The sequence below is a fragment of the Acanthochromis polyacanthus genome, chromosome 5 (genome assembly GCF_021347895.1).
Source record: "Acanthochromis polyacanthus isolate Apoly-LR-REF ecotype Palm Island chromosome 5, KAUST_Apoly_ChrSc, whole genome shotgun sequence".
Lineage (NCBI taxonomy): Eukaryota > Metazoa > Chordata > Actinopteri > Pomacentridae > Acanthochromis > Acanthochromis polyacanthus.
In genome coordinates this window covers 35,083,366-35,153,099 of record NC_067117.1, presented here as the reverse complement: position 1 = coordinate 35,153,099, position 69,734 = coordinate 35,083,366, and the positions used below count along the sequence as shown (strand labels likewise).

Genomic DNA, 69,734 nt, shown 5'->3' with positions numbered 1-69,734 from the left:
TTAGTCATCCTGCCGCATCTACGCAACATGTCTGGCAGTCTTATGTAAAAGATCTGATTGTGATTTAAATACAGATAACCTCTCAGCTCTTTAATGATTAACAACAGGAAATCTAGACTGTATTCATGATCAATTTAACATTATTTTCTTCGAAAAAACTGTTTTCCTTTTGAAAATAAGGACATTTCTGAGTTCAAATTTTTGAACGGTGGTGTAGGTACTGTATTTAAGTACTATTTTTAGGTAATTCTACATTACTTGAGCATTTCCACTTTCTTCTGTTCCACTACAATTCAGAGGCACTACTCCAAATAACACAAAACGTATTAATCACTAAGAGGAAATTCACAAGCTCCCCATAACCATATGAAGTAGATAAATCACTCTGTCCAGCATTAAAGTGATGACCACATGAATATGCCAGTACTGTTAGTCCAATAATAACTCTTCGTTGTTCTAAAATAAATCATTCTGTATAATAAGCACATCTCAAACTAATAATGTTATGCTATATTAGCTGTAGCACAAGTTAGCTAGCTTGAATTCTTTGCTACTCTGCATGAAGCTTATTTATTGATTTTGGCTTGAGTTAAAGCTTTACTGATAATAAAGTATATTTACAACTTTTATTCAATAGTCTCCTCAACTGTAAATGAATTGGCAATAATCACACCATTTAAAAAGACAAATCAAAAACGACTTCTTACATGAGTTATCTAACATTCTAAACTTGAAAATATACTTTATGTTGTGTATAAGCAACAGGTTCAGGCCCCAATTCAAAAACAATGTCAATTAGTTGTACTTACTACTGTTATTAGCTTTGATATATGATTGAAAGTGCAAGTATCAAATTTACTTTAAAAAGGAGTTTTTATGTGTTACATGTAATTAATTCACCTACAGTCTTTTCAGTAGGTGAAATTTCAGGGGGAAGAAAAACTTTTCCCCTAAATAATTTTCAGTATGTAACACAAAATTCAGTTTAATTCATCCATCGATCCATTCTCTCTACACCGCTTTATCCTCACTAGGGTCACGGGGGGTGCTGGAGCCTATCTCAGCTGACTCGGGGGAAGGCAGGGGACACCCTGGACAGGTCGCCAGTCTGTCACAGGGCTACATATACTGTACAGACAAACAATCACACTCACATTCACACCTACGGGCATTTTAGAGTAAACAAATTAACCTCAGCATGTTTTTGGACTGTCGGAGGAAGCCCACGCATGCACAGGGAGAACATGCAAACTCCATGCAGAAAGATCCCAGGCCCTGGCCAGGATTTGAACCAGGGATCTTCTTGCTGCAAGGCGAAAGTGCTAACCAGTACACCAGTGTGCAGCCCCAGTTTAATTCAATTCAATTTTATTTATATAGTGCCAATTGCAATTGTCTCAAGACGCTTTACAGAACCCGTATGTCTGAACCCCCAGAGCAAGCCCTAAGGCGACAGTGGCAAGGAAAACACCCTTTTAACAGGGAAGAAACCTTGAGCAGAACGCGGCTCTTCATGTGGGGGGAGAGATAGAGAGGTAGAAGGGTAGAGGTAGAGGAGTGGAGAGGGAGAAAGAGGGAGGGATGGGAGAAGAGGAGGATGGGTAACAAGAAACATATAACACACAATTGGATACACGTATGATAAGACAGATGATATATAAAAACTAAAAGCTAACATTGAACTTGATTCATAGTTTACTGTTATGGTGTATGGCTTTGGCAATAAATATACTACATATATAGCTGGTTGTAAAATTCAAACAGTATGTAGATGAAAATATCAAGTATAGTGAAGGTGATGCAGAGTAGACTGGTGGAAATGGGCAGCTGGAAGAGTGGGCTGGAGGAAGGTCAGCAGCAGCATCCCACAGTGGACATGATGGAGACTAGACCAGTTGGTGGGACAGCAACCACAGATCTGAAGCATCCAGCTCTGGGACCAGGAACACTTGGAGAAAGGACAGAGTGAGTGTAATGCAGTAGCGGTATATGTTTACAATATAAAGGTAGATAGAGAAGGGCTCAGTGCATCAAGACAGTTCCCCCAGCAGCCTAAGCCTATAGCAGCACAGCTAGGGGCAGAACTAAGTGATGTTGAAAGGGGAAGTCAGTTGTGCAAATGAATACTCCAGCTGACTCCCTCAGAGTCACCCAGTTAACCCTAACTATAAGATTTGTCAAAAAGGAAGGTTTTAAGCCTGGTCTAAAAAATAGAGAGGATGTCCGCCTCCGGAACATAAACTGGAAGCAGGTTCCACAGGAGAGGAGCTTGATATAGAAACACCAGGCAGACTACTTTTGAATTCCTTATTTTTTTCTAAACTTTTTTTTTTTTTTTACTCTGGCAAGAGTAGCTATGTAAATTGTAATGTAACTCTTTATTTCCTCATTTTCACAGAGTAAAACAACAATCTATGGCACCATCTTTAGATAAGTAGGACATCAAGACACCTAAAGTTTGTTTTGCTCATGGGATAAAATTAACATCTTTATTAGAGTTCACATTTTGTTTTTTAAGACAAAAAAACTGTACTCTTTTGCCCTACAATTTTATTCACTTAAGCATTTTTAACCAATAGTACGTTCATATTACATTGACACATTACATTACGTATGACTCATACATTATTCGTATACGATCCCTAATAAGGAGGCGTCTTATTCGCTCTATGGTCGACCCCGACTATAAATACATGAGTTTTACTGTAACGCAGTATTTCTACTTTTTGGTGTGGGTACTTTTGCTGAAGTCCTGGCAGTTCTCTGCAGGTAATGGAGACAGATGGACACAGATTACACCTGTGACGACGGAGGTGCCCGAAGGAGGATGCTGCTCTCTGATTGGCTGACAGCTTAGAGCAAAGTCCCTAGCGCAGGTGTCACACAGGCGCGAGCCCACTGCTTCTTCATTTGCGTTCAGAGCAGAGGATGAGGACAAGCTGCTGTCCAGAGTCTCACACTGTCGACTAATGCTAGTTTCTGCGGAAAACTTCAACTTTCTCGACAGGTAAAATCTGTTTTGACATGGTTTAATGACTGTAAAACTTAGATAGACTTCATTCTTAATGACATAATCTGCTGTTCACGCCAAGGAAATATCAGGTGTGGTGATTCTGTTCTGTTTTTGCTGCTACTCGACGACTTACAGTTATTGATTAATTTTTTCATCTTAAATGTCACATTTCCATTGTTCGGTCAGCTTATTTTTTGCAGACTATTTTCTGACTAGAGTAAAACTAATGTACTTTAACACGATTTGATTTTTGATGGATGTATTTGGGGGAGATAATCTTCATTACAACGTTATTTTATCTACAGTCTATAGATACGTACATAGGGTCCATGTGCTGTTTAAAGGAGTGTTAAATAAAGATGCATTGTTCAAAACAACATGTCGCCCCCACATGTGTAATGTTAATATCGGTAAGAGTGGCGGAACTACTGTTCCTAGTTGACAGTAATCAGTCTGGAATAATCATTTTATATTGCCGTTTAAAAGAATCAGAGTTGTTATAGATCACTTTGAGTACCCAGTGCTGGAAAGTACCCAAATACATTTAGTTGAGTACTGCACTGAAGTACCATTTACAGTTATTTCTGCTTTATTAGATTGACATAGTTTGTAAATGTTAACATGGTTTGATTTTATGGATATATTTTGGCAAATAATCCTTATTACTAAAGACATAGCGCCCAAATTAACTTTCTAAAGACGGAGGGTGAATGTTAGGTAACTGGGTTCGAAACAAACAGTTATGATTTCACATGTTACATAATCCTCCTGAAACAGCGCATTAAAGATAATAAAAGCTTGGTGAATTGCGCTTTTACAGTCACAGTCAAAACAAAACTGCAACTGTGTCACCGGACCAAATGGCGGTTGAAATGGCAGTTAAATTTATTGTTCTGACCTCTACATCAGATTTTTGTGATAGATAAGCTCGTACAGGAGTTTTGTGGCTGTTGCAACTGTGTTTCAAGGCGTGTCTACAAGGAGATAACGTTTTGATTAGTTTTCATCAGTGTTTTTAGACGTTCTTTTCCTCGAAATGGTCAGCAGAGGTTAATCACCATCTATGGTCTTAGTCTGAGTTTTTATCCTGGTAAGAGTAAACCCCAAACTCAGCTCATAACTAGCAGCATGGTAACTATAGGTATATTACCTAAAAATAGGAAAGACCAGTATGATTAAGAAGTCATTGGTAAGTCTGAAATACTAAATCAGAGTTCTGCTAAGTGTTGTCAGTTGAATCCAGGCTACAGGAGCTGTGTAATATTTGCATATCATCAACCCAAACTGTGTCAGGTTATATCACAGTGAACGTTATCACTGTGGTTCCACTGTTCAGATTCATATCCTGACCTGCATGCAGCAGGACAGATGGGGACAATTACATGTTGGCCAGGCAATAGGGGCTTTAAATTTTTACAGGCATGGGATGACAGGGCAAAGCAGGAACAGGAGTGCTTTTGTACCGACTTTGGCCCGTCTAGCAGCCCTAGCTTCTCAGATGTTGAAACTTACCCAAAAGTGAATTTTGTTTCAGCAGGATCAGACAGTGTTTCCTTTATATTAAAATTCCAGTTTCATTTCTACAATACAGGTATAAATGAAAGATTTTATCTTCTATAATTAATTTGTTCTCGTAAAACGTACATGCTTACAAAGTTTCTAAACAATCATTGCTTGACTTTCCAGTGGCTATTTACAGTGAAGGAAAAGCTGCCCTGTCTTTGTGTTTTCTTGCTAAAACTAAAGTTCTCATTATCTGTGAAATAATGTACACCTTTAACAAACACCCTAAATGCCCAAATACACGACTGTTACAGTAAGACCGTATGGTCAAAATGGATATCATATAGCTTTCAGGAGATCACTGCTGTTGCCTTCCACTCCCTCTGAAACTGATCCGGGAAAAGAAGATTAGGAGTGGCATGTGTGGTGTAATCCAAGTCACATGCAGTAAGAAGACTAGTTAGATATATGTTAGAGGCACACTAAGCTACGATAACCTCCCATTCTTTGCCAGTGAGGCTGTCCAATCATCACAAAGCCACTGTGCATGTGAGACATGCCACAGGGTTATATTGCATATCAGTAAGCTGAAAACAGACTCACTGTTCAGACTTTACCAAATACAGGCAGCTTCTAAAGGAGTGCTAAAGAGACTTTAGCAAATTAACTATTCGCTTAAGTACATAGTGTCACATTTACTTTACTGCAAACCATTAGTTAAGTATATGCTTTTTTTGGATGGATTTTAAAGCAGCAGCAGGTTAATTAAGTGTTTAAAGGTAATTAACATGTGTGTTAATTTACTTCCTAAGATGATTATCTAGCACAGTTAAGATTTAGTCGGTTTATATATTATTTTTATTTACGTTATAATCCAGTAGTAAGCATGCATTTATTATTTTGAAAACTAGTTCCAAGCTTTGCTGCCTTAGGGTTGTTGCGTGAAAAAAACTGTTATGCCTCTTCCAATATTAAATAATACAAGAAACACTTTCCTGGTTGTTGGTAAATGAAACCTATATCTCCTATATGGAGAAAGGCAAAATTTGCCCAGCATCTCTTCAAAGAGAAGCACAAAAGTGACAGCTTATTTGTTGCTCGTAAGTGAACACAAAACTGTTTTCCATCGGTTCGTTTTGAGTAGTTGAGTAGAAGTACATGTGTAACCAATGGAATTTGATTTATAAATGGATTATTAATATATAAATATATGACAACCTATGTGTTTTTTTCCAGACGGTCAAACGCCGTAATAAGTTATATTATCAGTAATGAGACCTACAATATTACTTGTCTGGTAGTGTAATGCAACAACTGATTTTTATGTCTTAAGGGAGTTTGCCAACAAAGTTTTTACAACTGTTCCTGTGAGCAAAAACATTTAAACATATAGACAATATTTTTCTTGCAATGTATTCTATATCTAAAGGAGGTTTAGAGAGATGATTGTTCAAAGGCTCTAAAAATTTTTACACAATGTTGTTGCATCATTCCTTTTCTAAATTTGCAAAGCAAATCCCAAAGCCTACAAAGCCCACCTGGTAGCCCAGTTTTAACCCTTCATTGATGTAACTGTGTTATTTTTACATGCATTATCTATACATTCGGCTGTACAGTGGTGTACTGGTTAGCACTTTCGTCTTGCAGCAGGAAGATCCCTGGTTCGAATCCTGGGGTGGGCCCGGGATCTTTCTGCATGGAGTTTGCATGTTCTCCCTGTGCATGTGTGGGTTTTCTCCAGGCACTCCGGCTTCCTCCCACAGTCCAAAAAGAAAATATGCTGAGGTTAATTTGTTTACTCTAAAATGCCCGTAGGTGTGAATGTGAGTGTGATTGTGTGTCTGTATATGTAGCCCTGTGACAGACTGGCGACCTGTCCTGGGTGTCCCCTGCCTTCGCCCGAGTCAGCTGAGATGGACTCCAGCTGACTCGGGACCCTAATGGGGATTAAGCAGTGTATAGATGATTGATGGATCAATATATTCTATTTTCAGGTATTTTAGACGTTTAGGGACTCCAGAGGATCATACAGAATAAACAACATGGCTAGAAAATACAAACAAACAAAAAACATTATGGTCCTAGAAACACGAGGCAGACTTTATTTTTGAATGCTTTGTCTTTTTCTCAACAATATTTTTTTTTACCCTGGAAAGAGTAACAATGTATATTGTAATTTAGCTCTTCATTTTCACCCTTTTCACAGAGTAGAACAACAATCTGTGCCACCATCTTTGGATAAGTAGGGCGTTAAGATGCCTAAAAGCGATACCTGGCCAGGTGGGATTGGACTGGAGACGATGAACGGCATGGACAGTGCTGGCAGCTGTGACAGCGTTGTCAGTGCCAGTTCTGTCTTTGTAAGTAACCGAGCTTAGCTTTTCTTAATCCAAGACACTGTATAGTTCTACTGCAGTTACTTACGCAAAACTTACGTTGATTGTTATATTTGGAGAATTTGTCCATTTTGGGATATTGTATTGTGCAGTTCATTTAAAAAGGAGAGCTCTATGTTTCTAAATTTCAGAGTGATGATAGTCTGGACTATCTGTCTGCTGAAGAGAAGGCCTGTCTCATGTTTTTGGAGGAGACTATTGAGTCTTTGGATACTGAGGAGGATAGTGGACTGTCCAATGACGAACCTGAACAACTGCCCAGCCATGGCAACCTTGCTACCAAATTGGCTGACCTGTCGGCCTCCATGAGCAAGAGCAAGCTCAACGGTGATTTAATCTTGAAGACAGATCCAACATCAGTGATATAATAGTCAGTGAAATACTAGATATTTTTTAAAGTTAGATATTTTGTATATTTAGTGACAAATATATATTGGTTGTCTTTCAGGTTCTGAGAGCCATGATTCTAAGGAACTCATCAAAGAAAACGTTGACATCAAACCCGTGCAAAGCTTCCTAGTTCCTACACCTTTTGTTCTTGCAAGCAGTAAAACCCTCTATTCTAAACCTCAGTTCACATTCCAAAACGACAAACCCGATCACAAACACAACCAGAAACCTGCTGCTCTCCCAGTTCCCTTAGAGGTTAATGTTGTAATACCTCCTTCTGCGAAACCAAGGGACTACTTAGGTAGAACAGCTGAGGGTCCTTTACCAAGAGGACCTCTGTCCTATGAGGCTCTAGTTCATTTGCGGAGGAGTGCCTCTGCAAAGAAGACGCCTTTATGTCCCAGAATCGATCACACTATAGACTTGGAAAAGCCTGCCCCAGTGGATGGCCCAAACTTTGGAAATCCACCAAGAGCTGACAGATCCCACTTAGAAGTTTCCTCCTCTAAAATAGCCCCTCCAGTTGTGGCCCCCAAACCCAAAAAGATTACAGCCAACATTACTGTGAAAACACAAAGTGAAGGATCCAAAATCTCAAGCACTTCATACGGTGTCAAGCATGCAACAGATCCACAGGTGGTGAGACTGGAAGCTTTGCAGAAGCTGGGCCTCCTGAAAGACCAAGAGCCAGAAAATGAGGCGGTGGCCCCACTGCCTCCACCGAGCTCCCACACCTCTTTGAACCCAACACCAAACAGATTTACAAAGGCTCCATCTAACTGTAATCCATCAAGGAGCCCATCGTTTTGTTACTCTAAAGAGCCCACAGAGCCCAAGAGCAGGCCTCTACAGAGCAGTGCCAGTTTCCATCACTATTCCAGACATGATGAGCAACCAGTGTCAGTAATGCATCCTGATCAGTCCAATGGATTGAAGACAGCTGGTCTGAAGCACAAACAAAGAAAGTACCCTGAACAGCAACACACGTCATCAGCCAAACCAGTGAAAACCACCACTACAGCTCAGCCTGTACCGCACCAACCCTCAAACTCAGTTGGATATACTGTGATGGTGGTTCCTGGTATGGGAGCTGATAGAAAAGAGGCTCTCAGAAAGCTTGGACTGCTCAAAGACTGAAACCAGCAAACAGCAGAAGTCTGGCAATGTAAATGCAATACTCAGAAGGAGTTTAAGAGTACCATCAGCTTAAAGAGAATTATAGTATTAAGTTGGAATTGGTCACTTTGGCAAACCAAGGCAGAAGACGAGGATTGCTTTAAAGGCAACACCGGCACTTATAATGTAGATCATGTTTATTCACAGATTAAATTACTTTGTTTTTATCCAAAACCATTTTTGCAGTAGGTTTCAAGAGTAACTGGAAATACAACTGAAATATTTCAAATCCCTGAAGCTCTGCATTTGTGATAAACAATGTTATGTTAAGGTCATCTAGCCAGAATTTCTTATTGTGTTTGCTTTAATGGATTTCAGTTAGACATGAACTGAGAAGGCGCAACAGTACACCAATCAGTCTAAGAGTGTATAAGGATGTGCCCAAATCAGCAGAATTTGTACATTACAGATTGTTTCATAATTCACATATGTGCCTGTAAATGCATTGTTGAGCACATTTTTTGGAGCAAAGCCTCAAAGAAGCAAATTAATTCATGCACCTAGTAAAGATTTCAAAACAAAATTTTGAAAATGTTTTGATGTGATTTTTCAGTGTTTTATAAACTGCAGAAGCTGTTTCCATTAAATGATTATCAAGATCCTATGTATCATCTGTTCCTTTCTCCTACTGTTTTTGATTATAAATATGGTCTAAATGTGTCCATGCATTTGCCTACTAGAGATGTTTCCCCAAATTGAAAAATGATTCTGTATTATTTCCTTCTATTCTACTACTGAAAATAAAGTCTACATGTAATAGACTGCATGTTGACGTTTTCTGAAGCCTTTACGTTGGTTTTAGACAGTTTTCCTTGTGATTCAGTTACCTTAAGTTAACCCACAGACCCTTTTGAGTCACCGATTCATCTCTGTAAACCTGCAGTCTTTACTTCTGTGCCTCGTTCAGAACTCCTGTTACAGAATGACTATCAGTCATGCTACTCATCTTACCAACCACTTGGATGATGAGAAAGCCTGCTCAGCTCTTCTTCCATTATCCGATTATCCTGAGCCCCACCTCCCTGTGAACTTAGCAGACCAATGCTTTCCTTTCTGTGTTTTCTTGATATCTGTCGCATGTAGCACTTCTAATTTCTTCCCACTGACTCATTTGAATAGTTCGGTATTTGTTATGTAAAAGTATTGAAACTACTAGATTACCCTGTGGTTAATTATTGCAAGAGACTTTTACAGTGGCATTCTGTAGCGTTATCTCTCAGCAATACAAGGGGCGAGGCTAATGGGCCAGTATCTGTGTCTAGTATGTCTGCGCACAGGCAAAAAAATGGTGTCAAATTTTGAAACTGACACGGCTCTCTGCCGGTCAAGTAATATTAAACAATGGATGAAGAAATCAGGCCATAGCCAAAATGAGAAATATGACACTCCCACAGAAAAGTGAGCTGCAGAAAGGACTGGGATTATCAGTTGGGAAACAAATGAAACTGCAGTGTTTGACATGTTACTGTAATGGAAAGAAGATAGTATTTTGTGCATCTTCTGCAACAATTACAGCAGTAGTGGCACATATTACTACTTAAATAATAGATTTAAAATAATTACTGCTTAAAACAGATCAGTGTGATATTATGATATTGCATCCAAATCAAGTTTTATGATTTACACCTTTGTATTTGGCTCAAGCATAAATTAAATGTTTTATAGCTTATCTTTACAAGGGAAGATGAAAATCTGCAGTGCTGACCCTAGAGGTCATGTGTAACAGGAGATAAGACCTCTGCCTTGATAGCAGCTCCCCTGACCCCTTTGGATCACAGTACACACTGGTCTGACATATTGACTGGGATCTTACTTATTATCACTGTTTCGAACACTCTGAAGTCAAGTTTAAATAGCTTTATGTAAAGGAAATGAAATGAACCACAATGTAGACAAATTCATTTATTTTATCCTTTCAGCGGCAAGTGTAGAATTTTAAATATTTGGTCAAGAACAGTTATAATAGTACAATACGAGAAGCTAAAAATGATAGAATCAAACTCATGAAGTACAGTGCAAAAAAACACAGAATAGAATCATAATACAGGTAGCATTTGGTTTAAAGTTAACAATCATGCTGTACACAAAAAAGCTCCTATGTACATTTGTAGTTAGCAGTAGTTACCAAATATTCTATATTTGATTCTTCACTATATACTGTGTGGTAAATCACAGTGTATAAAATCATTTAAGTGAAAAACAAGATTAAGCTGTGTTAAAGAGGATGGGAACTCACAGTCCTTTCAGATTCCCTCAGTATGGATGTGAGATTTGCTTTTTTTGCGCTTCACCTTACCATTGGACACTGGGACACCAAGCGACTCCAGGCGGAAAGGCCGAGGTAGGACGGATTCTGAGCTGATGGGTGGATTCACGTTGGACCCACTAACAGAAAGGTGGGCTGCCATGGTAACCAGGGGAGGAGAGTGGATGGCTGCAGGAGAAGAGCCCCGTCAGATGGGGAAATGGTTAAATGGAAGTTGGTTTGCCACCGTTACTGCTTACTGTCTTAGTTGTAGTCTCTAAGGTTTTTATTTTGAGAATTAAAATAGTATTTTTGGAGAACATGTGATTACATTTCTCACTCACATTTTTGAAAGTAGAAAAGCACTCAGAGCGTAGTACTCAGCCAAGGTTTTTCATTCCCTCATATGGCATTGTCAGAAATGCTGCATTTTATTTAGAAATGCAGCATTTGCTTATTAGTTACTGATGATCAGAAATCACGGCACCATAGAATGTGGTCATTTAATATAGATGTAGCCACAAACAAAATGACTTGCTGAGCCCACACTATGCATGTGTCCATTATGTACAGATACCGAATCACATGACCGAAACGTGTAGCAGGCGGCGAGAATGAATGGGACTCGGAAACACACCCAAAATTTAATCAATTGTTCTATATATAATTTCCGACGGATAAGTCCCAATAAGTCCACAGCGGTCGATTTGTGGTAGGATCGCAATCATGTGATCATCAGCAGGCAGCTGACGTAATGTTCACTTGTAGCCATCGTTACTGTGACGCTATCTCACAATGATACAGACATCTTTAACATTCTGTGGAACCAGACTATGAACCGCATCACTGCCAAAATCTAATCACTTGGTCCTTGTGCCATTACTGACCTTCACTGAAACTTTCATCCAAATCTGCTATTCCGTTTTTGAGTAATGTTGCTAACAGACAGACAGACATATGGACAAACATATGCCGATCATCACATTCTTAGCTGTGTTTCTTGGTGGAGTAACAATGGAAGAGAACAAACTGAATATTTTTAAATTATCAATTCAATGAGAAAAGTAATTTAACTTTGAAATGTATCTCCAATCTAAATAAGATTAGTTTTATTTACATTTTGATCATCTTGACTAATTGTTCTCCCCCCAAGAATGAGTGCTGTACATAAATAAAGACCAAAATCTTGAAAATGTACTACACTGAGAATCACATGATATTCTGCAACAGCACCTATTTTCTAATTAAATTAGTTATATGTGGTTTTAATGATATGTCTGTGGTTCGTTGTCTCACCGTGTCCCTTGGAAACATCACCTCCCAGCAGCTGGCTCGCTCTCTTTGGCTTGAAGTAGCTACTGGCGATGTTCTCACTGTCACTGCGGTCCAGCATCTCCTTGTACCTGTCCTCTTCTACCTGCTGAAATAGACAGCAGTAGGCATCAATGTTTCAGCACAAGTAGAAATGATGCATGAAAGAAAAACACGCACCGTATGTGGTTCTCCAACATCAGGACCGGCGCTTCTACAGACAGACGGTTTCGGAGCCACTGCTACGAGGAAGAAAGGAAGTGTGAGACAAAACTGAAGATAAAGAACCGGCAAAACATTTCTAAGACTTACAGTCTGGTCAGCTGCATTGTTACTAAAAGTCTTCACTATGTCCAGATATTTTCTGTATGCCCCTATAAATGCCTCACCTGAAGGCAGTGTTGTTTTCTGCACCATCACATCTGGCAGCCTCCAGGTGGCGCTGTCCTCGTCCCAAACGGCTTCTTTCTTCAAGCGGTCCAGGTTGCTGTAGTTGCAGTCACGGCGCACCAGGGGCACCATGCGCTCCAGCAGGCTGTGCAGTAGCTGGCCTTCCTTCTCCAGACGACGGATGGTTGCCAGGTAGTCATTCCTCTCCACCTCAAACTCTGCCTGCAGGTCACGGATCTCCAGTTTGGCTGCTTTCAGCTGTCACAGCAAGGCATTATAGTTTCAAGGGTGAAAAACAAAGTGTTTGATGCTGCACAAAAAGTTTAAAGACTCTACTGTTTGGATTTCTCACTGTCCAATATCAGTTACCTTTGAATTTAAGAGAGCGTTAATTTCAGTGGTATTTTGGGCTGTATGCCCCAGAACCCTAGGCTGGCTACCACCAGCCTGAATCTCAAGTGAGATACAGGCTGGGTACCTGCTATTCATTTTCTTGTAGGGGTGGAGCAGTTTAAAATTTTCCACAGCCGTTGATTGGGCGCTGCATATGTCAGTCAGTCTGGGGCAGTTGAAGCTCACAGCCAATCGTGTCACTGCTAGCCGCTGACGTAAATGCAGAGCGACGGCAGCACCACGAAAAAGAATCATTGCTGTGTTTGCTCATGTGTTTGCTTCTTTCGCCATGTCGCCGGACGATTCTTGCCGTTTATGTAAAGTAAACATGAGGGAAAGTGGACCCCGTGTTTATGCACACTCCACAGATATGTTTGTGTCAAAAACAACGCCGACCATATCAGATAGGTTAGCGATGATGGACCTGATAGTCACCCCGGAGCCGGAGCAGTCAAACAGATGCTGCCAGCGCTGCACCTCCACACTCGGTCGGCTTGAAAAAGACTTTCCTTTATTCAGGCAATGGGAAGAGAACGTCCGGTTAAGCAGCGTATCGAAAAGACAACGTGAACCCACCCCGTCCAAGACACCGAGGACTTTGAAAAAGACCTGCCCAAACCCACCGAGTCCACTAGCTTGTTCCTTCGGAAACACGACAACAAAGGTAACGCTTCTTCTCAAACAACCCATCATGCATTGCGCGTAGTCGCTTAGTGTGCGTCATCGTCTAACTGTCCCTCCCCGTCCTGTGATTGGATCCCTGACTCAGGGACAAATTCAACCCCAGGTCGCCAGACTGCCTAGTAAACGAAATGACAATGAGTGCACAGGCAGTCTGGGTATTCCCAGACTACCAGAACCCAATTGTACTAGGTTCTTAAGTAAATCCCAGAAGAGACAGGAGTTGCCTAGTTTTCTCAGGTAAAGAAAGTTAATAAAATACTTTTCAAGCGTAATAGTACAATATATGTGTCACTCTGACTGATGGCCAGTTTGCACTGATTCCCAACTCTGATATACACCCCCTGTCAAAACTTTTGAGACGGGTTCTAATTTATTTGAATGAGAAAGTGTCTCAAAACTTTTGACAAGGGGTGTACTTGACCATGGGCATAAAAAAAATCTAGAAGTTGTTTTAAACTGAAGGCTGGTCAACTATAAATTGGTCATCAAATCAAGAACCAGATAGCTATTTCTGTACTATCAGATCATTGTCTTTAGTTCGGATGGCAATAATCAACAATAATATACATATGTATTCTCATTGCAAGATGAACTTTTTTAACCTATTGAAAGCCCCACAGATATGTTTGCATTTGTCCTACAGCTACAGTCACCCACCTTGCTTTGAACTTTGACCAGCATCTGGTTTTTGGCATGGACCTCTTCTTGGATGGAATTGTAGACGTTCAGCAGCACATTTTCACTCTCCTCACTGTTCTCTGTCAAAGCATGGATGAGCTGGACTTTTCTCAGGTCAGCCAGGTTCTTCCTCTGCCGATGCCTCTGTTGTAACTCTTTGTTCCTGGCCTGCTCACCTCCAACTACCTCCTGCTCCAGCCGCTGCAGTCTGAGATAGAGAGAGATCGATGAATCACCATACCATAAAAACATTCCATCTATATAACAAGGGGCCCTGGAGGTGCTTGCTATCCTGGTATACTGATAATTAAACAATATGTTAAACATGACCTGTTCTGTTGAATAGACTGTTATAAAAATAAAATGAATTAATGCTATCATATGTAATATATCTGACATACAACTGGAAAATGATTATTCATTGCATCTGTAACTAGTGATGTATACTACTGGTCAAAAATTTTAGAACACCCCAATTTTTCCAGTCTTTTTATTGGTAATGATGCATGTTAATGTCTCATTGTACTCTGAAATGAAAGCAGAGAACAAATAAACAAGTGAAGTTTAAAAAAATATTTAGAAATCAAAATGTATTCTATACTTTTGACTCAAAGTAGCCAGCTCTGGTGGATATAACAGCTGAACACACTGGTGGCATTCTTTCCACAATGGAAATCAAATATTCTTCAGAAAGTTCTTCCCAACTCTGTTGCAGAAGTTTCCATAAATGTGTGGCACTTGAAGGTTGTTTTGCTTTCACTCTTCTGTCGAGTTCATCCCAGACCAGCTCCATGAGGTTTAAGTCTGAAGCCTCAGACCATCATGCTTCCTCCTCGATGTTTGACAGTTGATATCACACACTGAGTAACCATCCTTTCTCCTACTCAACAGCGTACAAAGATCCTGTATGATGAACTAAAGATTTCAAATTTTGATTCAGTCTATAATACCTTCTTCCAGTCCTCAGCAGTCCATTGGTGGTGTTTCATGGCCCAGGCAAGCCTCTTTTTCTTATTCTGACATCTAAGCAACGGTATTCTTGCTGCAACGTCTTCTCTTCATAGTTGAACCTGAGACTTGCTTAATACGACCACTATTAGGCTGTAATGTCATTACACTTTTTGAAGGTAGTCACCTTTAACAACTAACATTTCAAAAAGAACAAAACATACATAATACTACCATTGGAATGACTACTAATACTTGTATCCCAATTTAAAGTACTGAAAAGCAAAAAAGTGTAATGCCCTTTTTGTGTCACAAGGTCTAGTTTAGAGCCATACCTGTAGATATCATGACATGTTGACACCCATTTGCAATGCATCCATGTAATTATAACATACACATACAAATTACATGTACTAACTTGAATTCAGGGAGCTCTGTAGTAGTTTATGGTTGATTAATTTAAAAATACAACAATAATGTTGAATTTTACAGTATCAGTGCAGTGGGATTAAACATGTTAATTTTAATTGTACAATGTCATGTTACAAGCAAAAGAATCTATACCTAAGTTATAACTTAGATATACCTAAGTTATACCATTACACTTTTTGAAGGTAGTCACCTTTAACAACTAACATTTCAAAAAGAACAAAACATACATAATACTACCATTGGAATGACTACTAATACTTGTATCCCAATTTAAAGTACTGAAAAGCAAAAAACGATTTTGACATTACCTATGCCATTTTGAGTAAGAATATCTCAGTAACTACAAATATAACCCTGCTGCTTTTTTGTACAGTGATAGATGACAGATGGAACTGTCTTGTAGAAAAATTTGGGGTCTCTGGTACCTGTCCCACACTGAGATTTTTGCCCCCCAAAATAGCCAATTTAAAATCTCGTCCAACTTTGGGAGCTCATATTTTCCAAACTGAGGTACCTAGAAAGCTCCAGTTTGTTAAGTTATCACACAAGTTTGTGTAGAATGGAACCCAGGGGTGTTAGAACACTTCTGTGCAGTATTTCTAGTACTTTTAAGGTCCCAAACCCCACTCGTGAGTAGGTGTCTCTAAATTTTTAGCATTTTTAGCAAGCCCCCACGGCCTGCAGAGTGTAGGGAAACACCTGGGGATGTTTGTGGGGCACTAGCTACATGCAGAGGCCTTGTTTACCAACTCACAGCTCTCTGGTATGTCTAGAAGCTGAGAAATAACCACTTAAAGATGCAAAAAACGCTGGCGAGGCTTTTTATAGCCCAAATTCTGAAAATTTCAGACCCCCACAACTCAGAAACTATTTGAGCTACAGGCCTACAATTTTGCATAGAAAGTACTTTTGTGACTATCTAATGGCATGCAAATTTAGGACTAATTTGAAGATGGTGCGGCAACCACCATCTGGTGAAACCACACGGAATGACCCCTTTGTACCATTTCAAGCTATTCATTGGACTTGAATTACTTGAATTTCAATAAAAAACTGGATAGAATGGGGCATTCTAATACTTTTGAGCGGCAGTGTGTATGTACGACGTATGTATCATGTACTGCCATAAGAGCATGTAAGATACCATATAACATATTCCAATATCATGCACTGTGTTCAAAAAAACACAACTAAGACATAATGTATTACACATTCAGAGAAGAATTACAACGAGTTTTCATGGTAAGGACAACATGTTATGTCCCTGAAATTGACAGCCTTAAAAGGTGTCAGTAATGCGTGCGTGCGTGCGTGCGTGCGTGCGTGCGTGCGTGCGTGCGTGCGTGCGTGCGTGCGTGCGTGCGTGCGTGCGTACCATACAGGCCCACAAACCTTTCCAGGGCGTGTTTCTGGTCCAGAGATCCAGCTGTGCTGTCATCAGTTGCCTCTATGGCTCCACCTCTATCTGAACCTTTTTGGACACCAGCTGGCGTACAGGGCACAACAGGCTGGCTCATCAGCAGCAGGAATTAAAAAGCAATAAGTAGGATCCATAACTGTGTTTTAGTCCTCATTTCAGAATTTTAATCTGGTCTGAATGACTAGTGATTGTGGTGGATGATGGTGGTGGATAGTACCTTGACAGAGGAAGTTTCTCCAGTTGTACTGTGGAAAATGGGATCTGAGTTCAGGCAGAGCTCTTCCTCTGCAGCCTGGGTCGTACAGCTGGAGCTCACTGATGCAGGGAAGCAGTACATGTATACACAGAATGGAACAAATAAGAAACATTGTTAAGGACTTTGTCAGTACTGTTGATTCAAATACCTTTTGACAATATGACGAGCAACAACACCAATTTATGAAGTAGTTACATGGTTCTTTGTTTTGACCAGGTGGTTTTGTGTCACCATTTTTAGGGACAGAGCTCCCCCTGCTGGCTCGAGCCTTTTCCAGATTAGACAGCTTTGATTCATAGGAGCAACGCAGAGCAGCAATGTCCTCCTGGAGCTTTGCTTTGGATTCCTGCTCTGCATTGTATTCAGCCTGCAACTTGGCAAGCTTCTCTTCATACTCCTGTGGAGAAAGCAGAATATAGACCATAAATCACCTGGTTCTTATACAACGCTCGCATAGATGTGAAGTGATATATTGGTGTGGGAATGGTCTGTTTGCCTCTTTAATCTTTTCCTTCTTCGCCTCAGTGGTGCTGGATAGTGGCCTTGAAGGAAAAACAGGGGACGCCTCAGAAATGTGACCAGCCAGAAGAGCTGCACGATAAAAGAAAAATAAAAAGCATTTTTCAAGTTTTTTACTATAATAATTTTTTTTAGAAATCACTCAGCAAACAAGCAAATTAAAATGAAACATCACTCAGAATCTACATTAAGATACGTAAATATTCATAAAAAACATGTACATATTGTTGCTCTGTTTAAAAAAAAAAGTCTAGTCCCAAAATTTGTCACCTACATGACAGGTCAGCAGTGCCCAGCTGGCCTGAGATGAGGGCCCGCAGCTTTTTGATCTCCTCCTGATACTCTCGGAGCAGAGCATCCTTAGGGTCTTCATTGATCCGAGGCCTGTTCTGGATGCTCTTGGCCCGGTTCGCATAGCGCAGCGTGCTCAGGCTTTCCTCGTAGTTGTTGTCTGCAGGTGAGAGGCAGGCGATCATCAAGGTGCGTGTGTTTCCTCCCAAAGAGTCCTGCAGCAGTCGGGTCAGCTTGGAGTCCCGGTAGGGGATGTACTTGGAGCGTCCATCCACCAGGGCAGAGATGACATTGCCGAGGGCCGAGAGGGAGAGGTTGATCTTTGTGGCCTCACGGAGTCGCTCGCCAGTAGCACCGGTTTTAGACTGACGCTCACTTCCTGCCAAGTCCACTAGGTTGAGTTTTCCTGCTCTTAGGTGGTCCTGGCCTGCTGCATCTGAGAAATATTGGGTGATAAATGAGCGAAAACAGAACTTTGAGATTTGAATCAGTATGTTACATTGAGCAAAAGGTCGACCCTCAAAACTGAAAAGAAAACAGCTATTTGGAATCAAGTTTTTGCTCTATAATTTCAGTGACATGCTATATTTTTCTAGATCTCTCAACCAAATTATGCACTAATGCACTGAAAGGAATCCATCCAAGCAGTACTGAAACCACTACTGACCTGGATGTATTGGCTTGATTCTTGTATTTTTACACCATTTTACACTGATTTGGATTAAATATTTTGCGTAAGTTCAATTTGGATTGTATTAAACCGGCTGATAATCATTTTCCTGAAAACTGCTAACCAACTTCCAATATAAGAGAAAGCACAAGCAAAAACAAGCCTTTGACAGAGAATGACTGGCGGCATTATGAGACATAATACACTGCTGTTCAAAAGTTTGGGATCATTCAGACAATTTCATGTTCTCCATGAAAATTCACATTTTCATTCATGATTTTTTAATCATCAATTATCCTTTCAACACCATTAGCTAACACAATGCAGCATTAGAACACAGGAGTGATGGCTGCTGGAAATGTTCCTCTGTACCTCTATGGAGATATTGCATTAAAAATCAGCTGTTTCCAGCTAGAAAAGTCATTTACCACATTAACAATGTCTAGACTGTATTTCTGATTAATTTAATGTTATTTTCATTGAAAAGAAAAAAGCTTTTCTTTCAAAAAAAAGGACATTTCTAATTGATCCCAACCTTTTGAATGGTAGTGTGTGTTCACATGCAGTGTTTTTGTATATGAAAACTTGCAGCACAAAAAAAACAGATAATATTAAGTGTTTAGGTTGTCATATAACTGTATGTATATTCACCAGTGTTGCAGATCTCCAGGTGGATGGTGAAGATGGAGTGGGAGCGGGAGGAGTCTTTGTTCATCAGTGTGTAGCCCACTGCCCGGTTCCTCCAGCCCTGCTCTATGATTCTCTCACACTCCCCCACACTGTGCACAGTGTGCATGGAGAGGTCCCGCACATACACCCCACGCTCTGGGTGCTCTTTCAGCTAGGCATTCATCAAGCACACACAAAAACATGCACACACAATCCAAATCAGTCGCCCCGTTCAAACACCTTGATCTTTGAGGAATCACACAACCAGCTACGCTTTTAGATCACCATAGCAACATGTACAGCATTGTGTGCAAAACACAAGCGGTGTGTACAGAGAGTAGTCTAAGAAACAGGCTTCATAATTATTGTACTCCCAAACAGCCTTCATCCCTTTAGTTTTCTACTGTTACACAGTGTGGCCTGATTTGTTTATCTTACTTACCTCCAGTCTCTGTTTGGTGTTGCTTCCCAAAAGGTCTCTGATTTCTTCATTGTAAATCTCCAAGTAAGAGGCCCTCACCAGGAATTTTGTATTTTCTGCACACTAGCTTGCACAGAAACACAAAACACACATAATTGTTCTCTCTGAGCAAACAAAACATGCCTGAACAAGAGCAGCTGGAATCATCCCACTGTACATGCATGCACACGGCCCCTGCAGACAAACTTATTGCTGCATACTGGAATGGAGAAGGCTTTTGCACTTTTTGCATTACAGCTGTGAATTCACAAGGTGGAAGTGTTGAAGGGGTGAGAACAGCGGACCCAACATACCTGAATGCTCTCAAAAATGTGCTCAAAGGCCCGTGGGATGACGCCCTTCTGGGCTGCAGGCTCAGTCACCCCCTGCATGGTGAAAGACTTGCCGCTTCCAGTTTGTCCATATGCAAAAATAGTGCCATTGTATCCCTCAGTGACACCCTGTAAAAACGAAAAACTTTACATGAGGCTTTGTTAAAGGATCAAAATTCAGCTGAACTTTTGTGACTGACAGCAGAATGTTAAGTAAATAATGAGGTCTGCAGTCATTAGCAATAAGATATAGGGAGCTGATGTTAGGACTGAGGGTGTCCAGTGACCAGCGTGCTGCTTTTGTTAAAGCCTGGTAATTAAAACAACAAACTGGTCCCTTACCTCCACCAGAGGATAGGCTATCTCATTGTACATCTGCTCAGTTGCTTGATCAATGTAGTAGGTTCCATCAAAGGTAAACTGCTTGGGCGGCTCATCCACTGCTCCAGGCTTTTCTATGAAGCACTGGCAGCGCTGCAGGTCCATGGACAGCACCATCTTGGAGCTGAGAGCCTTCTCCCTGTCATTCAGGGGCCTGCACCGGACCACCACCTTCACCGACTCAGACCCCATCTCAGCATGAACCCTGCAGCAGCTGGACTCTACAGCAGACACACAGAGGGGGAAACAGATTAAAACGTTTACTTCTGCTTTACATATACATGTGTAGACTACATAGGAGAGCCACAAGAGCCTCGTTAGCCCACCTGGATAAGCAGATAAGTTCAGCTGACAGGTGTTTTCTAATGGTTAACATCTAGAGTCCCCTGAGGAACAAGCGGCAGGTGAGATTTACAGAAAGACAGACAGTGTGGACTGACCTCGTCTGGTGTCGTTTCAAGTCCTCTGCCATACTGCTCCTCCACACACGGCGTTGTGACGTTGCTTAGCAACCACGAGTAGCCCTTGAGGGGTGTAAACATATCTATGGGTGTAACGGCCGGAGTGGCGGCCATTTTGGTGAGGAGAGAGTGAGGTCACGATGTTTATGGACACAGGAGGAACAGGTGCTGGATGTTTTAACCCTCCTATTATTTTTGGGGTCAGTTTGACCCCATTCAGTGTTTACTGTCTCTAAATAAATGATTGGTATCTTTTTTTGGTTCATATTTAATGACTTTTCCTAATTTAATGGGGGAAACTGGGTAGGCAACAAATAAGCATGATGATATGCTTTCAATGTCATGTGCACATGTTGTGTACATCAGTGTTCTTTGGAGTCATTTTGACTCCAGGCTTTTAGCTGTACAAAACATACAGAAATGTCAACATTTCACACAATTTATTTTTGGTTGTTTTATAAATAATACAAAGCCATTAAAACACCCAAAAGATATCTCTTTCCAAATTTGTTCCAGTAGTCAGTGTGATTTTATTGTGATCTACAAATTTCTCTGTAGTCGCATAATAAGTATCTTGGATGTATAAAAAGAGCGGGTGGTGAGTTGCTTAGTTTAAAGGGCTGTTTAGGTAGTCAGCAAACAGACATAAAGTACCTAACACATAAACTTGGGGAACAATTTTAATCATAAGAATTTTCTGGAGGTTTAAATTGCTGGAGTCAAACTGACCACAAGGATAAAAGATGTTAGTAAATTTGAAGGTAATAGAAGGGTTCAAAATTTACTCCACAGTTATATTTTATCTCTGTATTTACGTAGCTGCTAAAACGTTTTATTTTTTAATCAAGAAAACTAGAGTCTTTCTCTGACCCCCATTACGTATTTACAACCAGCAATAAAACTGAAACAATTAATCAGACAAAAAATTGAATAACAGCCATTTTGACAGTTATCATTGAAGTTATTAGTTCAGGAAAAATCAATAAAACAAGCATATTTATACAGTTGTGAACAAAAGATTGCATACACTTGTAAACCATGTATAGCTGAATTTTCTATGCTGGAATAATTGAAACGTATACTTTCACAAAAAAACATTTTGGTTATTTGATTTATTTATTTTAGGTCTTCTGGAAAATCACAAAATCAGCTTGGTTAAAAATATACAGCAACTTGAATTATCAGTTTTGCTGATGCAGCTTATAAGTTGCATTGCATTTTCTTAGGGGCAAAACCTCCTGTTTGTGATTATGATTGACTACAGCTGGGGATTCTTCTGATACAATATTAATAGGGCTCATTTGATAGACTCTTTAGACTCAACCACTAACACCACAGTGGAAAAGTCTGAGAAGCTCAGACCAGATCTGGCAAAAAAAAAAAAAAAAAAAAAAAAAACTAAAAAAAAATCACTGGCCTGAACAAGTCGGGAAAGTCACTTGGAGCCATTTCAAAGCATCCACAGATCCCACATAGGGGTCATTGGGAACTCAAGTCTGCCATAGTATGCATGTTAGCTTTTATACATGACAACTGCAATATAATTTCATAATCTCCTTACTCTGTTCATTATTTTTCTGCTTTTGAAAGAATGTTTTTTGGTATTCTGCCTGTTATTCAACAGTCACTTTACATTTCACTGTCTGTACTGTATGAGCACATGACAAATAAAAATTCTGAGCATTTTGCTAGCATAAACATTAATATTTGCCTTTTTTTCCCCTCTTTTCTTTGACAGCAACCTCAATATTTTGGAATTTTATCAAGCTGGTGCCTTTTTGATTTTTTTTATCATAAACTGACATTTCATACTGTAAGCAACAATTACTAAAGAAAAATAAATGCTATTTGTGCTTAATGAATTTATGTAGTTATGCCTGTCAATGCATTGTCAATGGTGCCATGAAAATGTTTTACTATCCCAAACTGAATGCAAGATATCACAATGACAGCTGTACATTCGCTCACTTTTTCTATTAACAGAGAAATACATTTTTGATTCTACAAAAGAAAAAATGAATTGCTGAACAGCATTGTAACTGCATAACAGTCTCCACAAAGCCGCAGGGTTTATGCATTTGTAAATGAGAAAAAATTTGTGGGGTGTGAAATGAAGAGAGAAAAGCCCATGATTTATTCTCAAACTGGTGTGAACAAAGTGATAAATGTATGGCAACTTAATATGGAAAGGACTCAGAGAATCATTCTACCAGACAAGAAAACAATACTACATGTCGTCTTATAATAACCAAAATCCCTGGGCGAACTTCAACCAGTTTGTACTACGTTCTGCTGGGGGAAAAAAAAAAAAAAAGAGCTTTGGTCGTTGGAAAAAAAAAAGTTGCTTTCGTCATATTTAACTGTTCATTTTACCAGCAAAACAAACATTGCTTGATGGTCAGGGTAGTAATACACACTGAGACGCCAAGTCTTAGAAAACAATGGGTCATTGTCATGTTTCCTTAAAGCAGGACACATCAGGATGCACACTACCACTACTAACACACGATAAGTCTAAACTCACTTACAGTAATCTGCAAGCACATTTAAAATTCAAGGAAAAAGTCAAATATGAACAAATACATATGTGTGACATCTGTACAAGGCCAGTAAGAAAGCAAAGGTTTTACCATCAGGTTGAGGGATAAAATTCACTCCACAGACTCAGCTTGTTAGTTTCACACGTAAAAACACAAACTCCTCTGATGGCATATATAAAAACATTTTTTAAAAAGTATATTCAAAAACATAAAAGCAACATGCACAAAGTATGACATCTTTGTCAAATAAGTACCCTAAGTAAGTGCCAACATTGCAAATAGGTGCAATATTTTACAGTTAGTGAACAACACCATGTGCATTAAAAGAAAAAGATGATAAATGTGCAAAAGAAATAAAGAGTGTACTGTATTTTGCATCCTCTCAGTTTGGCAGTCCACATGTTCCAGTGTCTAGGGTTTACACCCATGCCTTTCTGTGGGTACTTTTAGTTTTGATTTTGTTTGGGCTCTTGTGCAGCTTTACAGGCTGCTGTCTGCTGCCATCTTCCTCCCACTCGTAGCAGTGGTTCACCCGAGCACAACTCAGCGGACACGGCAGGTTGTCCTGGGTCTCCGTGTAGTGTTCAATCAGCTCTGCTAGGGTGCTGAACTCAGTCTTGCATTTCTATATATAAATATACAAAGAAAAAAAACTGCTGTAAAATCTCAAGGTACACAGAATTACCAGTCTAGCATTACATTCTCATTGAGAGCTTAATTATTCTGGTTTCAGTGCAAATAACCAACAAGGAACCTACACTGTAAAACAAAATCTGGACAAAAACAGGTCAAATTTAGCAGCTGAGTGACAGAAAAAAAAAAATCTCACAAAGAAAATAGTGGAATCTTACTGGATGAATCTTCATTATTTAAACTTATTAATGCCCCCATTTTCGATTCATGAATCATTTTGGTTTTGTAAATATTTGTATTTTATTAATTTTTTGTCGACTCGTCCAGAATTTCCTGTGAAAGACGGAGCGATTTACAGCAAATACGGTGCGCGTGCGCTGACGGAGCGTAGCAGAGCGGAGCTAGTTGTTTTTAGCAGTAGCAGAGCGGAGAGTTGGTTGAGAAGACGGCACACATGGAGCGCAAAAGGAAGTGAACGGAGCAAAGTCTGCAAGCAAAAAGGTTGTGAGATCGACAACGAAGCAAAAGAAAAGTTCATCTTGGACAGGCATTTCAGAGGTGGAGAGAATTCCGGGAGCAAAAAGGAATCAAAACAGATGCCGAGCTGGCTGTGCTTCTCCCAGACAGGTCCGTAACTTTAGCTCTTTGTAAGTTTGATACAATTCTTTTGTCTTTTTTGTGTGTTGCTTGCGATGTGTGGTTAGTAGACTATGGGATTCGTTTGACTGTGACTGGTTTAGTTGACTAACTTTGTGGCAAAAACACTGTGTGGGTATTGGCTAATGTAACGTTAGCTCGGAGCGAACGTTCGGTTAACTCTGTAGCTTGGAGCAGCTTTGACAACTCGGTTTTACAACATTAGACCGCAGAGTCATTTACACACGTTATTGTTCAACAATGATTTCAACTCTGCCGGCTTTCCTGAGGCTCGCTCGCTTGTTTATGACGGTTTGCGACAGTGCGCGCCGAGGCTCACGGGAAATGTAGGCAACGTTACATTTCCGCTAAAATCTTCCTCGGTGCCCCTTTAAGTAAAATTGTGTAATTTTACAACCAATGTAAAAAAGTAGTACTTGTGAAAAAATGCAGATTTTTGATGAGAACATTTATTACAGTTTTTGTGCATCAATGTGTAAATTAATTCTTTTTTCTGTGATTTTATGATATTCTATTATGTTAATCAGCACAACAGGAAAATCAGTATTATTTCCCATGTTTCTATCATTAATAAACACAATTTTCCTTTCAAATAATAAATATATGTAGTCATATTATATATATTTTTTGCTGTTTCAAGTACCGGTACATTTAAAAAAATGTACAATTATATGGTCAAATGCTGCAAACAAACTAAACATACAGATTTTATATATGAACATTATTTACATATTTAGCCTGTTGATTATATAGTTAAAATCTAAATTGATACTTTCTCTGATTTTACTAGATATTATCAATAATTTAACTAAACAGGAAAAAGCTGTAAAGTAACACTAACTTTGAGAAAAAAAACAGTTTAAGTGTGAAGAAAATAAAAAAATGTGTAAATTCTTCTATTGAAAGTTGCTTAGCAGCGCTGACAAAAATGCACATTGGTTCTTGATACTTGGAGCTTGGTGAATTATCTCTGAAGAATTGGCCTAACAAGGTAGAAAATACATCAGTATATATTCATGTATACACACTTCATATAAGAGAACATATTTGGAAATTTTGATTTTCAAAGGGTTTCATTCAGCTTTAAAATAAAAAAAATACATAAATGTTATTAGTTTATTTAAGCAAAATTAATGTTATTCATAAAGAAACTAGTTGAAAAGAGCAAGAAGTCTTGAGTGTTTATAGGAAAAGAACCAATTATTCTGAAGCTCAGTTACACTTCATGGTGATTCGATTACAGTACTGTACATGACTGCTCTCACTGAGTGGCAGCTAGCATTCAACGCGGTAGATATTAGCAGCCGTTCGATATTACGACTCGCTGACCATAAACATACCTCACCCCCCCAAAAAAATTTCTCCTCGAATTTAGACGACTCACAAGAATGACCCTGGCAATGATAAAATCCGCGGAATTCCGCGGATGCGCAGAAAATTCTCATCCCTGGTTATCTTTTCTTAATTTATTTCCACTATGAATCTAAACAAACATGTCTGCAGACATATAAATAATAGTTATGTACATCTAATAATAATTATGTAAAAGATCCATCCTCCACTGAAAACAATTACCTCCAGCAAGAATTTCCCTTTACGAGTGTTCTCTATGAGGTGCGTGATGAGGCCAGAGGGGAAGCGAATGATCAGAGAACCACATTTGGGTTTTTTGGGATGTGGGCAGAGAAGGTATGATCCCAAAACATCATCTGCAAGCAGGGAATAGCTGCTGTCACTGTAAAACCAGAGAAAAAAAACACATATGTATTATCAAAAAAAAACCCAAAAACAACAAATCTACAGGCTGCACGACATACTGACGTTGCGATACCAGCCCAACACCACACAGCTTGAGCCAGAGCTTCTTCTGTTTCGGCCAAGCTGGGAGCCCGGGATCTCCTCCCTGAAGTCTTGTCTTGGTTCTTTCCTGTAGCACATGTGAGAAGCAAAATCATTGTGAATTTGGATTTGTTTACATTCCAAAAGGTCAGAAAGTGGAGATATTCTTGGAGCCGTGTTTGTGTGGGAAAAAATCCAACACAATCTAAGCTCAGTGAAAGAAATGTCCACTAAAAACAAAGCTAGTGTTTCAGTGGATTAAGCTCACAGGCTAATCAGTGACAGAAACTAAACCGTGAGGAGCTTCACCAGAATGCACCACCTCATGATGTAGCATGAATTACAAAAACACCCTCTGACACACAACAGTGAATGAGTGCCCTTCACCTAACACTGAGGGGTTTGCTTTACCTAATCAGTTGTCTGACTCTTGATAGCACTCTGTGAACACTCGGCCCACCTTGTGACGAGCTCAGTCGCTCCTGAACATTGCGCTGTTTGAGCGGCGTGAAGGTGAAGGAGCGGTAGGCGCCAGAACGCAGCGCTTTGGTACGAATGGCTTTCTTGCGCACCAGGGACGGGGAGGAGGTGGGGAAGACTTCATCTTGGCTGCTGTGCTGTTCCTCGAAAGACTTCTGCTTTTTCTACAGATGGGAGGCAAAGAAACATCATCTCAATGCAAGTGGCTAACACACTGAACCTGAAAACCTGCCAGCAGGTTTCAAAGGCATGTCACCTTTCAAAACAAAAAGGTCATCCAAACAACACTATTAATCAGAGCAAGATACTGTTAAAACTCAAAAAATAGTCCGATTTTCAACTTTCCAATAGTCCTTTAAGTACTCACCCGTGACATTCTGTAACTAAAACTTAACTTAAAATTGTGACATTTCCTTATTACTCCGCCAAGGAACATGGTGGAGTGATATTGTTAGCAACAATACTCAAAACTTTGACTAACAGATTTGGATGAAATTTTCAGGGAAGTTAAGAAATGATATATATATATATATATATAGTCTGGATCCATGGATTTGTTAAAGTTTTCTGTATCATTGTGAGACAGCAGCACAGCGTCACTGTAATTATGACAAGTGAACGCTACATCAGCTGCCTGCTGACGATTGCAATCCTACCACAAATAAATCGTTGCGGATTTATTGGAACCGTCATCAATGGTACAAGGAACAATTGTTTAAAGTGTGGGGATGTTTCCAAGTCTCATCAATTACTGCCATCCGCTACACATTTAGGTCATGTGATTCGGTATCCGTACTAGGGCTGGCCCGAACAGCAATTTCTGGGCTGCGGATATTCGGCCCCGTTTAATGACAAGTATCCGAATATTTGGTGTGGTCCGTAACGTCCGACAGGGGTGTTGGGACAAGCCGAATATTTGTGTCATAACATCCGACAGCTGGGGACAGACGGAACATAACAGAACGGAGCGAGCCACATTACGGTTCGCAACTGTTGAGGAGCCGAATACCGATTGTGGGACATCATCCAACGGGAGGGGGTGGAGGTGTGGATGGGGGCGAATATTCGAATCTCAAAATAAATATTCGGCTATCACCATACTGACCGAATATTCGGATAGTCAGATATTCAGGTCCAGCCCTAATCTGTACATAACGTACACATTCATAACACACGCCTGTGTTCAGTGCAAGGTCATTTTGTTTGTGGGTACATCTATTATTTAATGGCCACAGTCTATGTTATCGTGATTTCTGCTAAAAATATTTTCAAGATTTCAGCCGTTGTAAATGATATTGTGACTGAGCAGCCTTCTTGGAGTACTGCGCTCTATGAGTGCTTTTCTTGTGAGTTTATGTGTGAGCAAGCATAGTTTAAAATTAACTATATTTGACAACACATTTTTACTATCAAGATTTGCAGTTTAAAAAAAAACAGATATGCCCTGCAGATTTTTTTGTAAACGTGCAAGCAAATGATGCAAATTTCTGCTAATATAATGATAACATCATTCAAAAATAACCCCAGGTGTTCCATCCATCAACCTATGCCCACTGTATCATGTCTGGTGTTTATTTGATTGATGTGCATTCAATTGGGCCTTGTCATGCAAACATTTAAACTTCTCAATGGGCTAAAGAGGTTGAAGCATTTCTTTGGTGGAGTGATCCAAACCTTAGTGCCTGGCAGCAACCCTCGAAAAGGGGCTCTCCTGAATGACACCAAGGCGCTGACGCTAAGAGGGAAGCCGTGGTTGAGCAGCGAAGGGTTGCGGCGAGGCGCTGAGCCAACAGATTCTTCCTGAGCCTCTTCTGGGTGCTTCTCCAAGTAAGACAGCTGGAAACAGCGGCACAGCAGCAAGTTCAGGAACTGGGCCTGCAGAGGAGAGGGCGACCACAGAAAACTGAACAGTTACATCTTACGAAGTTTGGTATCTAAAATTTTAAGCTTCTACTGTGTGATATAGTTAACTGATTAACCAAATTCTCAGATCTCAGCAGATCTTTGAACTAATTGTTTGACTGCTATCAGGGTTATTGGCAGAAGTGCTTTTATTTGTCTCAAACAGGAGAAGGTAAAATGGCTCACTCAGTTGGCTTCAGAGCAGAGTTTGGTGTGGTTGAATACTTTGGGAGTACCTAGAAAGGACATAACTAATGTCTGATTGATTAGCATATTTCCTTGTCACTGTCCAAGCCAAAAGTGTGAGCTGTATGAAGGTGTCAGAGGTCGAGTTAGTGATTCTAATCCTCTACAGTTTTTGTCCGATTCAGTGAATGTCTTCTTACAGTTCGCTGGCTCTCTGTTTTGTGTGTATTGAAAAAAGAGGCTTTTGTACACTGCTCTGGCTCTGTAAATGGGAAAGAAACCGGCTTGGACTGAAAAACACAACATTATTCCAGTGTGGATTCTAGATGGATCGTGATGCTAAATCTGGCACCCAGCATTCGGTTCATCCTGCAGCGCCAGCTCTGCTTACCAAAAGTGGACCACTAGGCGGCTCCCCACCCGGCTCCAAGCCAGCGAGCCAGGCTTTACCCATTTAAAGTTTGAGATGCCTGGAATTACAGATTCCACCTTTTAAGTGTTAAATATTATGATTGGAGGCATCAAGACTCCATTGCCACCTGGTATTAATGTGCAATATGTGTCCAGACCACATTTTGAAGTGGTCAGGTTTGCACTGTTATTGGGCCTGAGTAGGTGTAAATGCAAATCATACAGCCTGACCACACCGTTGAGATAAGAAAATCTACCCAATGAGTTAAAAGGTCGCCAAACTCTGACAAAGCCATGGGCAAGAGCAATTAGAGCATGTTGCTTTCCTTGACCTGAAATGTGGCATGTTAGCTGACAAATCAGCCTAGTCAAATTAATTTGCATACAGAGGACAGAAAAAAATGGTTTTCGCAGCAGACATTTTAATGTGACAAAGCAGGACAGCTCAGGTGCATTACAGCTGCATTCCACTTAAGCGAGGCTCTGCTTTGTGCTTGCTGGTTCACTGTGGAACTGGTCATGGCAGACTGGGAACGGAGGTGATCACAGTTAATAATTTTACCTGAGCGCTTCTACTGGGTCAAGAACACAGATACACTATATAAGAGATCACTATCCAGATAATGTACTAAGATACAGAATACATGTTGACTTCAGGTGTAAATGAGGCGTGAAGTCTCGACACATTCAAAGTCCAACCAGACAGTTGGAGTTTTCACTTGGGCCTTGCTGAAAACTGCGTTTGCAGTCGTGACCCTGAGGATCTGGAACAATCTAACCAAGGCACTCAGGCTGGCTGAGTCAGTGACATCTTAAGTCGCTTCTACACATTTTCCATTGGATTTGGGTCACTTTTGACCCATGTTGTGCATCAAAGGGTTAAAACATATTGTTAATTGAAGAGCCTTTCCTGATTATATTTGATTTTAATGGCCTTTAAACTGTCTTTTATTTCCTGCAATGTTTCTGTCTTCTAAATCCTGATGATTTTATGCCTGTATGTATTTGGCTGCTTTGGGAAGAACTTTGTAACATGGATGTTTAAAGTGTTCTGTAAATAGAGATTATTATTATTATTAGCATTATTATTACTGTTCACTTCTCAGTCATCATGCTCCCACTGAGTTCACCGACATCAGCCTCATACTCTTTCAAGGAACGCAGAGGAGTTATGTGATGATGAGTTTGTCTGTCCATCTGTCTGTCTGTGCACAACATTACTCAAACATGGACTAACGGATTTGGGTGAAATTTTCAAGGCAGGTCAAAAATGACACAAGGACCAACTCGTTAGATTTTGGCAGTGATGCAGCTTATCGTCTGCATCCATGGATTTATTAAAGATTTCTGTACTATTGATTATTGGAACTTATTCGTCAGAAATCATACAAGGAGCAATTGATTAAATTGTGGAGTGTTTCTGAGTCCCATCAATTACAGTCGCCCGCTACATATTTAGGTCATGTGATTCAGCATCCGTACATAACGTACACATGCCTGTGCTCAGTGCAATGCCATTTTTTATTAACGATTTCATCTGTCAGAAATCATACAACGACTGAGCAGCCTTGGTTGCTCTTTAAGTGCTTTTTTTCCTCTTCTGTTACAGTTTTGTTGCAGCCTTTACGGTGAATGAACTTCTTGTTGGTACATGGAGTCTCATGTGACATCAACTACAACGGTCTAATTTTTAACCAGCATATATTATTGAATTAGTTATTGATCAACTTCTAGTTGCATTACCGTAAGTTTCACTCGTCTCACAATCGACTTTTAACTGCAATGGAAAAATTGAACTAGATCCCACTTGGACGACTTCAGCTCTACTTCTTGCATATCTCTCTCTCTCTCTCTCTCTCTCTCTCTCTCTCTCTCTCTCTCTCTCTCTCTCTCTCTCTCTCTCTCTCTCTCTCTCTCTCTCTCTCTCTCTCTCTCTCTCTCTCTCTCTCTCTCTCTCTCTCTCTCTCTCTCTCTCTCTCTCTCTCTCTCTCTCTCTCTCTCTCTCTCTCTCTCTCTCTCTCTCTCTCTCTCTGCGGACAAAATACTAGTTAGTTTACTGTGGATGCAAGTCCCATATGTCTAGAATAGGGCCCTACATCTTGTTAAAAACTTTTAAAGTTGAGTAGTAAAGCCATTCTACAGCATATTTTGTGAAGGGTTCAGGTTATCTAGCCGTCTCCCACAGGAGAAAACTGTCTTGGATTAAAGGAACAACTGCATCCAGTCACATTAGAATAAAAAATACATACTTAAACAGATTTGAGAGCATAGTTGTCAGAACATGCACATCTTAATGCATAAACTACAATAACACCTTAGAGCCTCACTGATGTTATGTCTGTCCTGTGGGGGCTGCAGATTACAAGATTTAACTGACAGGGGGACAAAGTAATGTTTTTAACAGTTGTGCTGCACAAACAGAACCTGTACGTCCCTCTAAAATTCATCAGCACATACTGCACACACACATCAGCTCTTTGGCCTGCCAAAGAGTGAAGTGCTCAGAAATGTGTTTGGGGAATCAGGGATGTGAGGGCAAATAGAATCTTTCCTGCCATTTTAAGCAGGTTTCCAAACAAGACGTCATTTCATTGAGACTTTCTTAATCTAAACAAAACAAGACAGATGTTGTCATGTTTGTTGAGCATTTTCTACAGCACCCTTAATTGTTTTTAAGATTATATCGTTTCTTTTTAAGGTTTTAAATGAGTTGGCACCACCCAATTAAGCAGAACTTTTACATTTTTAATACCTCAGAGCACTCAGGATGATCAAGCAGGTACTCTTCGATGTTTTAAGCTGTAGACACAAAAATAAAATGTGATTGAGTCTTTGCAGTAGCTGCTAACTGTTCTCTCAGCCTGCCGGCTAAAACCAGCCCACCAGAGCAACCAGGCCGGGATGACTTTGCAAAGTGTAAAAACTACAGAGAAGACATTTACTGCAATTTTTCAATAAAAGGAACTGCTATTTTAAATTTGTCCACTGTACTGCCACAACTTTTCTGTATTTTTTATGTATTAATTTAATACATTTACAAGGCAGGGGGACAACTGAACCTTCTTTATAGTTCCCACTTTAGTCTGTGTGATGTGGTGCTCAGGATTACTACACCAATGTGTAAATTTAAAATAATTTCTACATATTGACATGTTGTCAGACCACTAGAGTACATTGCTCAATGCTAGATACCTGTGACTAAACGTTTTGTTCCTTTTGTTGACACACTGTGAAAGCTGTAAAGTGTAAATGATAAAGTGAGGCACAAAAATGTGGAAATTGCACACATTTTTCTTAAGAAATTTCACTTTGTTCATAAAGTTTTGTGAAAATATAGTTCATTAACATTTTAATAATGCATTGTATTTTTTTGCACTAAAACAAAGGTAATATTTGGAGTTGGGTTAGGGTTATAGTTATAAATAATGACATTTATAGGCTATCATGCTGTGATTTTACTGGTCCGGCTAGTTTGAGATAAAATTGGGCCGTATGTGGCCCTGAACTAAGATGAGTTTGACACCCCTGCTTTAGAAACGTAAACGTCACTGCTGAAGACCCTCCTCTTTGGTATTCCATCAAAGTAGGGACTGACATCCTGACTTAATCTTTTATTGTGTTGTGTCTTCTGTTCTTCTTCATTCTATTGTGTTTTCATGCAGATTTGTCTTATGTTTCAATACCTTATGGGTTGCTATTCAGAATTGTGCAGCATTTTGGTCCAGCTTGCTGTTTTAAATGGCTTTTATAAATAAATTTCATAGGTCTTCAGTGTCTTCCACTGTTTCAAAAATAAGCTGTGATCCTTCCAGAAAACCTAGAAAAGAAAAGCACTTTTGTGGACCCGTTTTTCCTGGTATTAGAACTTGAAGGCACCTTGGCTCTTGTAACAGAACAATATCTGAACGTTTCTTACCGCTCTGGAATGCCTTGCTTTGAAGACATGGCAGTAGAGTTGGCCATGGATGCTGCCAGGGTTATGGGAGACAAAGGCAAACTGGGCATCGACAGGCCGGGCGGTGGTCAGAGAGATTCTACGCAGAGCGTGAGCCATGAGGAGGGTCTGCAGACAGGGAAGGACCCACATCCAGCAAATAACCTAAAACAAACTGTTCATGTTGACGTATTGTGTTAAGACTTACCGTTTCATCCTCATTGTACATTTTCACACCTTTAATGGAGAATTTCAGGGACACAGGCCTCCGCCGCTTGCATGTCTGATTGAAGACAAACACTGGATTAGGTCTTGGATTTACAATCCTAGCAGTGAGTGAAGAAATCTCAGACAAAGACTCACTCTGAGGGACGTCAGCTGTGTGTCCAGTTGCTTAATCTGCTCGTCCAAACAGCGGTCATCCACAGGAAATGAGCCCACATACTTTACCAGAGAAAACACATGTTTAAACAAAAACACACACACAAAGGCAGAAAGCAGACAAAGTCTCATCTGTAGTGATACCTCTGCTGACCGGGTCACTGTGCCATCCTCTCTGACTGGTGCTTCACCCATTCTGACTGTTTATTCCTGTAAAAACAAAAAACAAACAAAAACACACAGACAGAAAACCCTCACATTAAAAAGACCAAAAAAATCCCCCTCAAAAATCCTGAAAAAACATGCACACACACGGCACTGTGAGTCAGGGTTAGTGTGTGCTGAGTTACTATCAGCTGTGAGTGTTCGGAGCTGTACTCGCCTGCGTCCTGACTGTTTGGCGCACTGTCAGCGTCGTAAATGCGTGAAAGTCGCCGTTAACACACGAAAAAAACTTCTGGTTTCAGTTTTACTGAGCGAATCTGTCCCGAACAGAGAGCGAAATCCCAAAGGGTGTGGATGAAGCAAAATGAAAGACACATGGCCAGGAGAAGTTTAACTTGTGAACGGTTTCCGCCCTGTGGAGCCCAACAAACACCAACCTGGGTTCACTGCATGCGGCTACGAAGAGGTTTTGAAATCACAGAAAGTTACTTTTGAGGGTCGACGCCTCCTGAAGTCTCCAACTCCCAGACCTCCAGACCACCGGGCTCCTCCGCAGATTTAGCCGACGCTGCTGCTCCAGGTCCAGGTGTGCCAGCGGCCCGAGGCGGGGCTCCGAGTGGGGAGGAGGAAGAGAAGGTGCAGATGAAAACTTCACTCCTCCAACCGGAGATATGACAGCCAGCGATAGATAACGCAGTGAATCACATCACCCTCCCCCTGCAGCTGCTTCTGTCCACACATTCCTGCTCATTGTGCAACTAAACTAACCAAGATCCCTGCACACACCCAGCAGAGGAACTGGAAAGGAAAAGTGCAAACACAACCATGTGGCTCATTCCAGAATTGGAGAACAAATAATCCATGTACAAAATATTAAACATGCAGTTGTTGTGTAAATTTACTTCTTCCGAGACCAAATCTAAACAAAACAAACAAACAAACAAACAAAAAACTAGGAGAAAAGAATGTTTTGGTTTGTTTTTAATAAGTCTGGAGCTCCCCCTAAAATACCATTTTTCTCTTTTCCCACTGCCATGACCAAATTGAATCTCAAATAAAACAGTTAAAATGAAATTTGAATCTCTTTTTTGTATTATTTTTTACATTAATGCCTCTTGTAATTGTGGGAAAAATGTAATCAACATAATATTTTTAATAATAATTATGATTAACCCTTAGATGCTCCAGTGATTGGACCCTACACTTTTCCATAAGTGGGTTAAAAATGATCCGAAAAAGAATCAAAGTGTTTTTACACTATTCTTTTTGGTCATTTTGGTGAAGAATAATAATTGTTTTAATTCAGTTCAATTCAGTTTTATTTATATAGGCCAATTACAGGTCAAATTGTCTCAAGATGCTTTACAGAACAGATATGCCTGAACCCCCAGAGCAAGCCCTAAGGTGACAGTGGCAAGAGAAAAAACCTTTCAACAGGGAAGAAACCCAAAATGTCTGAAATTTATACCACAGTTATGCCACATTGTAAAATGGATCAGTGGGTAGAGTGGCCGTCTTGTAACTGGAAGGTTGCCGGTTCGATTCTTGGCCTGTTGTGCTCATGTCGAGGTGTCTCTGAGCAAGATATTTAACCCCTAATTGCTCCTGGTGGGTTGTGGTTAACGCCTTGCATGGCAGCTTCTGCCATCAGTGTGTGAATGTGATGTATCATGTAAAGCACTTTGGATAAAAGTGCTATATAAATAAATACAATCATAAATAATAATAATGTTGATATTAACTCTATTTTAATTCATACCTTTAGATGAAGGAGGTGAAGGAGCCGGACATTTCTGACCTGATGACTGTTCAGAATCGGACTCCTCTGTGTCTGTGCAGAATTGCATTAACCCTACCTGTAAGCACAGCTGCTTGCGAGCGCAGTTTTTCAGCACTGAAACTGATTTTTTTTTTAATCACTTGCGCACCACCATGAACAATGACAAACTGAGTGACCTTGGGGTGCCAAGTGTGGAGTCCAACAGAGCTAAGGCCTTGGATATGGATGAGTTCATCAGGTTGCTTAGTAGAACACATGATTGTTTTGAAGTGGGCTTGCCTCTAAAAAAGAGAGAGAAGTTTGAAATTGCACTATGAAAATGTGATGATGCTTTTTCTGATTAACACTGATTTCTGTGCAAAACCAAGGAGCAGAGCTGAGCACTAGGTCCTTACTAAGAGTACATAATATTGCTCATTGTGAAAGTATATTTGGAGCAGCTTTTTCTGATTTCAATGCAGAACACTATGATGTTTACTGAGCTGTGAACTATTAAATGATTTAAGAATATGAAGTATTGTTACTGTTTATTATTGTTCTCAGGTTTACTACAAAATGTATAGAGTGCTGCTTATTGTATTTTACTATTTTAAAATTGACATTACTGCACAGAACATTTAAGATTATTTTATGGCAGATCAAGTGTAAAGATTGTTATTGTTCACTGTGATGTATTGGCTAGTGCTCATTTTGAATAAGACTGATTAGCATACAGAATCCTACGATGTTTATGGTATACAGCTGACAACTGGTTGCTAAAAGTACAGAATATTATTTCTGATTTTAGGTGTGATAATTGGCAGTAAACATTCTAAGAAGTGGAAATTGACAGAGTTGTAAATAGTGCTGTTCTTGCACAATCAATACGTTTACACGAGACCTTTAATTCCTCTTTCATTCGGAATTAAAGTTAATTCCACTTTGAAATGTTGTTAATTCCGAATTAATCCCGAATTAACTTAATTCCGAATAAACTGCCTGGTTTATTCCAATGTTAATTCCGAATTAACTCATTTCTGTGTACGTTCTATTCATGTATACAGTTAATTCCGCTTTAGTTAATTCCGGTCATTCTGCGCATGCTTGGCTCCTCACGTAGCGATGACGTAGCGACGTACACGTTCTGCGACCTTACTGGTGCAAGCACATTCATGCAACTTCAACAGAAGTAGTACGTCATTGTTGAGTTGCTGTTTCAAAACGACAATAAAAAGCAAAGCGAAAAGCGTGCTTATTAGTTGTTCCTCCATGTTGCTGGGGAAAAGAAGTGCGGTGGCAAATGGAGTTTGTTTTCTTCCGGTAAACAGGGATACGTCACATCCACTCCTTGTCCAATCAGAATCCTTTCCAGCGCCCAACCGTTAAAGGGCCATGTAAACCTGAATTCGGAATTAATATTTCCATGTAAACGCGAAGCAAAAAACTTTAATTCCGAATAAGTTAATCCCCTCCCCCCCCTACTCAAAATATCTGTTGTACCTTCCTGTGCCCCTCCACTAAAGTTAGTCTAGATCCCCCCCTGACAGAGCCAAAACTAAAATCGTTCCAGACTCACCAACGAGCGCCAAATGTGTTTGAGATTGACCCTGACACCATTCAGGCCATGAGTCAGAATACTGGCAGGGCAAACTCAGTTCTCTCATGAAGCAGGAGGGGACATGAGGAAGTGATATAGGAAAAACATGTAAAAGTGTTTTTTAAGATTTAGGTATTGTTAAAGATGTATATAAGTTGATTCAGGTTATTCAGTTATTATTTTTTCAAGTTGCAGACTCTACTAAAACTACAAGGCATTACATCAGCATAAATCACACTAAATCAAATCACACATTATAATGTTCCAGATCTCTGCTTTAATACTTTTTCTCTGACTGGACCTCCTTGAATTTTAGTTGAATACTCCTAGTTTACAGGAACAACTGTACCAAGTATAGTGCAGAAACCTCCAAACCACTGAAAGTGGATGAGATGAGATCCTGTTGAATTCGAAGTTAAATATTACCTTTCAGGAAATGTTGGAGAGTCACATCATTACAACACTTTGAGTTTAACTTCACGAGCTGCGCTGACTGTCCTTCATCCTTGAACACATTTTACCTGTTGGCTGAGTTTTATTAGATTTTACACTGACAGTCATTAAAAACTTTGGGACCATATTTTTCAACATAATTTTTATTTTGAAGCCCAAAACTGGATTTTCTTCATATGAATCATTTCTTTAGCATATTGGCATACAGAAACAAAAATCTAAAGTTTCAAGAATGATTTCAAAATAAAGAATTTCACAAAAGAAAACAGCACCTGCCAAACACAAAGTCACAACAGTCGATACCGAGTATGGCCTCCATTTGCTTCGATGCAGGCAGCAATTTGTCGGTGCATGCTTTGGACCAGGCTTCTGATTGTGGGTTGGGAACAGCCCATACGCCTGGCTACATCACTGTAGCTCAAACCGGCCTCCACCATACCCAGTGCCCGGAGACGTTGCTATGTGATAGACGCGGCATGATGCTGTTCACTGGACTAACAATGGTGGCCTTTTTTGGGCCTTTATATAGGCCTTCAAAACCCATTCTCAAATTGTGCAGATACTCACTGAGTATTGCTTGGTGTGTATTTGGTTCACTTTTGCAAAGTGACCAACCCATGTGCAATGAATCATGACAAAATGACAACTCATTATCTCAACTACCAGGGCACTAGATCATCAGTAAATCCACAAGGAATAATTACAACCCCCCTACAAGTAGAATTCTGCGTACATTTCTACCTCAAAGTTTCTATTGACTGTCAGTATACATTTATGTCTTTTAAGATGATGTAATTGCATTCTGTGGTACAATGGCTTCTCCGCTTGTAGAACTGTTGCTCACTTAGTAAATGTATTTCACAATACAAGAAGTGTGAACATGCAGCATTACTGAGCAGTTTTATAATGTTAGATACACTGAGTTATCCCACCATGTGGCTGATCAGCAATGCTTTGGTTTAGATGCACTTCTTGTGCTACAGCTGGATCTCAGCAGCAGTTTTACTGGAAGTGGTCATGTGTCCAATTTAATGTCACAATTAAGGTAAAATCAGTATGCACATATTCCCACTCTGATGTATAAGAATAATAGGAAGTTGAAAAGAAATGGTGAACTAAATGCACGATGGACACAAATTAAATTAGTTACGGGAACAGGAGTGTGTATGTTCTGTTTGCACAGTATCAAACACAAGTAAATCTGAAGATGTCACAATTGTGATCAAGGGTGTCAAACATACGGCCTGTGGACCCAATTTGGCCCGCAGGATGACTTTACAAAGGGCAAAAATTACAGAGAAAATATTTTGTGAATGGTAAATTTGTAAAACTATAAATTTCAAATAATTTTTAGATTTTGACAAGTTGCTTTGATCATAAAGCAAAAATATAAAGTTCTAATGCACTTGTGTAAATGATAAAGTGAGGTATAATATTGTTGAAATTGCCTTAAAAACTTTTTTTGTAACATTTTATTTATGAGGGTTTTCAATTTAAATTATAAAGCAATAACAGAGACATGAGCAGTGATAAAAAAAAATTGAATAAACAAATAACAAATTCACAACAATGACAAACGTGAAATAAGAGAAAAAATAAAGAAAGTAAAATATCCAGGTAAATAAATAAAATCGGAAGGGGGTAAAAATCACAGCAGTGTCTACTTCTCCACTGTACGGCTGTCCATCTTACCAGGAGGGTACATAAATGAGGTAGGTGGGCAAAGAGAGTGTCATTGGTCATTCATATGCTCAAACACTGGATTCCATATCCTGGAGAACTTCAGGATGTTACCAGAAAGTTCGTATCTCAGTCTTTCCACATGTAGAATACTCATGAGTTCCCTCAGCCAAGTCTCGAACTTGGGGGCAACATCATATTTCCACAGTTTTAGGATACATCTCTTAGCAGTTATCATACAAAAAATCAGAACAGTACGTACATTACAATCCAGGTTTTTCAACAGGCTGGAGTATCCTAAGAGAGCAGTTTCGGGGTCAGGTGTTAAAATAATGTTAAAAAATAGATGAAAACCATTGAAAGATGAGAGACCAAAAGTTATGTGTTTTCAGACAAGACCAGAAGAGATGTGTAAGAGTACCTTCTGCTGCATTACATCTATTACACAATGGAGAAAGATTAGGAAAGATTTTATTTAATCTAGTCTTAGAATAGTGTAATCCATGAACTACCTTGTACTGGATCAGTTGGAGCCTAGCATTTATCAAACAAGATTTGATGTTTGTTAGTACTTCGTCCCATGTTTCAACCTCGATCTCAATATCCAGCTCACCTTCCCAGGCTTGTTTCATTTTAATAGTAGATGAATCTAAAGTACTTGAGAAACAGGAGACCAGCTCTGAGATCAGGCGTTTTGTTTCAGGTGGTCCCAAGAGGGATTTGAACAATGCATTATTTTCAGACGGTAATTTATATGACTTAGTAATCTGTCGGACATAGTGTCTCAATTGTAAATATCAAAAAACTGAGATTTTGAAAGGGAAAATTTGGACTGTAATTGTTCAAAGGAGCCCAAGCGTCCATCAACATTAAGGTCTTTTAAACAAACAATACCCATACAGCTCCACTCTCTAAATGCAGTGTCCATAAGAGATGGCAAAAAGCTTGGTTCTGCCAGATTGGAGCGTGTACTGAAGTGTTTGGTAGCACAAAACGCCTTCTAACTTGATTCCAAATCCTCTGAGTATTCAACAGAACAAAATGGTCCTTCCTTTAAACCATGGGGGCCTTGGGGACGAGAAGAGGAGAGCAGGGAGACTTGTGAAACTTATTTTCAGAAGTTTTATGTGTTAGGCTTTTTTCAATGGCAAGCCATGGAGGTGGGATGAACCGATCCCCTTTCTCATAGCCGTATTGCCAGTACACCATAACTCTGACATTGGCAGCCCCCACAGTCTCTTGATTTCTGAAGACGGCTTTTAGCAATCCTGTGTTTTATATCCCCAAACAAAAGGCATGATAATGGAATCAAGAAGCTAAAAAAAAAGATTCAGGGAAAAAAACAGGAATGCTCTGAAAGAAATATAAAAATCTTGGCAGCAAGACCATCTTGACAGCATTTACACGTCCGATCAGGGATAAAGGCAGTGTTCTCCATTTTTCTATGTTCTCCTTGAGTTTGTTCAATTTTCTGTGAAATTCAGTTTAAAAAGGCCGCTTGTTTTTTTTTGAAAGTTTAATGTCCAGGTATTTCACATGGTCAGAGGTTATTTTAAAGGGTGTAGTTGTCAGGAATCGACATATTACCTGCACAAAGGTAACCAAAAACCGTTTTCAGGGATCTGAAACATCTCCTGATTTATAAGTTGTGATATTTAAGTACTGAGCTGTTTTATTTTGTTTTCATGCTTGTCTCCTATCTGCTTTATGGAAACACAGCCTGCAGTTCAGATGAAAAGTCTTTGGATTGTTGCTACGTGACTGTTGGTTGCAGCTGAGTCGCTAAAGGCTCTAATGTGGCTCGCAGCATTTTTTACTTTTTTCTAAAATGTAATTTAAATAACTTGACGAAGTAAAGCTTTTGTCAGGACTTTAGTTTTCATTTCTTGACTGGAAACTGAGTTGACATCGGTGGACTGAAGAAACATGGCAGGTTTAGAAGTGTTCTGACTGTTGTCTTCATAGAAAAGTGTTAGTGTCCCACTGGTGGTGCTTCTGCACAATTCAAAAACACAACTACGGTAATGTTCATATCTGCTATGTGCTGCACCACAGAGTTCTCAGCCTTGAAGTGGAACAGTCAGTATGTAGGACTGCTATTTGTTTGTTTACATTGTTGAAGACATTATGAGTGTGAAGGTGACGTTTTTGGCATTTATTTTACGTTAAGAAGCGATGATTTTATGTGCTAGTGATGGTAATGCTAACCATGAGGCTAACCGCGAGCATGTTGTTGGTTAAGCTGCTAAGGCTAATTAGTTGTTGTGGAGCCTCATTTGCAACATGTACTTTTTTTGTGTGTTACAGTTTTACAAAGTGTTAAAGGACAAAGATTCAGTAAAACGACTCAACCCAAGTCAAATCTTGAGCCAATTACACATTCAACTGGTTCTACAGTTGTTGCTACGAGATTTGCTTTCCAGCGTCCTGAGATTTGGATACAGACCACAACAAATAGCGATCGCCAAGTAATGTGGAGGTTTTCGTTCACTTCTCATCTCTGGTATGTTGTGGGACACTCGTTGAGACTATCCGAGCCATTCAGTGTGGGAAAAAAAGCACGTTAGGATGGACTTTCACGCAGGGGGGCAAGTTGCCCCATATTTTTCGCTAGCTGAGCTGCGAGCTGAGCTGCGAAGCTGCCTGCCTGGCTAAATACTGGAGCTATGTCGAAAATTCATTTCTCAATCACTCACATGTATGAAATGACATATGAAAACAGACCCCAGGATGAAAAAAAACGAAGTTCGCCTTTAATAACAATGTTCACTACCCACCGCTTTTGCCTCATAGTTTATATGGCAAAGCCTTTTAGGTTGGCTTCCCTCGGCAGCAGCTGCTTCTTCAGGAGGGTCATGCATCGTGAAGTTCAGAATGACAGTATCATCAGATGCCGAGGATGACGATGATAAAGACGCACCTGTGCAATAAGGAATATGAACAAACCAGAAGTTTTAATAAATGGAAATGTTCATGCTTTCATCCCAATTTTGAAGTTTAATATGAACACATACATTAATGGCTAGTGATTACCATTATCTGTCTGCCATCTGGTATGTTAAATTTTATGCACACTGAAGTAACAGGAAGGAAAAGAAGAACATATTACAGAAACTGTTGCAAAATTTGAAAGGCCATGCATTTAATTCTAAAGAGAATCATAGGTCAACTAAGTAAAGTAAGCCTGTCTTCACAAAAATGCTAATGACTTCAGCAGGAGATATAGGAGCCTCCGTTCCTGCACTTCCAGACTCACCAACAGTTTTATCCATCAGGCTGTAAGACTGCTGAACTCCCTCCCCTCTACACCCCCAGACCCTGCCAGCAGAGCCAACTGATTGACTGGCGTATAACCCCCCCCCCCCAATAGAACACTAACACACTAACAAGTACAAGCCGCAAATGGAGGGAGTTGTTTTTGGACATTCCACTGTATTTTGCATCAGGAAGCGTTATACTATAAGTCGCTGAAAATGGATCATGTCGTGGAGGTGGTTGTCCTAACTGTTAATTTCATCCGAGCCAGAAGTCCGAACCGTCGTCAGTTTGACTGCCTTCTCAGTGACAGTAACATCACCCATGGCCTGCTGTACCACACTGAAGTAAGGGGGCTAAGCCGAGGTGCTGTGCTAAAGCACTTCTTCGATCTTCGTGAGGAAATCGGACAGTTGACGGAGAAAAAGGTAAACCTGTTGTGAAATTACAAAGCCCACAATGGCTGCGGGACCTTGCATTTATAGTTGATGTTACAGAGCACTTGAATAATCTGAACAAAATGTTACAATGGTGTAAAAAAATTGTCACCCAGTATTATGACAGCATACGTGCATTCAAGTTGAAGCTGGGATTGTGAGAGACGCAGCTTGCAACCGGTGACGCTGCTCATTCCCCTGTTTAAGAGATGTATGCGCAGCCAGCGTCAATGCTGACATGAGCCAGTACAAAGACAAAATGACGGGATTGCTGTGGGAGTTTGAGAAACGATTTCAGGTATTTAGCGAACTTGAGACAGAATTCGCAGTTTTCCGCTCACCATTCACAGTCGAAGCTTCTGATGTGCCTTGAAACTTGAAATAATCGATTTGCAGTGTGATGTAGAACTGAAGGACAGATTTGTCTCTGTGGGCTTGGAAACATTTGATCAGCATCTCCTTCCAGGCTACCCTAAATTAACAGCCCTGGCTGCAGAAATGTTGTGCATGTTTGGGAGGACCAATCTTTGTGAGCAAGTTTTCTCAGTAATGAACAGTAAGAAAGCAAAACTGTGCACAAAGTTCACACATAAGCACTTAACTGACATGCTGAAGTTGGGTGCTGCTCAGGACATGATGACTGATACTGATGCATTTGTGCAGGCTAAAGGTCCTTAGGAGGCCGGACTGGGAACCGGCAGCTGGACCGACATGGACCCTCTGTAGGCCGGACTGGGAACCGGTGGCGGCGGGGTCCCTCCGGAGGCCGGACTGGGAACTGGCAGCTGATCCGACGTGGACCTTCCGTAGACCGGGCTGGAAACCGGCGGCAGCGGGACCCCTCCAGGGTCTGGACCGGTGGCCGGCGGCAGTGGGACCCCTTCGGGGGCTGGACTGGGAACCGGCAACTGATCTGATGAGGACCCCTCCGGGGGCTGGGCTGGTGGCCGGACTGGGAACCAGCGGCGGCGGGACCCCTCCGGGGGCAGAACTGGATCTGGAGCCGGGGACCCCTCCGGGGGCTGGACTGGGAACCAGCAGTTGTTCCGATGAGACTCCTCTTGGGACGGGACTGGAAACCGGCAGATGGACCGATGAGGACTCTCTGGGGGCCGGACTCGGACTGGCAGATGATCTGATGGGGACCCTGCGTAGGCCGGACTGGGAACCGGCGGCAGTGGGACCCCTCCGACCTGGATCCGGAGCCGAGGGCCCCTCCAGGGGCGGAGCTGGAGCCAGGGGATCCTCCGGGGACAGAGCTGGAGCCAGGGGATCCTCCGGGGACAGAGCTGGAGCCAGGGGATCCTCCAGGGACAGAGCTGGAGCCAGGGGATCCTCCGGGGGCTGAGCTGGAGTCAGGGAGTCCTCCGGGGGCAGAACTGAATCCGGGGACCCCTCAGGGGGCAGAACTGAGGACAGGATTGGACTCAGGACTGGGGACCCCTCGGGGGCAGAACTGAGGACAGGACTGGACACAGGACTGGAGACCCCTCGGGGGCAGGACTGAGGACAGGTGTTACAATCCAACCGCTAGGGGTTGGCTGGATGCAACAAAAATACCAAATACCAGGTGTTATTGGTTTAGGTTAAGGGATTTATTGCTTAGTAGCAAAGGAACGTAAAAGTGAAAATAAAACATAAGACTAGTGGGTGTTGCTAAAACAAAGAACATAATAAAACATAACGAGGGCTAACAGAGTTTGTAACTAAGCTAACACAAAGAAAACAACTAAACTCCCTAGCTAAACCAAACTACAGGAGCAACGCCCACCACCAGGAACAAAAACTAATACAAAGTGTGTACAAAACGAACTAAACAAAACTGGTGCCTCACACTCACTGGTTGCCCGTTTTGCCGGCCAGAACTTCAGGCACCCCATCTGAGCGGATTCTTCCTCTTTGGGTCTCAGTGTGTTCATTACTCATAAATAATCCCTTTGGATTATCCCAATTCACAAAGACTCTAACACAGAATGGCTTCTTCCTAAAGTGGCAGGCTGCTGAATGGGAGCCCCAGTCTCTGCCCAACCGTAGGCTCCACACCAAGGTAGCAGCCACCAACAGAAACCCAAGGTGTCAGCAGAACCCACCAGGAGTATCTACCGACCGAAGTGTCTGCGGTACCCGCCAACCCACCACCGTACCTGCAGACCGAAACACATTGAAGTACAAACAAAGTTCACACACAGAGAGGCGCCAGGGTGGACTGGTCAAAATACCAGCCACCCAAACTAATGGCATGGTGGCAGCTATATAGGTTGCAGGTGTGGTGCCTGGCTGCCTCTGATTGGTCTGAGGAGGAGGAGCTGGAGGGTGGCCCAATCCGGAAGGTCGAAGGGCGGGGAGAACCAGTTTGCAGTGCAGGCCATCATCAGCTCTGTGTCATCAGCTGAAATGGCTGGCAGCTGGGGTTGCAAAGAGTCTGCAATAACCACAGCTGAACCCACACATAAATTTCTCCCACACAAAGGCCCAACAGGACACCACCTCAAAACAAAACGGTACACCAGTACTGGTGGCCGTAACAATAGGACTGGACACAGGACTGGGGACCCCTCGGGGGCAGGACTGAGGACAGGACTGGACACAGGACTGGGGCCCTCTCAGGGAGTAGGACTGGGGACAGGACTGGACTTGAGATTGGGGGTCCCTCAGGGAGTAGGGCTGGGGACTGAGCTGAATATGGGACGGGGAACAGGAATAGACTCAGGATTGGGGATTGGACAAAACAAAGAGCTGGGGACTGAACTGAACAAAGAACTGGGGACCTTTTGGGGAGCTGGATTGGACACGGCGTTGAGGAGACCACAACTGCAGGGAAACTAATTGGGGAGGCCACTGCAGGGGCGCCACTTGGTGTTGGGGTGGCGTTAGTCCTTTAAAGGGCTGGTGGAGAGGTGCTAAGCCCTTTCTGGGTTTGGGGGGAGGTGCTACGCCTCCCCAAGGCTGCCAAGGAGGGGCTATGCCCCCTCAAGGCTGCAGAGGAGGCGCTACATCTCTTCAAGGGTTCAGGGGAGGCATAATGCCTCTTCAGGGCTCAGGGAGAGGCGCTACTCCTCCTTAACTCATTCGCTGCCATTGACGTCTATAGACGTCAATTGAAATCCGAACGTTCGCTGCCAATGACGTCTATAGACGTCAATCATGTTTTTTGACTGGGGGTGCTGCAGGACAGTCTGTTGGAGCTTGTCGGTGAAAATCCTGGAGTTTTGGAACGTGAGAGTGTTGCGGTGGGCCAAAAGAATGACAAAGACAGTGACCATGGTGGGGCGACCGCAAAAAGTGCCGTTGCCAACAGCCGCTGGCGATCAAAGCCGCGCTAGGTTTCAGTTTCTGTTTTGCCACCACTGCTCTCTTGAGCTCATCTGACGAAGCCGAGTCAGATGAGTTTAGAGCGAGCACACAGACAATCCGACCAATCAAGTTCGAGCTTCAGCTTTGTCATGCTGTCAATCAACGGTTACGCGCACAGCAAGCAAGCCCATGCAGAGGTGGACGAGCTACGCACTACGCAACCGCGCGCACATTTGTTTTGCTTGTGGAAGAGAGAGCATCAGGGCTCAGCAACTTCCAGAAAAGTTACCAATCCCACGGCTTGTCAGGCCAAGAGACTGCAGGATGTTTTTTGGCTCGGGGTGCTCGCGTCGCTCCCCGACCATGGCTTCCATAGCCCGCCTGACGGCTTCGTTTAGATGCCCGACCTCTGGAGGAAGATGTTGGGGCATCAGGGACATACTCTTCGTCAGAGAAGTCATGCAATTCTGAACTCTAGATAGAAATAAATAAACAATGTAACACATATACACGCGTAAATGCACTAAGTTTGATAAACAACGTCATCGAGAGGGATACACGAGTGTAATCACATATTGAAACTTTACTCGTTCGTCCTAGCAGATTCATGTTATTTTGGTATTAGGACAAGTTAGACTCAATACAGAATTCTAACGTAATTTCTTTATTATTTACTAAATGTACTAAATGTAGAAGAGTGGAAAACAGCAAAACAGGCAAGATGCTGCAGCACTCCGGGCACTCCTCTCAGATACTGCGCGCGTGCACAAATAAAGGGGCGAAATCAGAGGGAGGGTGGGACCAACAGTGTTTTGGGAGACGCTGCGATTCAAACTCCGGACAGCAGCTTTAAGGACTCGGGGAAGGCATTCTGTCTTAATAAGGACTTGGGGAAGGCATTCTGCCTTAATAAGGACTCGGGGGAGGCATTAAGCCTCAACAAGGACTCGGGGTAGGCATTAAGCCTCAACAAGGACTCGAAGGAGGCATTAAGCCTCATCAAGGACTCGGGGGAGGCGTTTCGCCTCATCAAGGACTCGGGGGAGGTCTTAGACCTTCTCAGGGCTGCCGAGGAGGCGTTACATTCCTTCAAGGCTGCCAAGAAGGCTTTATACCTCTTCAAAGCTGCAGGAGAGGCGGGAAACCTCTTCAAGGCTGAAGAGGAGGCGGGATGCCTCTTCAAGGCTGCAGGGGAAGCCTTTCGCTTCCTCAAGGCTGCAGGGGAAGCTTTTAGCTTCCTCAAGGCTGCAGGGGAAGCCTTTAGCTTCCTCAAGGCTGCAGGGGAAGCCTTTATCTCCTTCAAAGCTGCAGGGGGAGCTTTTAGCTCCTTCAAAGCTGCAGGGGGAGCCTTTAGCTCTTTTAAAGCTGCAGGTGGAGCTTTTAGCTCCTCTAAAGCTGCAGGGGGAGTCTTTAGCTCCTTTAAGGCTGCAGGAGGAGCCCTTTGCTCCTTTAAAGCTGCAGGGGAGGCTGGAGGCCTCTTCAATGCTGCAGGGCCCACATGGACCGGAGACGGGGCGGTGGCCCCCACAAGGACAGGAGACGGGGCGGCGGCCCCCACAAGGACAGGAGACGGGGCGGCGGCCCCCACAAGGACAGGAGACGGGGCGACGGGCCCCACAAGGACAGGAGACGGGGCGACGGGCAGGGAGTGAGAAGGCGTCGACCCGCACGGCAACAGTGGCAGCATCGACCCGCTCGGAAGGTGACGTAGCACAAGGCCCCTCCAACACTGCAGGCAAGGTGGCACGGGGCCCCTTCAACACTGCAGGTGAGGTGGCACAGGGCTCCTCCGGGGCAGGGACAGGGGAGCTACAGCGCTTCCTGGCGCCGCGCCTTCGGCGACCAGGTCTTCTGGCGGGAGGTTTGACGGCTAGCAGGGGGATATGGCCCGGTTTGCTGCTAAGGGAGCCGCTGAAGAAGGGAGCGGCGAGCCTCTCCATGGCCAAGGAGGCGACCTCGAGCCCTTCAAGAAACCCCCTAGCTACCCCAGGATCTCGAGAGAGACCCTGGGGCCATTTTGAAAAAAGAGTGGTGCCTGCTGGGTTCTGGGGTGGCTGGGTCATTCTGTCACAGACTAGAGTGTGTAGAACCCAAAAAGCAGGCAAACAGACAGGCAGGTGAATTAAGGAGAGATTTAATGCAGGGATATATAATATAAACAGAAAATACTTCAAGTGGGAGGCTCAGGGAAATAAACAGGATGGGGGACAAAAACTAAACTAAACAGAGGGCGACGGACCAGACGGCCTATGGAGTAAGATTACTGTCAAAAGTATTCATCCACAATTCTAACCATTCGTATTCGTAATGTTAAACATTTGTATGTTAATAAAAAATTTGTACACAAAATTCTGCTGTCATATGCATGAGTTGGAAAAATTAAGGGTTAGGATTGTTTTTACGAGTATGAACCTAAAAGTTGTGAGTGCAACTCTAATTTCTACGACTACGAAGTCTTCCCTGTGAGGACGAATTCAAGTTTATGGGTACGAGTAGAAAAATACTGGAATGACGTCACATAGGTCACAGGGGAAGGTAATCGAACACCGATTGCTCCAAACGCGCATGCGCCATTTATAAAGAGTAGACGCCGGGTGGACCCGGTGGACCTACCGGGGCAGGTGACGCCTCACAGGTCAAGTGAATAACACATCCAACTTCTTGTAATTTATTTATTTCATGAAACTGTACTGTTTTAATTGATATACAGTTTATGGACGAAAGACGGTACTGCTTAGCTTGCACGCTAACGAGCCGGGCCGATGACACATTAGCCTTCTAATGCAAGGAGGCTAATGAGGAGGCTAAGGAGGCTTAATAACAAAACAAATATAATTTGAGATTATGAATCGTGGCAATTGGCGTATGAATCAGCCCATTGTACAGCCTAAATTGCTGTAAATTAAGTCCAGTTTTAGTTCTTTGCAAACTCAGACACGTGCATTAGTTTAGTTTACAATGAATCTGGCGGAGTTCGGTAAAGTTGGAAAGATATTCACAGATTCGGACTTCCGGCATCAATAACTCATGAGATATATGTTGTCAAAACATGAACGATGCCTCTTTCAAATCGTTGTAAGGTAAACAATGTGCTACAAGGCCAATTTTATCAAAAGTCGCTGTATTTCAAGCTACAGAAATAACATTGGCGTCTATGAGCAGCCGGCGGTGCAACGAGTGAACAGGGACCGTCTGCAAATAGCAAAACCGCTGCAACAGCGAAAAGAGACACTACACATTTATTCAATAACTTTACTCTTGTACCCTGTAGAGCCACTAAAATCACTGGAGCCATGAATCGGCTGCGGCTGGTCATACTACAACTCTTTGTTTGGTGCTAAATGAAAAATTGAATTTTAAGGATTTTTTATGATTATTTTATGAGTATTAAAATTCAGTAACTTCACTCTTACACACTGTACAGTCACCAAAATCACTGGAGCCATCAATTGTCTCCTGCTGGTCATACTACAACTCTTGCTTTGGCGCTAAATGAAAAATCTGAATTTTAAGGAATTTGTATTTTTTTTATAATTATCATTTTATTAGTAATAAAATTCAATAACTTCACTCTTACACACTGTACAATCACCAAAATCACTGGAGCCATCAATTGTCTCCTGCTGGTCATACTACAACTCTTTGTTTGGTGCTAAATTAAAAATCTGAATTTTAAGGAATTTTTATGTTTTGTATGATTATTTTATGAGTATTAAAATGGCACTTTTCTTCATGTATGTGGTATATTTTATATAACACACAGGAAAAATGGCATAAGGGCATAATGTACTTGTTTGTCCAAACACATAATTCTGTATAGTAATGGAATTTACAATCCTTACCAAAGAGAGTATCAGATAACACCAATATACCAAACAAACTGTTTAGACTGTCACCTCAAGTACTGATGATTGAGAAGAAAGACGATAAGACACTTTATTGCAAAGTTTCAGTGTCAATTGATTCATTTATACCATAATGTTAAACTGTGAGTAATATTTTTCTAGTTAAGGACTGTACAGACAATACTTGGAGGTAATAAACCTGACGGTCTGACCAGCACAGGTCACAGCAAGTACACTATGCCCTTGTGCCATTTTCCCTGTGTGTTATATAAAATATACCACATACATGAAGAAAAGTGCCATTTTAATACTCATAAAATAATCATACAAAACATAAAAATTCCTTAAAATTCAGATTTTTAATTTAGCGCCAAAGCAAGAGTTGTAGTTTGACCAGCAAGAGCCCATTCATGGCTCCAGTGATTTTGGTGGCTCTACAGTGAAGTTATTGAATATATGTGTAGTGTCTCTTTTCGCTGTTGCAGCGGTTTTGCTATTTGCAGACGGTCCCTGTTCACTCGTTGCACCGCCGGCTGCTCATAGACACCAATGTTATTTCTGTAGCTTCAAATACAGCGACTTTTGATAAAATTGGCCTTGTAGCACATTGTCTACCTTACAACGATTTGAAAGAGGCATCGTTCATGTTTTGACAACATATATCTCATGAGTTATTGATGCCGGAAGTCCGAATCTGTAAATATCTTTCCAACTTTACCGAACTACACCAGATTCATTGTAAACTAAACTAATGCACGTGTCTGAGTTTGCAAAGAACTAAAACTGGACTTAATTTACAGCAATTTAGGCTGTACAATGGGCTGATTCATACGCCAATTGCCACGATTCATAATCTCAAATTATGTTTGTTTTGTTATTAAGCCTCCTCATTAGCCTCCTTGCATTAGAAGGCTAATGTGTCACCGGCCCGGCTCGTTAGCGTGCAAGCTAAGCAGTACCGTCTTTCGTCCATAAACTGTATATCAATTAAAACAGTACAATTTCATGAAATAAATAAATTACAAGAAGTTGGATGTGTTATTTACTTGACCTGTGAGGCGTCACCTGCCCCGGTAGGTCCACCGGGTCCACCCGGCATCTACTCTTTATAAATGGCGCATGCGCGTTTGGAGCAATCGGTGTTCGATTACCTTCCCCTGTGACCTATGTGACGTCATTCCAGTATTTTTCTACTCGTACCCATAAACTTGAATTCGTCCTCACAGGGAAGACTTCGTAGTCGTAGAAATTAGAGTTGCACTCACAACTTTTAGGTTCATACTCGTAAAAACAATCCTAACCCTTAATTTATCAAACTCATGCATATGACAGCAGAATTTTGTGTACAAATTTTTTATTAACATACAAATGTTTAACATTACGAATACGAATGGTTAGAATTGTGGATGAATACTTTTGACAGTAATCTTATTCCATAACGGCCGTGGTGGGGGCTAAACTAAGCTAGGCTAACAGGGAGAGGTGACTCACGTATTGTCCAGGGGTCGGGAGATGGGGCAATGGCAGAGCTGACGAAGCCGGTGGTGGAGATGTGATTGGGGTGGCAGAACGGGCAGAATCCAAGGCAGACGGAGGAGTGTGCGGAGTGAAGGGAGAAAGACGAGCAATCGTAGTTTCCAGGGTGAAGGGAGGTGGACGGAGCAGGCGAGGAAGTCCAGGGGCTGATGGTAGTGATGTTACGCTTGAGCCAGTTTGCTCGACACAGTGCCGAGCTTTTGAAGCCAAAGTGTTCCGAGACGGTGTTTCGATCCCTGCTTCAGCACGCCCACAATCACGTGACTATCAAGAACGAGGCCTCGTTACGTCACATCGCGTGTCGCGGTGCTTCGAGCTAACTTTGAAGGGGTTGGACATTTCAATCTGTCCAGGTCTTAAAAGGCATAGGGGTCTGATTAACTCCTCAAATTGTGGGTTTTTGAGAGGAGGAGATCACGCTAGTGCATTTGCCATTTGTCATTTTGAGAGAAGTTAGGGAGCGTATACATTTAGTTAGAATTTAGTTTAGATATATCTAGTTGCATTTCATACATTAAAAAATACACAGATACATATGCATAGATTCACTCATACACAACACACATTCATTCATAGAAACACACTACACATATATGCACACAAACATACATATATAACGTTTTAAAATATTTATTGCAAGTACAAAGCAGTGTGAGACAAGCAGTCCTGAGGCTTTTTCATTTTTTTTCCACTAAGGTGCAGTTCTGACACAGGACCAGCAGATGTCACTCTTCTGATTGTGTCAAATGCTTCGAAGCAATGTGTCATTCTTGAAGCAGATGTGTCAAAGTGGTTCATTGCTTCATGAAGCTTCGATTTCACCATCACTAGCTGACGGAGTCCAAAGGCGATGTGTGCATGATAGGGAGCTTGTATGCAATGACCCAGCGTCGAGCCGAAGGAAGAGCCAGGCTTTTATGCTGCACTGATTGTTCATTACGCTCAGCTGCGCTCTCCCACAGCCGCTCCTGATGAGCTTGATGAGCCGAGCATGAGAGGGACAAACATACTCCCCGCCAAACAAACACGCAGCAGCATATTCTGTTCAAATAAACAATAACAAAAAAACACACACAAAGAAAACAGCTGAACAAATAATTACCTATTAATGTGCTTCAGAACTGGTGTTTTTTTAATATATATATATATATATATATATATATATATAAAATACAAACATTACTTCAAAGTTTAAATTACTTAGCTGCTACAGCAACAGGTTAGTTGCTACAAAAGACCCTTTATCAAGCAGTTCTGGTAACGCAGGAGTTACTGCAAATGGGTTAACTGTGGAAAGAATCTAATGTTAGTTCATCCCTTTAGCTTACTTACCAAGTGTTGGCCTGCTGCTATTGCACTTCACTAGATTCCTGTGAAAAACAGGGCATGGTTGATGAGTCGTGACTAACAAATCTATCCTGCTATCAGTTAATTTATGCAAAATATACATTACTCACTTAACAAGGAGTGAAACATGCAGTCTATGAGTGAAACTCTAAATCGCCATATTACTTTGTCATTTGGCTTCAAACAATATTAACCAGCAGGTTACCCGTTGCCTCCGAAAGTTCATTCGCCTAGCATGGACGCTAATTAGCGATTAGCAAATCATAAACAATGATTAGGTTTTTACAACTATGCCATAAGACAGGTGGCTGCAATATTGTCTCAGCAGCATTCAGAAGTAATGCGTAGTTAGCATTTTATATAGGTGCATCATAACTCAATGAGAAGATATCGAACTTCTGAACTGTTAGCAACTGTTAGCATGTAGCTAATCGACAATATTGTCAAACCAGTGGGTTCATGTTCGCAATATGTCCTCAATCGACATCAGTGAAACTAAAAAACCCTGTTTATTTGAAAAATATTCATTAAGCGATATTATCAGCATGGAAATGTTAACGTTACTTAACTAATTGTGCACCAGACCCTTCCAAGACTGCTGGGACTATCACTCTGTAGAGTTGAATTTTTCACTCCTTGTCTGCAGAACTTTACACTGACTTATAACTCCACTGTTAGAGCCAGTAAACTTTTCATAGAGTTGTAAATACTCTATCTAGGTTAAAACAGGTTGACTCACTCAAATATTGACACACAACATAAAATGCCTGTTTTCCAAAAAAGTCGACTTTTACATGACAGATTTTCCCCTTTAATGTTTGTACTGTAAATTGCACTTATTTTGTATGCTTGAAAGTTTTCTTCCGGATGTATGCCAACATCTGCAAATATTTAACAAAATTTAATTTTTTAACCATATTTCAGCATTTAAAATAAATATATTTGCTTGTGCAACTTAAAGCTTATGTTGAGACAACAAATAGAAGACGGAATAAAAATGGTACCATTGATGCATAAGCTAAGCTAATCAAATCCTTAATAGATTGTTACCTATTACTGATAAATATGGCGCATAAAATTGTAAAAGAGAAGGTTTACTTTTTGAAGCTCAAATGTCCTCCAATTCTGGAAAGACTATTTTGTTAAATCCTTGAATAAAATAATAATAATAAAAAAATAAACTTTCTACAAAATTACAGAGCACCTAAGATGTTTTCTACCTGAGTATTTCTGAGTCTGTAACCAAATTTGATTGGCTATTGCAATGAATGACTCTAATATTCGACCCCAGATTTTATTTTAGCATGCATATATATAGCATGTCCATAGCTGAAGTGGGTGTGTCCATGGCTTAAACAGCTGGAAAAACCAAAGTCCAAAAAAAATACTTACCAGAAGCAAAGTCAACAAGTGTCACATTACACATTCCATTGTGAGGCTGTAAACTGCAATATTATTATTTTTTTAAAAACCTGAAAGGTCAAAATGTTGATTCCCCAAGTTATGTTTTAGCATCTCTGTATTTCGGCAAACTTTCACTGCCACTGGGCATCATTTGTAGTTTGCTCATCTGAAAATAGCATGGGACAGAATGTGTGTCCTCCGTCAACCCTTCCCAGACTTGGACCTGACCAGATGACATGGCTAGACCTCTGCCAATAAACCAGAACATGCCTGTGGTGTCACCTTTCTGTGAGAGCAAACCAATAAGCCTCTTGAGTAGCTGATGAAAATGTATGTGTGTTTAAGCTTTAAGTGTGTATGATTGTATAACATGTAGAAGCATGTAAGCTGCTGCTGCCTCATAGCATTGACCACCGAAAGCCTATTTGAGCTATAGCATCATTAACATCAAACCTGATTAAATAAAGATGTATTCAGTTTGCATACATCACCAAGTTTTGCAGCGAACTACATGTTTCCTATGCATTTACACAATGTAAACAATGAAAGACCTGCGACCTATTACTATTTACATAGAAGATGATACTTGGAGATATTTGTCTTCAAGTATGACAGATTTATGGTTGTTGATGTTTGCTGGAGAAAAGGTTTACTGTCAGGGCAATAAAGTTTGGGCAAGCAGGAATACTGGCATGTAGTTAGAAAAACAGAATTCAGCGAGGCCTGCCTGTAAAATAGAAACTAGTTCGGTATAAATTTTGTGTTGTTTTGGCAACATCCAAAGCATATGATACAATATGATTTCAAATTAAATAAAAAAAATGTATAGATACTGTAGATATAGTGCCATGGAATCAGAATCCGAAGGTTTGATTGCCAAGTGGGTTTTCTCATACAGGGAAGTTCATGTGTTTGGTGCATTACCGTAAACAGATTGTTTGTTTTTTTTAAAGGCGTAACTGAAGAAGTATAACTAACTTTGGCACACACCAATCTATTCTGGGCAGCATGTATGGTGAATAGTATTTTATTATAGCATAATTTATTGTATGTGTATTTCTGGGAAGGATGTTTTTTCTTGGAGTTACTAACACTTGTAAACACTCTTGATCAGGTTTCAGATGTTCAAAGGAACACAGACTCCCAACAGCTGCCTCATGTTTGGTGTGACACCCAATGGGAGAAGACAATGTGACACATCTACAGTACGTTCCACTTCTTTATTTACACCTCTGTGGGCAGCGGTTGGGAAAGTTTACAGAAAGTCCTAAAATAATACAACAACTCCCGATATAACATGCAAGTGGCATACCAGAGCGTGTAATAAAAGACAGGGGACAAAAGCATTTTATGTTGCAGTGTTTGACCTTGATTTAGATGCATCTGTAGGTTTTATGTAAACGGGGCTTTGTTATAATCTGCTTTATTTATAAGCAGAACTCTTGTTTAATATTACATGATAAACAATCATTTCAATTCTAATGTGTCTTCTGTTCATATTTTCAAAGAAGACACTTGGCTGTGGACGTCAAACTTTACCCAGGATCGTGAGTGTTTCCACCCCAATTTGTCAAATCAATACTAGCCATTTAGAAATTCTGTATTTTGTTCATGAAAGTTGGCAGGATGGTAATTACTGTGTCGAGAATTGATCATTTCCTGTGAATGCCAAAATCACTCTAAATTTAGAAATGCACTAAGACATCAACCCCAGCCAAAGAAAAATATGGATTTTAGTGAAACTATCCATCTCACTGCTCTGTTTGATGTTATGCAATGTTCTTTCACAGGTTATATCAAATATAGTGTGTAATCTAAGTGTGTTGAATGGTATGTCCTGATAATCACATACATTGCTAATAATATGTCCACTGTATTATAAGCTGAATGTCACATGTATTTATTAGAAATGAATGAATCACAAGAACAACATACAGTTGATGCATTACAGATGCCGTGCTATAACACAGCAATGCTAACGGAAATCTCAGTGTACTTCATGTTTGGTTCACATGAAGCCTGAATGCACCTTGGGTAAGCTTGTTTTGTCTTCAAATCCTGATATGCTCTGTCTGACCAAACAAATAATGGCGATTAAAAAGCTTATTTATGATGAACTGCTTTTGCATCAACACACTGTTGAAACATTACATTCAGAGATGAAGTAAAGTTGCTTCATTTAAACAACCAAACAATCAATTTTAACATGCGGTCGACAGCATCCCACAGCCTCATGAAGACAGAAAAGCGAACTGAAACTTGACACTGACCTGACAACTTAGATGGATGATGATGTGAGAGCAGCACCAGGGAGGAGGCTGCCAACGTCCATCTAGTGATCAAAAACTAGATTTGGCTAAATTAACTTGTCAATTACTTTTTTTCTCAGTTTGAGTCCAGTTGAGTTCAGATGTGGTGCCAAAACTTAGCAAGCAGTGACGTGGTCCCACAACAATAACGTACATCAACCTCCAAGTTCTGATAATATTTCAAAGAAAACATTTGAATCTAATATTCAAAAATGTTTTAAGGATGATTATCATTTTAAACAATGCTTCTGTGAGGTTAACACTGTAGTTTTAACTACATAATGCAGGTGATTCAAACCAAATGATACGATCTCTTTCATAAAAAAAGATGTTAAAACAACATACATGCTTTTTCTCATGATTTCACATACGGACATCTCCCCTAGTCCCAAATAACAGTTCATGACTACTTGTTATTGATAATAAAACATTAATGACTCACACTAAATAAATGATATAAGAAAAATACAGCAAGAGTTTACAAATATAGCCATTTTATTAATGACTTGGAAAAAAGCTTAACAACACAAGGAATACATGCATGCAGGGTATGTATGAGCTATTATCCTCCTTTTTCTTATTCACAACACACATTTCTTACAGTTTGGTACTGAATTACAGCTGTGACGCAATAAAATCAATTCATGTATAGGTTTGATTCCACACATCAAAAATGACTTTTTTCTCAATGTGACTTGAATACTTGTCAGTGTTTTATCCTCTGTTCAGTCCTCAGCTTGACACCTGCAGGCCTAATATTTTCTAGGGGATTTTTTGTATTAAATAAAGAAATTCAAATAATAATAATACATTTCTGATGCAGAGATCTCCGGGACACAGAAAAAACCCCTGTGTTTTCATAAAGTAGTAAAATAATTAGTAACTGATTAACCTTTTCAACAACATTAGAACCTAGAAATGGAAGTTCCTTTATCCTCTCCTGAACACTGGTACCTCAGTTCAACTGAAATTAGGAATGTGTGCTGCCAGCACCTACTGAGCGGACGAGGAACATATAAAAACAGAAGTCAATACATGGCTCTAGTTACAGTTTGTTGGATCTTGCTATGCTTTTGCGAGCTGGCAGCTTTAACAGCAACACTAACCAACCTTTTCTACACATGGTGATTAAAAAGGAAATTCAGAAACTCTCAAAGTACAGTTAACTGGTAGGATAACGTTCTTATACTACAATAGAAATAAAAAAAACCTACTGCCCCATTAAAAAGGGAGAAAACAATGATAAAAAGAGAGCGAGAGCACTGAAACAACAGCGGCTGACTGCTGCCAGTTTGTGGAAGGTGCTCCTGGGTTCAGTATCTCCCTCTCTTGGACCTTCGAGCCGACTGCTTGTTGCTCTTTGCCCCCTTTTTGGCTACAGGCTCTTCAGAGGACGACTCCTCGGGGTCTTGCCGTCTGGAACTGCTCTTCGTCGCCTTTTTAACTGCAGGCTCCTCTGGGGACGACTCTTCTGGCTTCGATCGCTTGGACCCACTCCTTGTCTCCTTTGTGCTGGTCTCCTCAGCCGATGACTCTCTGGCCACAGGTCGCTTGGACCCCCGGCTGGTGAGCTTTTTCACAGCTGGTGTTTTGGGCTTTCTTGCAGGAGCACCTCTCTTTACAGGTGTGGCTTTAACTGGTGATGCGGTTTCCTTTTTGGAGGCTGATACTTTCCTTCCCTCCCTCTTGGCTGGAGCTGCCGCTTTCTTAGCTGGAGCTGCTGCTTTCTTAGCTGGAGCTGCCGCTGTCTTAGCTGGTGACTTCTTTGGCAGCGCTCGTCCCCTCCCTCTAGCTTTCGACTGGCTCGCGCTCCGAGATTTCTTGGTTGGTGGAGGACGACGAGCCTTGGGTGGAGGCCTCTTCTGAGATTTCCTAAGAGTGATTTGAACAGAAAGCAGTAACAGTTAAGTAAAGGGAGCGTAAATAAGCCTTGTTCAGATATGCTCTTCTGCTTCCTAATCTGAACGTGTCTGTTTCATGTCAAAATGAATTCACCACTCTGTAAAATTTGCAATAGCAATCTTCCTAGGTTGGACTTTTTCCGCATCACTTTCAACACAGCACAAGTCTGAAATATGATGTATAGATGTGGAATATTACCATCTATAGTGAGTGACAACATGACAGTGTAGAAAAACGCTGTGATCCAACCTTATCTGTTGTTATCCAACAGCAGGGGGGAAAAAAAAAAAAAATCATGCTCATAGGCCACGTTGGATTGACAAAACTCTACATATAATTCTAATCATCAGTTAGATTTTCAACACCATTAGCTAAAACAATATGGCATCAGAACCCAGCAGTGACGGTTGCTGGAAATGTTCCTCTGTACCTCCATGGAGATATTCCATTAAAAATCAAACGTTTCCAGCTAGAATAGTCATTTAGCACATTAACAATGTCTGGACTGTATATCTAATTCATCAGAAATGAAGCTGTAAACAAAACCTGCTTGGCTAACCGCTAAAACCTACGAAGCAGAGGAAGAAACGAAAGAAATGGAGAGTAGTCTTCAGGGGTTATTATCCCCCGCCTCCACGAAGTGGAAAAGGGGGATACAGGTTTGGCCTCCGTCCGTCCGTCCGAGATGAAGGGGACAGCTTTTCTCGGAAACTATTACAGCTAGGATTACGAAATTTAGTGTATAGCTTCACACCATGGACACCTTGATCAAGTTTGAAAATGAGACCTGTGCGATAATATTTCACAGAGTTATGGCCCTTGATCACTATTTTGGATATAGACTCATAGACATCACATGTGGCGGGGGATATTGATGAGCATGTCGTCTTGTTATTCTTTCATGCTAGCTGGTATTGAGCAAGTTTTATGCTGACCAGAGACAAAGACAGTGAAATAAATAGAAACTGAAGATCAGTCATGTGAGTTTAGTGTTGGCTACATCAGAGCTGATTCCAAAAATGTGTGTCCATCTTCTATTATGTACATTAGCTCTTTGAGAAGAGTCAAACTTTAATGTGACCAGCCTGTCCTGGGGCATCTTGAGTCGTGTTTTGTGTGTGTTCTTTGGGTTTCATAGCCACTGAGGGGTGGTTACTCGGAAATTAGAGCTTCTGTTAGTGGCTGCTATTTTGGTGAGGAGCTACCAGTCTTGGTGAAGACTGTATCTCCTGTTAGCAGCTGACTAATTCGGTGAGAAGCTTACTTGAATCTTGTATGTCCTGTACCCATTGAGGGGTGGTGATTAGCATGTTATGTCTTGCTGGAATTGTGTGTTTTGATGCACCAGTTTTGTTTAGTTCATTATGCACACATGACACTCATTTGTATTGCATTAGTTTCTGTTGGTGGTGGGTGTTGCTATTGTGTTTAGGTCTGACTAAGGAGTATAGTTGTGTTGTTTTTGTTTAGCTACTTTAAAAATTCTGTTTGTCTGGTTTTATTTGGTTCTTTGATTTGGCAACATCCATCAGCCTTGTCTTCCTCTGTTTGATCACTTTTGTGTTATTTCTGCCAGTACATCTGGTTGTTTTTGTTACACCTGGCTGACCCTAGCGGTCAGGTCCTTATACTGACCCATTAACAGGTTGATAAAGCCACTGATGCAGCGCTCGATTTAGATGGTCACCAGGTCGCCATTTGCGACTAAAAACGTCGCAAATGGCGACCCGGCGACCGTCCAAATCGAGTGCTCGATCGAGCTGAACCGCGTATCATGTTTTCTTCATGGAGGCAGCCACTTTGTATGATGTCATCAACCTCCTATCATTCCCGGTGCTCGCGGCGACCATCTAAATCGAGCGCTGTGATGGTACGTATCCCGTGTATGAAAAGGGTTTGATGTGCATCACATGAAGCTGTGAGGCTACTAACAACCTGCTACAGCAGATCAGCATGTCAGGAAATGGCTTTGGACACAATTACCGTTTTCTGTACTTAATGATTTCTATGTCGAACGGCTGTCTTTTTAAAACAGTGTTTGGTTTTTACATTATTTGGCTGTGGAAGCTCTCTTAAAACAATCCTACTGCAGACTACTGAGAACCCTGGATTTAGGAAAACTAAAGCTCAAATTGGAACTTTTATACACACCTCTGACGGGAAGGAGCTTCTTCTTCAGACTCCTCCTCTTCTTCCTCTTCTTCCTCCTCCTCCTCCTCCTCCTCTTCTGACTCTTCATCTTCCTCATCTGAAGAGTCTGCTGTCCTCCTCCGTTTGGTTGGAGCTGCAGCCTTTTTGTCCTGAACGTCTTTAAACTTGTCTGGGTATAGGATGGTAGGACTGAAGAGAAAAGGAAAATGTGTGGATATCATCTTCAGAAGAATGATACAGAGTATTAACAGTAGGAGAAATACCTCGGGTAGAAAGGAAACGAGAGCTGGTAGGTCCCTGTGAAGCCGTGACCAGTAATCTGCTCCATCCATCCGAGTACTTTGCACTTGGTCAGAGTCCTCCTCAGGTTGGCCACTACAGACAACATTTTTTACTGACACCATTCTTTTTGAAATCGCTGTATCATTTGTTCTTTTCATAGTAAATTTTCAATCCAAAATCGGAACATGAAAAATCTGATGTGCTATTTTATTATTTATTTCTGAATCAACACACCCACCCATACAACAATCAAACATGAAACACAATCCAACTTGGAAATGACAATGACTGACCTAAATATGTAGCAGGCGGTGGGAATTGATGGATCTCGGAAACACCCCCACAGTTTATTCAATCGTTCCCTACTATTTTTGATAAGCTCGCATCAGTCGATTAGTCACAGGATCGCGATCATGTGATCATCAGCAGGCAGCTGACGTTGCGTTCAGTTGTTATAGTTACAGTGACGCTGTGCCGCTATGTCGCAATTAGTGGTGCAACGGATCATCGTTGATCTGTGACCCGTACAGATCGCTCTCCATGGTTCGGAACTCATGTGGACCGCGGATTGGTTGATAAAAAGGTTGTATGTGGTCACATGGAGAGCACATGTTTAATCCACACTAGTTGAGTGCAGCGGTAGTCATGGCTAGCGGAGGAGTAGACGAACTTGAGAAACCTTCTGCATCATTTAAGTTGTCCGTACGGGAGCATTTTGGCTTCCTTGTAAAATACAGTGATGATGGAAGAAAGGTTGTGGACAAAACTATAACTGTGTGTAGGCACTGTGGCATGACAAAGAAATACATCGAGCACGACCACCTATATGAAGCGACATCACCCAAATGTGCCAGTGACAGGAGCCAAGACGAAGGCTGCTCAACAACCGCTTATCAACACGGCATTTAAACAGCTGCTCCGAAAATCGATCCGATCCGTGGATCCAAACTGTGATACAATCCGAATCGTGAGTTTTTTGATCTGTTGCACCACGAGTCGCAATACAGAAATCCCTAACAAATCCATGAATCCACATTACAAGCCACATCGCAGCCAAAATCTAATCAACTGGTCCTTGTGTCATTTCTGACGTTCCCTGAAAATTTCATCCAAATCCATGAGTCCGTTTTTGAGTCATGTTGCGCACAGACAAACAAACCAACACCGATCGTCACATTACTCTGCCGTGTTCCTTGGCGGAGTAATTAATGAACAAGCCCACATCCAATGAGTTGCTGACGGGGAGTTCAGTCATTAACCCATGTTTTTATAGCTTAGTTAACGGTTTGGGCTGCTGACAGATGCAACTTATCAAAGTCAAAGAGAGATGAACTCCATTTTGCTGAAACTGAACTAGTTTAGTGTTTTTTCTCAGAAACCAGTATTTCTGTTGCACTTTAAAGTGTGTAACAATGTGATACAGTAAACAGAGAGAGAGCTGGAGTCTTACCTAACTGGTACTCCTTTCTGTCCTTGTTGGCGTCTACTAGATATTTGCGTAGAGTTGTGGTGCTGCAGGTTTTAGGTTCATTCATGGCTGTGATGGCAGCGGTGATGGCGTCTTCTAAGGCGCCGCCCTTCAGCAGGATTTTGTTGCCAGTGCGCTTCAGCTGTAACAGTCAGATATGAACACGTCAGGATACACCGTCTCTGTGGCACGCAAAGTAGTAAAACAAACAAACAAACAAACAACTACACAGCAACAGAAGGCAACTGCATACATGACTCCTTGTGAATAAGCACTGGAGACATTATCCAGGGTCTGCTTTTTATTTGCTAATGAAGTGTATCTTCTAAGTTTTTTGCTGTTTGATGATTACAAAAGCCAGAGAGAAGTAATGATGCGAGTCATTTTTGCTTGTTTGCAGAACACTACAAATCATTATTCACCAGGATAGAAATATTTGTTCTAATAGACACTTGAACAGTATGTTTCACTCATTTTGGAACAGATGCATTCAGTGTTATGAGGAGGTTCACCTGAAATGTCCCTCTGGCTCCTTTCCCAGTGATCTGCTCCAGCTGGCCTCTCTCTACTGCCTTCACCAGCGCTGACTTCAGGACTTCTGGCCTAAAGATGAACCAGTTAGTTCATCATGAATGTATTCAGTAATTGATATCTGAACCCTAATTGTAGTGTGCATCTTTATATTTTTTGCAGTCACTAGTGCCAAAAACTTACCTTTTGTTCCAAGTTCATTACTAAGCAATAAGTTGCTAGCATGAATTCTGCTTTGTATTGTTAAAAGTTTGATATTTTGGGAAGCTGTAACTGTTACTTGGTGAAATTAAAGAAATAAATCAGGGATGAAAAACAGTTTATCCAGTTCTAGTCAAATACACACTTAATAACAACACTAAGTAAGGAAATGGTCAGTAGTAAAGCGCTGTACCTGTTTTCGATGTTGAGCTTGGGGAAGTGCTGCTCCAGGTATTTCTTGATCAGGTTGTACGAGGCCTCTTTGGGCTCACAGAGCCGAGTGATGATGAGAGGAAGAGCATCTCCCAGAGACTCCTGCTTCTGAGCTGCTTTCTAAAACACCACCCATTTACAGACATGACGATTACAAGCAAACACATCCCAGTCTCATAGGGAAAGATGGGGAGAAGAAAACTGTTGACACTACTTCTTTGACATAAGTGTTAGAGCTAGAAATGCTGTGCGCTCATCATCTACTGAAGGTATTCTGATGAGGAGTACAACCTTTGTCCTAATTAACAACTTCGACACTGCAGTCCAATCAGGGATGGAAGTGTCGCTCATGACCTAAATCTGAGGCTACAGTCAGCTGTCAAGCTTAGCACAGACGTAGCTCTGTGCTAATACATTTGCATTTTTTAAAAACATGGCATTTTGAATAAAACTCCCAACATTGCCCTGTGCATGCAAACATGCCTAAAAAGGCACCTCACAGGACCCTTTACATACAAGTTGTTAGTAGGGCTGGCCCAAATGGTGTTTTCTGGTCTCCGGATATTCGGGCCCTATTAAAGACGAATATCCGAATATTCGGGGGGATGGAGGGGGGTGATGGCGGCGGAGACGGCCCGAATATTCGGATCCATTCGTCTGGCAGTGTTGCCAACTTAGTGACTTTCTCGCTAAATCTAGCGACTTTCCAAAGCGTCCTAGTGACTTTTTTTTTGTCAAAAGCGACTAGTGACAAATCCAGCGAGTTTTTCTGCCGTTTTGGAGACTGATAGGAAAACTCGGATCATTCTGCAGTTACTGTTTTCAATGAGCAGCAGGGGCTGCTGTGAGCTTCTCCCCCTCCCAAAGCACAGGCTGTCAGTCCAGTAACCCCACAGCAGTCCCAGTGTCTGATTAGAGGACACATCACTCCGCAGCCAGACAGCAGGTGAATCGTGCATGCGCAGTCACTACAGATCCCATCCAGACTTACGGAGCGGGATATAAATGAAAATGTTTCTTCACTGTCATACTAAAATAAACCACAGCATTTAGCCTCTAGTAAAAAAAAAAAAAAAAAACATATTTTGGGTGTTTTATACTCAGTTTTTGGTCTCTTCCACAGTGTTATGCCTCTCTCCTACAACGCTGATTACAATTACATGCAAACTGGGAAATATGCAAATTAGGCGATGACGTCATTTAGCGACTTTTAGGACTTTCCTTACTGAGGAGTTGGCAACAGTGTTGTCTGGTCTCCCAGACCGGAGGAGACCTGCCTGAGTATTTGGATCCATTCATCTGGTCTCCGGACGCAAATTTTGTACACTGCCTTTGTTTTGTCTTCAGTTAAACTGAAATATTCCCAAACAGCGGAGGTCTTTGGCATCTTTTCTTATGTTTATGCAACGAAGTGAAGCATGACGTCAGAGTCTGCAGCCACCTGGCCATTCGGGTGGTGGTAACAAACACGAATGGAGGAGCCGAGATGAGCCGATGTGAGCCGAAGGCGGAGGGAAGACAGTAATATTCGTTCCGCCTGGTAATGTCCGACCGGGGAGGGAGCGAACAAATATTCGGATATTCGGGTACAGCCCTGGTTGTTAGTTAGATAAAGAAAATACTAGACACACAGTGGCAGGAAGGCTCAATCAGAAGGAGAACATGAACATCTGTGCCACTGTTTACAGAAGTCTTAATAATAGAACACCAGAAAAAGACCTGGAATGTCCTAATACACAATATGTTGAATGTAGCATGCCAAATACACCAGGCCGATCTACCACATCTGATCAGGTTTTAAAAGAGGCAAGCCAGCATGCCTTTGTGGCCATACTGACCCACAATCCTCTGCACAGTTGCACCATGCATATGATGGTGTCTGGCAGGAGTATAAACAAGATTAAACCACTAGGAGCTCAGGTATCATCTTACGCTACAGACTGCGACAGTCAAACTTTAAGGCATATTACTATGATAAAGTAGCATGTTAAAAATGAAACTATCAGTGTAGATGTAGCCAGAGGGCAGCAAACAACTCAGTCCAACAGTAACAAACTGCCAGCACTTCTAAAGCTCATGAATTAGCATGTTACAGCTTGTTGATTTAATCTGTACAAAAACTCAAGTATAAAAACAGCTACTTGGTGTAGACAGGCAACCAGCAGGACTCGAGGGAGTTACTGCTTCCTGCTAAGACACAGTAAAGCACCTCTGCCATGACATACCTTTGACAAGGGAGCCTGCTTCCCAATGGTGAAGGTTCCTGAAAGGCCTTTACCCTTCAGCTGTGTGAGAGATGATGAAGGATAAATATAATTAACAATAATAAACAGAAGTTAAGATACACTTTAGTCCACAAAGCAACAAGCCTGTGCTTTTCTTTATATCCCAACACATGGGTAGGTTAACAAATAACATCCTTCACCTGTTTGATGGTGCCCTTCTCTATGTGTTTCTTCATTGCCTTCTTGATAAGAAACTTCTTCCTGTCAAGCTCCATCCCCGGGTAATTTTTCAAAATATATTTCATGACCGACTGGTACGAAACCCCCGACCTGTCATTACAAGACTGCAAAGAAAACGGAAGAAAATCACTTTAAACAAAAAGTGAAAAAACAACTCGGAGCGGTTGTGCCGAGCGACTGTTTCACAACGTTTTCACACACCGTGATGGCTTCAATGAGGATATTATCCACTTTGTTCTGAGTGCCTGCAAAGTTGGTTACGGGAACCTTTTTGCTGGCGGTGACGCTAGCCCACGCAGGAATCGTCCTTTTCACCTTCTTGACTTTGGATTTCTCGTACTTGTAGCCATCCTTCAACCTGTCACCAAAAGGAGCAAAGCACAAGATTCAGTGAAGCGAGTCGGTTCTCTAGAAGCGATATTTCACTGTGATTGTTGCCACCCTTATCTTTATCACATCCTCACCTTAGTAGGAGAACATAGCAGTGTGTTGCGCACTGTCCAGCCGCGCAGTCCTTGCATTTGTCACTTTGTCCGATTGTCACCGACGGGAAAGACAAAATGAAGTTTGAGAACATCTGTCTTTATGACCACCATGGTAAATCTGACCCTGACTGAACTGAAATGCTAGTGATCCAAGTGCACAAAAGGTGAAGGTTTGTTTTGTCAAGGTCTGGGAGAAGAAAAGGAGGAGGACCAAAGTTACAAATTACTAACTGAAAAACAAGGTTAACTGTACCTCAGCTACAGCTAAATGAAGTATTTTAAACGTTCTTTATACTACCTTGATTTCCATACATGTGTCGGTCCATGAATCTCACTACCTGTCAAAAAACAGTCAGCTACACTACCGTTCAAAAGTTTGGGGTCACTTGGAAATGTCCTTATTTTGTAAGGAAAATCTTTTTTTTTCCCCAATCAAAATAAATAAAATGAATCTGAAATACAGTCTAGACATTGGAAATGTGGTAAATGACTATTCTAGCTGGAAACGGCTGATTTTTAATGGAATATCTACATAGAGGACCATTTCCAGCAGCCATCACTCCTGTGTTCTAATGCTACATTGTGTTGAAAGGATAATTGATAATTAGAAAACAATTGTGCAATTCTGTTGGCACATGAATAAAAGTGAGTTTTCATGGAAAACATGAAATTGCCCGGGTGACCCCAAACTTTTGAACAGAAGTGTATATCTAAACTGACTTTTTAGTGGAATCAGTGAGCAAAACAAATGTGGGGAGTTTAAGGTAGATAACGCTGCACTTTCTTTGAGACTGAGGTGTTAAATCATCAGATGGTCACGATGCCAGTGTCCCCTCCTCCTGGACTCCTCCGAGACCACGGGCACAGGGACGGGCACATCTACTATGATACAGGGCACGAATGCGCCTGAGACAGGTCACATGTTTTGGAAATGCAACACTGCAACCATGAGAGGAGCAGTCTGCTGTTATCCAGCAGAGGTAAGGATCATATTAACAGATAAAAGTGCTATCAGAGTGAAATATCGCAGTGTTCACACTTGCAGATTATCTCTCTGGTGAGACTCACTCTTTCTTCTCAGCGCCTTCCCCTTCCTTCTCTCCCGCAGCTCCTTCATCGGCCTTCTCGCCGTTCTCGGTTGGCTCTGTGTCACCCGCCGCCTTGCCTTCATCACCCTCGGTCACCGCAGCCGAAGATGCGACCTGCTCCTCATCAGCAGAGGGCGACTCCTCTGAGGAGGCTTCAGGCTCTGAGGAACCATTAAAAGTAAGGTAGGAAGAAATGCAATACAACCGGAGCATGTGCATAAAAAACATTTGCCTCTGCATTTTTGTCACAGATAAGTGTGTAAAGCAAGCTTTGCGAAACTTTTGTTATTCAAAAACCTGAAAATCTTAAATGTCTGAATAGTACACATAAAAAAGAAAAGAGATGTTGGTTATGTAGGTCAAATTCAGGTAAATAACATCATGCTGCAAAACCTTAATCCTGAAAACTTCTACAAACACACACGTCTCTGCAGGTATTACTACAATACGGTTGGAGAAACGACAGCCGTGCATATTCTGTGTTGACAAAAAGTGACAACTGCTCCAGTATGTTGTGGGTTGCAGTGGTGGTGATGGTGCGTTCACGGGCCCACCGTTAAGGTAATAGACGACCCCGATCTCACCTTTCTCTGCTCCCGAGGAGGGGGCCTTCTCCTGGGTCGGAGTCGCAGCGGCTCGGCGAATCGGCATCACAGGAGATTAACCTGGACACAGAGAGGAGCTGGTTATCAACCGCGCCGCTCCGGGCCCGTTTCTGTGTACGTGCGTGGTTAAAAATGGCGCCGCTGCCAAACCCACTTCATTCATTGAGGCCTATCAGAGTGATAGTGGAGAAAAGGTGCAGTTTGAATTCCGCAAAAAAATGCCGAGCACCTTCTGGACGGCGGCACCATAGTCCCGCCTCATCCTGCAGACTTTTCTCTACACATTTTTATCGCGTTCACACGAGCAGCAGACGCGCAGCCAGACAATTTCAGTCATTTCGCCATTTTGTTCGTTGGTTTATACACACAGTGATGGCGTCGCACAAGGAAGATGAAATTCATTTCAGTTGCATGTTGTAAAAAGCATTGGGCAGTCGGGTTTTCAGTTACACCCTCCAATCCGTGCAACTGCATGTTTAGCAAACACTGTACCATAATGCGGAGCAAACTTACCTCTTACTACTCGGGGAAAATGAGATGTTTTGAAGTAAATTTCTGCACGATCCTTTATTTCGGTTTCTGTGTTTAGGAGCCCCGCCCCGTTAGGACCGTTGGTGAGCGGCGTGCTGCGTCACACGGTGCGTCGGAGGATTCCCACAGTCCCGGATAGAGCCCCACAACCAAAACAAAACAAAAAGCTCACAAATGAAGCGAAAGATCAACCAAGAAACAAGAAACATACCGTGATGGGTGTCCTGGAAAAATAAATCATGAAGAAAAACGGCTGTAGTGGTTGGCTGCCCGAAACTACAACAACAAAAAGAAGAAAAATGGTCATGCCTGTTAAAAAAAATAAAATACAACAACGGTATAAAAAACGACAAAAAAGAATAAAAAACGGTTTAGAAAAAAATAAAAATGAATAGATAAAAAATACAATAAGAAACAAAAAAGATGTAATGGCTATCCAAGGCCCTGACACAGAACAACAAACAAAAGCAAAAAAACAAAAACAAAAAACGTCATGGCGGTCAAAAAGCACAAGCAAAGTGAAAAAAAATGTTATGGCTGTTACGAAAAAAACAACATAAAAATAAAAAACAACGATCATACAAAAATGACAAAAATTAACAATAAAAAGCGAATTAGGAAAATAAATACAAAATACAAAACACATGAGCAAAATAAAAACGATGTAATGGCTGTCCAACACCCCAACAAAAGCAAAAAACGAGCAAAAAAAAAAAAAATCGCCATGATGGGCAAAAAAGTATAGGCAAA

At 41.3% G+C, this 69,734-nt stretch overlaps 4 protein-coding genes across 8 annotated transcripts; 1 reads left to right on the top strand and 3 right to left on the bottom strand.

Moving 5' to 3' along the window:
- The first annotated feature begins 2,920 nt into the window (after positions 1-2,920).
- Positions 2,921-9,239, top strand: zgc:158258 (uncharacterized protein LOC791186 homolog). The gene is made up of 4 exons (XM_022191197.2): positions 2,921-3,007; positions 6,723-6,876; positions 7,044-7,239; positions 7,361-9,239. Exons 2-4 carry the CDS (start codon positions 6,772-6,774, stop codon positions 8,437-8,439), a joined length of 1,380 nt encoding a protein of 459 aa, XP_022046889.2. The 5' UTR covers positions 2,921-3,007; positions 6,723-6,771; the 3' UTR covers positions 8,440-9,239.
- A 1,126-nt stretch (positions 9,240-10,365) lies between these two features.
- On the bottom strand, positions 10,366-21,178 carry kif17 (kinesin family member 17). Of its 3 annotated transcripts, none has more exons than XM_022191198.2 (15): positions 20,998-21,178; positions 20,519-20,778; positions 20,159-20,305; positions 19,827-19,928; positions 19,367-19,556; positions 18,029-18,481; positions 17,732-17,826; positions 17,431-17,632; positions 17,197-17,294; positions 16,952-17,067; positions 14,159-14,387; positions 12,424-12,682; positions 12,215-12,276; positions 12,020-12,143; positions 10,366-10,912 (listed from the first exon to the last, which is right to left on the bottom strand). In XM_022191198.2, exons 2-15 carry the CDS (start codon positions 20,747-20,749, stop codon positions 10,722-10,724), a joined length of 2,499 nt encoding a protein of 832 aa, XP_022046890.2. In that variant the 5' UTR covers positions 20,750-20,778; positions 20,998-21,178; the 3' UTR covers positions 10,366-10,721. The 3 variants fall into 3 exon arrangements, with proteins under 3 accessions (XP_022046890.2, XP_051803774.1, XP_051803773.1); XM_051947814.1 differs by having other exon boundaries at positions 12,020-12,140; XM_051947813.1 differs by lacking the exon at positions 20,998-21,178 and adding an exon at positions 20,884-20,984.
- Positions 21,179-23,129: 1,951 nt separating this feature from the next.
- On the bottom strand, positions 23,130-34,928 carry sh2d5 (SH2 domain containing 5). Its single transcript, XM_022191199.2, has 9 exons — positions 34,126-34,928; positions 33,964-34,044; positions 33,809-33,883; positions 33,583-33,729; positions 28,842-29,042; positions 27,148-27,331; positions 26,670-26,775; positions 26,424-26,583; positions 23,130-24,183 (listed from the first exon to the last, which is right to left on the bottom strand). The coding sequence occupies exons 1-9, from the start codon at positions 34,174-34,176 to the stop codon at positions 23,977-23,979; spliced, it is 1,212 nt and encodes a 403-aa protein (XP_022046891.1). The 5' UTR covers positions 34,177-34,928; the 3' UTR covers positions 23,130-23,976.
- Positions 34,929-57,539: 22,611 nt separating this feature from the next.
- On the bottom strand, positions 57,540-69,109 carry hp1bp3 (heterochromatin protein 1, binding protein 3). 3 transcript variants are annotated; one of them, XM_022191200.2, is made up of 13 exons: positions 68,967-69,109; positions 68,433-68,513; positions 67,829-68,009; positions 66,740-66,802; positions 66,477-66,633; positions 66,236-66,379; positions 66,036-66,095; positions 63,791-63,930; positions 63,378-63,468; positions 62,848-63,007; positions 61,379-61,490; positions 61,116-61,304; positions 57,540-58,934 (listed from the first exon to the last, which is right to left on the bottom strand). In XM_022191200.2, exons 2-13 carry the CDS (start codon positions 68,497-68,499, stop codon positions 58,376-58,378), a joined length of 1,923 nt encoding a protein of 640 aa, XP_022046892.2. In that variant the 5' UTR covers positions 68,500-68,513; positions 68,967-69,109; the 3' UTR covers positions 57,540-58,375. The 3 variants fall into 3 exon arrangements, with proteins under 3 accessions (XP_022046892.2, XP_022046894.2, XP_022046895.2); XM_022191202.2 differs by lacking the exon at positions 68,967-69,109 and adding an exon at positions 68,608-68,805; XM_022191203.2 differs by lacking the exon at positions 66,740-66,802.
- Between the last annotated feature and the right edge of the window lie 625 nt (positions 69,110-69,734).

What these genes read in the sequence shown, in the direction of transcription:
- zgc:158258 (XM_022191197.2), top strand. Translation starts at nt 6,772, where the DNA reads ATGCCTAAAAGCGATACCTGGCCAGGTGGGATTGGACTGGAGACGATG. An exon ending in TCAGTGCCAGTTCTGTCTTT is followed by an intron (nt 6,877 to 7,043) that starts GTAAGTAACCGA and finishes TCTAAATTTCAG; the next exon opens with AGTGATGATAGTCTGGACTA. An exon ending in GAGCAAGAGCAAGCTCAACG is followed by an intron (nt 7,240 to 7,360) that starts GTGATTTAATCT and finishes GTTGTCTTTCAG; the next exon opens with GTTCTGAGAGCCATGATTCT.
- kif17 (XM_022191198.2), bottom strand. Translation starts at nt 20,749, where the DNA reads ATGGGGTCTGAGTCGGTGAAGGTGGTGGTCCGGTGCAGGCCCCTGAAT. An exon ending in GGGCACTGCTGACCTGTCAT is followed by an intron (nt 17,827 to 18,028) that starts GTAGGTGACAAA and finishes TTTATCGTGCAG; the next exon opens with CTCTTCTGGCTGGTCACATT. An exon ending in AGAAGGAAAAGATTAAAGAG is followed by an intron (nt 17,633 to 17,731) that starts GCAAACAGACCA and finishes CTTTCTCCACAG; the next exon opens with GAGTATGAAGAGAAGCTTGC.
- sh2d5 (XM_022191199.2), bottom strand. Translation starts at nt 34,176, where the DNA reads ATGGGTGAAGCACCAGTCAGAGAGGATGGCACAGTGACCCGGTCAGCA. An exon ending in AAGCAAGGCATTCCAGAGCG is followed by an intron (nt 29,043 to 33,582) that starts GTAAGAAACGTT and finishes TCTCCTCTGCAG; the next exon opens with GCCCAGTTCCTGAACTTGCT. An exon ending in AAGGGAAATTCTTGCTGGAG is followed by an intron (nt 24,184 to 26,423) that starts GTAATTGTTTTC and finishes ATTTATATATAG; the next exon opens with AAATGCAAGACTGAGTTCAG.
- hp1bp3 (XM_022191200.2), bottom strand. Translation starts at nt 68,499, where the DNA reads ATGCCGATTCGCCGAGCCGCTGCGACTCCGACCCAGGAGAAGGCCCCC. An exon ending in GAAGGCGCTGAGAAGAAAGA is followed by an intron (nt 66,803 to 67,828) that starts GTGAGTCTCACC and finishes AATCGGACAAAG; the next exon opens with TGACAAATGCAAGGACTGCG. An exon ending in CAGAAAGGAGTACCAGTTAG is followed by an intron (nt 61,491 to 62,847) that starts GTAAGACTCCAG and finishes TGTTGTCTGTAG; the next exon opens with TGGCCAACCTGAGGAGGACT.